The 72089-nt window shown below is 37.8% G+C and overlaps 2 protein-coding genes across 3 annotated transcripts; one reads left to right on the forward strand and one right to left on the reverse strand.

Moving 5' to 3' along the window:
* The first annotated feature begins 11726 nt into the window (after positions 1 to 11726).
* On the forward strand, positions 11727 to 15799 carry LOC136233321 (thymidylate kinase). Of its 2 annotated transcripts, none has more exons than XM_066022950.1 (7): positions 11727 to 12015; positions 12169 to 12322; positions 12611 to 12955; positions 13872 to 13983; positions 14101 to 14160; positions 14798 to 14902; positions 15498 to 15799. In XM_066022950.1, exons 2-7 carry the CDS (start codon positions 12270 to 12272, stop codon positions 15612 to 15614), a joined length of 792 nt encoding a protein of 263 aa, XP_065879022.1. In that variant the 5' UTR covers positions 11727 to 12015; positions 12169 to 12269; the 3' UTR covers positions 15615 to 15799. The 2 variants fall into 2 exon arrangements, with proteins under 2 accessions (XP_065879022.1, XP_065879021.1); XM_066022949.1 differs by having other exon boundaries at positions 11728 to 11991.
* An 8868-nt stretch (positions 15800 to 24667) lies between these two features.
* LOC136231984 (sugar transport protein 8-like) lies at positions 24668 to 26718 on the reverse strand. The gene is made up of 4 exons (XM_066021020.1): positions 26372 to 26718; positions 25971 to 26290; positions 25263 to 25889; positions 24668 to 25182 (listed from the first exon to the last, which is right to left on the reverse strand). Exons 1-4 carry the CDS (start codon positions 26508 to 26510, stop codon positions 24742 to 24744), a joined length of 1527 nt encoding a protein of 508 aa, XP_065877092.1. The 5' UTR covers positions 26511 to 26718; the 3' UTR covers positions 24668 to 24741.
* Between the last annotated feature and the right edge of the window lie 45371 nt (positions 26719 to 72089).

Genomic DNA, 72089 nt, shown 5'->3' on the forward strand with positions numbered 1-72089 from the left:
AAATCAGAAGAATCAGAGGTATCTTGAAGAAGTTTCGAAATTAATTCAGAATCCTTTCTTTGCTTTTCTTTAAGTTCTCTAAGCTCAGATTTTATTTCCTTGATTTCCTTTTGTAGTTCTTAAATGCTTGTTTTTTCATTTAAGATGGGTTTTTTCCTTTTATTTAGAATTTTGGTGAGATCGTAGGCTCCTTTACTGGTATTGGGTAAAATGGAAGTTTTCTCTACCTTTTTATCTTCTTTTCTCTCTTCTTGGTTGTCTAAGGATCTTAAAAGTTTATTTAAAAATTCTCTTTTGAGTTCTGGGTCTCCTATGTTGTTAATGATATCTAAAGTCGTACTTTGTTCCCTAGTTAAAACATTAATTTCAAAAGAGCTCGTAGAGCTAGTTGCAACGATTTCATCTAATTGAAGGTCTTGGTTGTTTTCAGAGGATATTGAAGAAAGGTTTTCAGAATCAGAACTAGAGGTATCGGAAGAGGAATCAAGAAGTAGATTGGAGATTTTGTTGGTTATTTCATCATCTAGTTGTAGTTCATGTAGTCTTTTATTGAATTTACAGAATTTCGATGTATGTCCCTTTCTATGGCATCTATAACATGTAATATCTCTAAATTTATTTTCTTTGTTCTTAATTTCAGTTTTCTTTTGTTTGTATTTTCTCGGTTTCCTATAGTGAGATTTTCTATAATAATCATCTTGGGACTTTTGATATTTTTTCATGAATTTCTTGGGTTTCCTATAAGCATTTCTCCTAGAATTTTTGCTACAATTTCTTGGAAAAGTTGATGTTGAGGGTTTATTTATGTTGATGTCAAACTGATTACAAAAAGTTCCTAATTCGGACCTAGTTTTCTTAAGTTCCCATTTTAGATGTTTTTGTAATTTCATTTCTTGGCAAATTTTTAATCCTTCCTGTTGGGTTAGACTAATCAGCTCACCGTAAGTGAATTTGTTATAAGGAATTTGGTGTCCATGTGTGTTCTCTAATTTTGTTTCTAACTTTCTCACCTAATTGGGTTGGTAAGCCAACCAAAAACTTTTCTTTCCAAAAGGGTTGATTTGAGTCTTCTCTAAGCATTACTCTAGTTAAAAACGTATTTTTGTACCATTGGAAATCGCTAAGTTTTTTACACTTCAAATTTGATAAAAGTTCAGCATTTTTATCTTTTAAATGGGAGGGATCTCCTATGAAATGAAGAGAAATTGTAAGAATTAGAGTGGCTACGGCATCTTGAATCGGGTCACCATCATCATCAAAGATTGGTTCATCATTTTCATCTACCTTAATGGCATCTAAAATTTCTTCTTGCTGTTGTTGTGTGAGATAGTAATCCCACCAACCTTTCAGTTGCCCTGAAAATCCTGCTATGAGGAGTTCAGCAACTGTCCTATCCTGGGTACCAGGTTGAGTCTTATAAGCATTGGCAGCCATGGTCATCTGTTGTAGAAGACCAAGAATTTCATACTCAGAGAGTCCATCTATGTTCCAATCATAGACAGAGGTGGCATTGAAACGAGATTGAGATAAAGGTTTAGCTGTATTGATATCAGGGGCAGGGATGATTTGCAAACGGTCTTGTGGAATCCTAGACCAATGAAGTTTATTAATTTCAGGAGTGACTTCTTGGAATTGTTCAATGAGACTTTCAGTTTCAGAGTCTTGAGTTATGACATTAACTTTACTGGCCGAATGGGGAGGAGTATCAGGGATAATTTGAGCGGAATCTTGGTTGGAGTTGGTACTCGTAGGAGTCATCCTACTTAATTGATCACGAATGGCTTTAATGTATTCAGATTTGCTATCTTGGATATTTTTTGAACTTTGATTTGTCATTTGATATGGTTTAAAAATGGGATTTTGGATCTTAGGTTTGGTAATGGGTTTGGAGGAATCAAAAACTATAGGTTGTTTATCAAGGTGTTTTTCTATCCTATCTAGTTGTCTTCCTATTGTATTCAAATTTGTATTGGTATAGTTATTTTGGAGAATTATATTTTTAACATTGGTTTTGTCATCATTACTGGGTGTCTTATAAGGAATCGCTTCTACCTTTTGGTTATTGTGATCTAGCCTTATACCCCTAAGTGGTGGATGAGTCGATTGAACTTTCCTATTATCTAACATTTCCCACTCAGGTGCCTTATTTCTAAGGGTAATTGGGCTAACACAATTTCTAAAAGGATAATCAATGGAATTTTTTGAAGCATAAATTTCAAACCAATCAAAAAACAAAATATGAACTTGATTTTGATTTACAAATTCATAAAATTCATTTTGAATTGCTTTTCTGGAATCCATAAAATTTTTAAAAAACCATGACCTTTTTTCAATGTTATTTTCTGAATAAAAGTCATCATGAAGAAGTTGTTTGTTGATATTAAATTCTCTTGAAATCACATTCAATTCATTAAAAACATTTTCTGTGACGGCTGAAAACGTTGGGCTTGTAGGCAAGTCCGTTTCAGGAATGTGAGATTGATCATGTTGGTTTTGGGTATTATGGGTCTCCTCAATACGAGATTGAGTTCCAGAACTCTCTGCTCTATTAGGATTGTCATAAACTACCCTGGGTATCACTGAGGTGAAATTTACACCTCTTAAAATAGAATCGGGAATCTCAGAAGTTGAATGTCTTGCCATATTTGAGTATGGCAAATTTATAACAGATGGCAAATTAGTAACTCTTCCTAGGTCTATGGTATCTGAGACCGAGGAATTATCTGAATATCTACTACTGGTAGAATGTCGATGGAATGAAAGTTTAACTTTCCCATCTTGGTACTGAGTTATATGTTTCAACTCGGAGTTTGGTTTGGGAGTCTCTAATGGTCTAACTGGTCGAGGTTCATTTACCCCTTCCAATATCCATTCTTCAGGAAGCGTAACTTCCTTCCAAAGTATAGATCTGGGTATCACAGTGTTTGACTTGGTTAAGTCTGTTTGTAGAAGGATGGTTTCACCCTTCTTACTATGGAATTTTACCTTAGTGGCAAAGGCGGACATCATGGCCTTATAGTGAATTCTATAGATTAAAGCAACTGGAATTGACCCTTCAAGCATTCTATAATTGTGAGTTTTGATTTGTAAAACCAAAGACTTCAAAATATTTTTATCATTTAAGGAGAGAGTAAAATTGGGATAACATTCAAAAGATATTGGACCTGTACAGAGACTAGACTCTACGGAACTTAATAGAGAATCGCCAAAGTTCGTGAATCTAGCATCTCTTAGGATGGCAAGGATGGAGGTATCTAGTCCTTCTTTGGTCAAAGGTTTAATTCCGACTTGGATTAAACCTATATGGATATATTTAAAATTTTTATCCCGATGTTTTTTCAAAGACTGTTGATCTATTAAACAACACGGAATATAGTCTATTAATATTTATGTCTACTTATGATCATAGACCATAAGCTTGCATACTTTTGTAAAGAAGGACTAAATATACCCCCCAGTCTCTGATACCAGACACGCCCACGGATCCAAGGGGTCTAATAAACAACACGGAAATATTAATAGACTATATTCTAAAAATCAATAAATAGAAAAAACAAAGATAATAATGGGAATATGAAAAAAAACAGGAAAAGACAAAAATGATGATGAGAATATTGAAATGAAATATAAATATAGATATATACGTATATATATAATATATAATATAATATATAGATAATATTTATATAATATATATATATATATGTAATATATATATATATATAATATAATATATAATATATATATAATATAATATATGTATATATATTTAATATAATACTAATAGATAAATATATATATATATATAGGTAAGAAAATGAAATAAACAAAATAGTAACTTTCAAACTTGAGCGTCCCCCAGTTTCTGTCTACTTATGATCATAGACCATAAGCTTGCATACTTTTGTAAGGGATCCCACAAAATTTGAAAGGATCTAGATAAATAAACTTGAAATATGAAATTTATTAAAAGTAGGTGGCGTAGCCAACCATTAAAAACTTACAAATTTGGAATCAAAAACTGGAGATACAACTTCCTTCGTAAAAGGAATTACAAATTATTCTTGAAATTGATTACAAGAGAGAAATTTAAGGTTTGGGGTGGAAAATGTGGTGTATATGGATGAAGGAGGAAGGTGGTGTATATGGATGAAGGAGGAAGGTAGGGATGGAAGTGGAAGAGATGATGGAGAGAAGAGAGAGAGTGTTGGAAGGAGAGAGAAGGTGTATGGAGAGTAGAATGAATGCTTGAAAATGGATGTATGAAATGGATGGATGTAGTGTTGGAGGGTACCTCCTTATATAGGCAAACCAAAAGGCATTTTTGGAATCATAAATAGTAACCAGGGGTATTTTTGGAATCATGAATAGACCAAGGGCAATTTTGTCTTTGTGAATAGTACTGGTACAGTATATCCACATGCCAGCTGCAATGTCTGTCTGCAAAATTGTCAGTGGTCACGTGTTGGAATCTTCAAATAATTTCATTGGAACACAGTTTTCTGGAATCTTCAAAAATCTTCAGAAATCTTCAAAAATCTTCAATATTTGGAATCTTCAAAATCTGCAATCTTGGAATCTTCAAAATCTGCAATCTTCAAAATTTGGATTTTGGGGAGTAATTGTCCTTTAAGTTTTGCCTAAGTACCATTTAAGGTAACTTAGCGGGATCTTTTTTTTTTTTTATTTTTTTTTTTTATTTTTTTTAGAAACCAGAATTACCAAACATGCTAAAGTGATCATAGTCGGAATCATTATCACTCAAGTTAATTGCTGGTTCATCCTGGTCCGAGTCTGACTGGGATTGGGGAAGGTATTTTCTGAACAAAGCAGTCATCTCTTCAGGGGTTTTTGCTGCAGCTAATTTTGAGGCTAAGTGGGATTTCTCGGCCAAAAATTGTGCTTGTCCCAAAGAAATGGTTTTTTCAGGTATTTGTTTGGAAAGTGGAAGGAATCGATTCTCAGTGAACTGTATTTCTCCAGATTTTCTAGTAGGATTTTTCAACCATATATCCATTTTCTCAACAGTGAGACTATGAGGAATCTTGAATTTGTCCCACCATCTTATTAGAAATCTCATTTGAATCAGTGAATTTCTATAATTTTCTGCATATTGTACTTTCGAAGCACCTACCCAAGCAAAGTAAAATTTCATGCAAAATAAAGCCAAGGGAGAGAACCTTTTTTCCTCCTCACTGGGTTTGTAACCCGCCTTAAATTTTTTGTAACAAATAAGAATTCTGTCTTGGAGGATTTGCTCAACGCAACCCCAATGTTCCCACCATTGTTGGAACCAAAGAGGAAATTTTTCTGGATTACAAGCGGTATCAAAAAAGATAAGCCAAGAATGTTTTCTCCCAACATTATTAATCAGGAGGGCATTCCACCAGGCCTGTTGGTATTCCCAGTAATTAAAAGGAGTCTCATAAAATTCTTCTTCTTTGTATTCCACAGGAAAATACACAGGTTCAGACAGTGGGTGTTTCCAGTCTATCGGAGAAATAACCATGTGAATTTTTACTGTGGAATATGCTGGGTCTGAGTGTTCAGATTTCCAGTAAAAGTGTTTGAAAGAAGCAGAATTTGTGACAGTAAGAATCATTTCATAATATCGTGAAGTCTTGTTTAAGTCCCATGATTTGAAAAACCAATTTTTACCAAAAGCTTTTTCAATTGAAACTTGAGGATCTTCATGATAAAAGCCTTTTTCTACAGAAAGAACATTTTGAAATGAATTCTTGACAATAAAATCACTTGGAAAAGTTGAAGGAATTGGAGAAGGGACAACATGTGTGAAAGCCACTTGAGAATTTTGAAAATTGGAATTGGAGATTGTTTTTTGGGTATCATGAAAATATTTTTGGGAAGTTGAGATTTGGGAACTTAAAACATTTTTAGAAATTTCATGAGAAAGGGCTTTTGTTGAAGAAGATTCTTCTTTCTCAGGTTTTTGAACAATTGGAATCTCTTCTTTTGGAGTTTGATACTTGACTAGAGCTTGTTGAAGCTCCGGGGATTTTGCAAATGTTTCTGCCAACCATTTTTGGATTTTAGGGTCCAAACGTGATTGGTTGGTATCTTCAAGAGTTGATTCTTTCTTTAGAGCGGCATCTCTCCATGTTGGAACCAAAGAGGAAATTTTTATGGATTACAAGCGGTATCAAAAAAGATAAGCCAAGAATGTTTTCTCCCAACATTATTAATCAGGAGGGCATTCCACCAGGCCTGTTGATATATATATATATATATATACTGGAAAAAAAATAACAAAAATAAATAAATAAATTCTTTGTTTTTTCTTCTAAAAAATAAACTTATACAACAAGAAAGTTGAATATGCATAGTGTATATTTTATAAAAAAAGTAACTTTGATCCAACGAGTCCCAAATCTAACCTCCCATCACCTCTTATCAATTTTAATAAATTTCTTTTATCACTTTTGGCTATCCTTGCACAAAAAAAATTATTATTTAGGGCTAATTACAAATAACTATCATGTGGTTTGGCCGATTTGCAGACTAGTATCTGTTGTATTTTTTTTTTACAAACGCAATTCTGTGGTTTGCAAAATTTTGCATTTGAGTTCACTTTGTCAGCATTTGGTCGATAACGATCTCGAAATGAGAATTTTCAAGAGTTAAATGATATTTTGAGCAACTTTAATTCTTCAACTTTTTAGGTTTGAGGTTATTTAGGTGTTATTTTTTTTATGAGAGAGAAAGATAATGTTTATAGAGAGAAAACTCCAAAAATGATGATTTTGAAAAATTAAAAATATGGTTCCATAGTAAATATTAGGGGTGCACACAATAATCCGGAAAACCGAAAAACCGAAAAACCAAACCGAAACTGAACCGAAAATAAGGTTAACCGAAACCGATGGACTAGTGTACGGTTTTTAATTTTAAAAATAGTGGTTAATATTACGGTTACGGTTACGGTTTTTATGTTCCAAAAATCGCGGTTAACCGAAACCGACCGAATTCAATTAAATATATAAAAAAATATAATATATAGTTTCATCAATTATATTAATAATATTAATCAACTCCACTTCACCAATTATATTATGCAATTCCTCAATTATCAATTTATTATTATGTTATTTTAGTTATACTAACTAAGTTACACAATTTTATATAAAAAAAAACTAAGTTACAAATTATCAATGGTAAGCTTTTTATAGCTAATCATTGATCTTTTATTATTTGAAGTTTACTGTTTTGAAATAGAAAATTCTACTTGTGTCTCTACTCTTTTTATTATAACTCACTCTTGAAGTATCAAAAATATCTTTTTTTATTCCAACCCGAGAGACAACTTCCCCATATTAATTGGGGTAAATAATTTCAATAACAATAACCCAAATATATGAATACTAATATATAATTTTAGCAAAGTCTCTTCTAAGTTCCATTAAATTAATCATTGTCATACTTACTAAAAAAATCACTATCATATTCTTTGTATTAACTAATTATATTTATTTGCATTTCTTATCTTCAAATGCCTAAGTATTTAAATTAATGAAAATTTATGAGCTATTTTGAAACATTAAACTTTGATTTGATTAGTAGTGAATGTTACAAACTTTATAATACTTTAGTTAATTTTATTTGGCACTAAACTTTCATTTCAATTCTTTTATTATATTTTTTTATGTTTATTTACTAATGGTTAGAAACCAAAATAAAAGGTTAGCCGACCGAATAATTGGTTAACCGATTAGTGGTTAACCGAATTTAATGGACTAGTGTATGGTTATTATATTTAAAAAACCGATGAAATGGTTAACCGACCGAATTAACCTTAATGGACTGGTTAACCGACCACGTGCACCCCTAGTAAATATGATACAAAACAATTTTAATTATTGAAAATTTTCATTTTGAGGTCGTTATCGGCCAAATTTGGCAAAGTAAAAAAAACATATAAAATTTTGCAACCACAAGGTTGTGTTTGCAAAAAAAATAAAAAAAATCACAGACACCGGTCTGCAAATCGATCAAACCACATGACAGTTATTTGTAATTAACTCTATTATTTATACTCAAAGCATATAAACATAAAAATATATATTACATATTCACTTTCATCGAGGGATGCTTCAAAGTCCATGTAGGAATAAATGGAGTAAATGTACCCTAACCCATTTACTGATCCATTTATGGCTCACCTGTAACCTAATCAGTTTAGGGTTAGGGTTAAGGTTAAGGTTTAGGTTTAACCTAGTTATAAATAGATAGCTATGGATGCTAAACTTAAGACACTCATAACACAATAGTCAGAGGTACTACACAAGGGAATTTTCACTCTGTTCCCTCTCCCTAGCCGTCGCCCTCTCTATGTTCTCGGGTAGCGTTCTTAGTTCATGGAACAATGAAGATTGCTCCTTCGGTGTAGTAACCTCTTAGATTGGTGATACATAGCCAAGGTTGATTACTTCCGCTGCTATTCAACGGATCTGTGCTATAAGAGGCACGCCGAAATCTATTGATTTATTTATTGATAGATCTGGGTTCATTACCCATCCCTTAGAGGTTAGAGAAATAGTTTTGGCTTCTCCATTTAAGCCTTCATTGGTATCAGACCTCTTTAGCTCCATGTTCCATATGTTAGGAATCATTTATGCATGATTTATGATTCTATTAATCTGTTTGATTGGATAAATGCATGCTTGGTTAAGTCGTTTCTCAAATCTATGTTTTTTTTTTGTGAATCTCGGGATGATTTTGGCCTGCTAAAATCGCCCCGTGACTGCTGATAGGGGTCAAAATTTTATATATATAAAAAATGAGAGGCCCTTTAAATGAGAGGTTTTAAGAGGACACATTGGATGTTTACTCTAGAGTCGCCCTTGCCCCTGCTCTTGACACTTTAACTTTACCGATTATTTGATTTTGAATAAAAAAAATTAGATCATTACCATGTGATTAAAATTTGAGAATGCATTAAAATTGCTCGATTTGCTACTACTACACAGATGATGATGTTTATTTAGTAAGTGACTAATGTCACTATTAGATTTAGACTTAGAATTTCACTTATCCAACTTAAGATTTTAATAATCCTAAATTTAACGGTGATTAACAAACCACCAAATGCATAAAACATAATGATTGTTTTATAGCGAAAAATTGTAAATCTTTATCTTTAAGCTAAAGGTAATTTCTTTTGTTTTTTATCCTAAAATATCGGAGAAGAAAATAATGAGAAGAAATTATCAAAACAAATCGTTTTCGTATGGACTAAAACGAATTAAACATCAATTTGGTTATTGAAATAGGGTAATAAAAGAAATTTAGTTTAATCGAATACTAATTTATCACTTGACATTAAATTAGTCCAAAATGATATGTGTTAATACAAGCTTAGTGGGTTAGGCTATGTTACTTTGTTTTTGACAAAGTAAACATTACTTTGTTTTTACTGTCATTGGATGAACTTACTTTGTTAAAGTAATTATTTGATACATAATTACCAAGCATGTATTGACATGTGTGATTAATCTCAGCCGTAAAATTAAAATGTGATTGATATCCAAATTTAATTTTGAATTGTGCAAGACAAAATTGATACTTAATCGATTAAAAAAAAGTCACTCCATAATATGGATGTAAATGGGGTTGAGATTCTCTATTTCCATTGGTGACTCGCCTCGACGGGGACAGTGAACCCGATAAGAATCACCATCGGATGAGGACAAAGATAGTTTTGTCCCTTGTGGTAGGGATGAAGAAAGATATCCCCTTCTCATTAAGTCTTGATGGGATTCCCAACTATTCTCTGTGATAATTGATATTTTGGGATGATTTAAGTGTATTTTAATTGGTGATTGGTTGTTTTCAAATTTTTGCTGATATTATTAACTAATGATGATTCCCGATAGAGAACGGGAAAAAAAGTTATGGGAAAATTACAAATCTAGGTCAAATGGGAGGTCCATTTATATATTTAACCCATTTACTCAACCTACTACATATCTAGACTGATTTTGTGTGACTTTCCCATAATACCCCTAACCTTCCCACTTCTCACCACATCGCGAACGGCCGCTCCCCCTATCTCCTTGGTTACGCAAAAAGTTGGCTCCTCCATTAATGATTTCAAGACTTTTGATCTTCATTTCTTCCTTTAAATTGCACGAAATCTGCACCATTTCGCCAAATCACAATGAATTTCTCTTTTTTCTCTCTTCATCTCTTGATTCTGCAACTTCCTAACCCTAGAAAACGAACCCATGGTTCTTCATCTTCGTTACTTGGTTTCTTTCTTCTTGTTACCATGTTAGAAATGGTTATTCTATGTTATTTCCTTCGTTTTTCCCATGTTATCATATTGTTATTATCGCTTTTAAGGGTGAAAGGGGCGAAAAATGTAAGTATCTGTTATTTTTTCTGCGTTTTTTCATGGTTTCGCGAAGATTTGCAAAGAGAAAGAGCCTGGAAAGTGACGATCTACTTCGTGAATCGATGATTTCACGAAGATCTGCGAAGAGAAAGAGTCTGAAACGTGTGGATCTACCTCGCGAATTGATTAGTTCGCGAAGTCTGTGAATAAATCGTCACGTTTCAGACCTCGCGAAAGCATCGATATGCGACGTAGATCGTCACGTTTCAGACCTCGCATACCTCGCGAAAAAATCGATTAGCGAAGTAAAATCACCTCTTTCCCGCACATTTACATTCGCATGCTTCGCTAATCTTCATTTCGTGAAGCCAAAATCGTCTTTTTCGCTGCCTAACACGATTAATTTTTTCTGAAGGTGGTTGAATACGTAACATCCCTTTCTGGAAGGCGGCGTACTAGGCTGCATGGGAGATAAATTTCCTTCATGTATAGGGATGAACTTCCATCAAGATTGACACATTTACTCCTGAAATGGTTAGTTAGGAGAGATTGTGCCAATAATCCGGTACCAATTTTGAAGCGGATGAGTAATCTTGGTGTGCACTATGGGACATGTCCATCCCAAAAGGTATGGACTTCCATTTCTTTAATGGAAGTCCAGACCTTTTGGAATGAGAAATGGAAGTCCAGACCTTTTGGGATGGACGTGTCCCACGGTGCACACCAAGATTACTCATCCGATTCAAAATTGGTACCGAATTATTAACACAATCTCTACTAACCAACCATTTTAGGAGTGAATGTGCTTTGTTAGGAGTTTATTGTGGCAATCTTGTTGTAAATTTTAAAGTTGTTGTGATTTTAATGTTGTTATTGTGGCAATCTTGTTGTAAATTTTGATAATGTTATGATTTTAATGTTAGAATCCGTTGTTGTTTGCCATTTTTTGTTATATACCACTTCGCACATTAGCTTCAAAACATATCCAGGCTTCGCATATGCGAACTAAATTCATCAAGTAAACAAAACATTAGTTTCGCAGGCTTCGCATATGCGAACAAAATTCATCAAGTAAACCAAATTTTAGCTTCGCAAGCTTCACATATAAACCCAAACATTAGCTTCGCAGGCTTCGCATAATATGGAATCTGCGAAGTCAGAAGGAGGGGGCGAGATGCGCGTAAATATTGAAAGTATTATGGGAAAGTCACACAAAATCAATCTAAATATGTAATAGGTTGAGTAAATGAGTTAAATAGGTAAATGAGCCTCCCATTTGATCCAATTTTATGATTTTCCCAAAAGTTATTGGAACATTTCTAACTCGCGGGATGGAAATAGAAATCCTAACTAGTCAAGAAAAGGATACGTGAAATGCATTCCGAGTGCCGCCCATTTACACCCCTACCCCTCGTAAAATTGGTCTTTCTTCTCCTCTCACTTCTCGGCTTTGCTCTGCCCTAGCCACCCTCATCGTCATTTACCTGTGCCTGACAGTGCAGGTTGTCTCGTTTTTTTCTTCCCGTTCGCTGTTCCCACCTTCTTCAGGCCAATCTATTCGCCTCCCTCTCATCTCCCTCTCCCTGTATTCATGAGCTAGCCGTTGTTGATCTGCTCCGTTCATCGCTCCTCCAGTGAAGGTGTTTCTTCCCATTTACATTTTTGTTCGTCTCTGAAATTTCTCATTTCTCTGTAATTGGGTTGGACATTATTTTCCTTTTTCATGCTTCTACTCTGATTCTTTTTCTTTCTTGAAGTTAGATGAATTTGCTGAAATTTGCTTTTGCTTTTGCTTTTTTGCTCTTCTTTGTATCTAGTGAATTCTATGTCATGCCAGCTAAATGGTTAGCAAGTTCACAGCTGTGAGAAGCTGCGTCCAGACTTCGGTGTTCATTTTAAATGAGTGGGCTGCTTGCTAATGATCTCTGTTACTCCCTTCCTACAGCTTGCTTCATTTAGTTCTCTCTTCAGGTGCTTTATTGTCCACTTTCCCTCCCTTATTACGGAAGCTAACTTTAATGTAGTATATAACGACACATGTTTGCTCTTTTACATTTCCTGAGGGTATGAAAGTGCCATGTCCTCTCATCCTATTTCATTTTTCAATTTTTTTTTTCCTTGTCTGTTGGTTTGAAAAAAATAATTGATTTTTTTTAGCATTAAAATCCATTTTTAAACCACAAATCTGGATCACAAGAGGAAAAAAGAGAGAAGCAAATTGTTATCTGATGCTTAGTTTGTTATTTTTTCAAATTTTAGAAATGTTGGCACTTTAGCAGCAAGGAGGTCACTGAATTCTCGCTTGAACTATCCCTGGAAGCGTTCTATTAGGTCAGCTAGAATGGAAATTAATAACAATAATGCCAACTGTGATTCAAGAGGTGCTTTAATAGTTCTAGAAGGCTTGGATCGAAGCGGAAAAACTTCACAATCTGGCAAATTACTCTCTTACATGGCGGGACTTGGGCACCCAGCTGAATTATGGCGATTTCCTGATAGAACTACTAGCATTGGACAAATGATATCTGCCTATCTCACAAATCAGTCCCAGTTGGATGATCACACAATCCATCTGTTGTACAGTGCTAATCGTTGGGAGAAAAGGTATTTTTTGTTATGATAGAGTTCATTGCATGATGTATGTGGTTGTTCCTATGAGATGTTTGAAGTTCTATTAGTCTCTTAACATTTGTTTCTTTTAGTTTGTGACATCATTTAGCTAGGGATTTAGCTATTCAGGTTGTTATTATTGCAATATTGACCCAAAGTTTTGTTTTAATCAATTCTTTTACACAAAACTAGCATATGCTGTCTGATCCTCCAACGACATTTGCTCATGTTATACCATGCTTGTCAATATATGAAGTGTGGAAAAATTAAAAAATATGATCTTGTTATGCAGACTATCCTTTACCCTATGCTCATTTTGCTGTATGTGCCTCTTGGGATATTCGGTGTGTAAAATTGTACAAGAAAATTATGGATGGTAGTCTCGTGCTAAAACTAAAAGTTCAATGTAAATTGTTGTTTGCACTTGCCATATCACCTTTTATTAAGCTATAGTTTGGATGACCTATCTGTGTATTAATGAATACCTTGCTAGCTCTTTTTTGTGTGGATAGATGGTGCCTGCTGCATAAAAATCTTGGTTGACATTTACATCATTGGCTTCAAGGTGGTGCTCAAGTTCAGTTTACGGAAGCCTCAAACTAAGATTTTGTTTTGAAATGAAATTATGTAATTCCATTAAAAATTTCAAACAAATTCTACCGTTCATTACTAAGTTATAACAATTCATGCTCCCAGTATAATGATTCCATTAAATGTAATTCGTATTTTATTTAATTCAGTTTAGTCTCTTGCAAGTTGTTGACTCAAACAAATATCCAGTACTTATCCTGTTATATGGGGAATGGGTAAAAATTGAAAAAGAAAAGAAAAAAAAGAAAGAAAGAGGAAAATGACTAAGTTTCTTTGAAGTGTTAGAAATTGTGTATTAACATGTGGAATGATTTCACAGCTCATTGATGGAAACTCAACTGAAAAAAGGAACAACCCTCATTGTCGACCGTTATTCATATTCTGGAGTTGCTTTCACATCTGCGAAAGGACTTGATTTTGAATGGTGTAAGGTGAAAACTTGATAAATTATTGTTTAAGATAATGCTGATTTTCTGTTGTATTTGTGGAAGATGATGTTTGTGTTCTTTATCTGGTAGTTATTACTGAATTGAGTTACACTTCTGCAGGCTCCTGAGGCTGGGCTATTGGCTCCAGATGTAGTGGTTTACCTTGACCTACCACCTGAGGTACTCTGTATAAATATGTATAGTCTTACTGGCAAGAGAGTGAAATGAGGAACGCGCAAACAGATAATATGTATTTTATGTTATCTTTTTTTGTGGAGAAATGTGTTTATGGGCAAAACTTTTTTTTTTGGAACTGTGCTTGGGCCTAATTTTTTACTTCCTACCCCTAACTTTGATTCGGTTGGATTTGGTCAATGAACTTCAATTTTTGTTAAAATGCATCCTTAATTGATGATATCATCATGCTTGAACTCATATTGCCGTGAACTCTGCATTTCCTCAAATGTCAAGCATGACAATTTTGTCTATAAGGTGTACATTTTAATAGAAGTCAAAGTTCAGAGACTAATTCTCACCAAATCACTTAAGGGTGGAGATTCAAATTTGGCCGAGTAAAGGGGGCGAAAAATAGCATCTCGTCTATGTTAATATATCGACAGTTGTGGTTGGATGGCACTATAGCATGGGGAGACAAATGCTTGCATGCAAGTAGCATACGCTTAACAAAAATGCATTATACATGATTAACATAAGATGAGCATTTCTCGATCAAGTGATGGTCTCTGGCATTTTGTCATATTACCGATTGAACTAAATTTTCTATTTAATCAACTCCTGAACTTGTGATGTTAACCAGAAAGCTGCAGAAAGAGGAGGCTATGGAGATGAAAGATATGAGAAACTTGAGTTTCAGAAGAAAGTTGCTGAATGCTATCAGGCCCTCCATGATTCCTCATGGAAGGTAAATCTATGTTTTATCTGTTGTGGTTTCACATTAATCTGCTTGCTTGGCTCCTAGCTTTGATTTTATCAAGCATGCTCCTTCCTATAGTGGATCCTGTAAATATTTTCCCACCATTTTCTTACTTTAAAGAAACTGGATACCTGTTGTAGATTTCGGCACTGTTTCTTGAAGTGCTGAAATCTTAACAGCTGCGTTTTTGGGATAAAGGGTCAATTTGACTCTTTGCTAGAACAATTTTCATCATATGTGTATTTGTAAAAAGGGCCCTTCCATCCTTTTTTGATATTTATATCGGTTAAAATCATTGGATTGGAACGTCGGTCTATCTTTTTTTTTTTGAATTGAGTCTGTTTTTATGTTATTTTGTACTGTACAACTACTTTTTTGTGGGATCTTTTCTCACGAGAGATAATTAAAAGACATTAAAAAATGGATCGCTACCTATGCCTAAAGTGACAATCTAGTCCACAACTTTAGCTTTTTTTGTGTAACTAGTTGAAAAGTATACACGTGTCTAAATTGATAGCTAGATTTAATTTAGGTTTGGGATATTTTAGAGTGGTGATTTAGTTCCTAATTAATTAAATTACAGATGATAGATGCGTGCCAATCCATGGAAGAGGTTCAAAAACAGCTCCAGGAGATATTGTTGGATCATGTTTTGGAATGTAAAAAAGGGAGACCCCTTTCTCGCCTCTGGCAAAGCTGAGAGAATTAGATTATTACAATGTGCTATAAAGTTGGATTGCAGATTTGATGATGTATTTGCATTGAAATGTTTGTTGCTCAATCTTTGTTCTTCAAACAAAAGAATCATGTTTCGTCTTCTAATGGATTATCTTGATGGTGATGAAGATAAAGAGTGTACGACAATCATGTTTGAGTTTCTTGTCTTGTCTCCATTTTTCTCTTTTTTCCCCCTGTTTTCTACACTTTTTTCTTTATTCTAAACTGAGAGAAGAAAAGGGAGGAGTGGTTTTGAATAAAAATATCTTTTACTCTGTCATCATTTGATACACTGTTAAGTAAAATTTCACCATTTGCCAATAATGTAAAACTCACCCTAATTGCAATGGAAAAAACATAGGTTTGATGTTTTTTTATTGGGAATCCAACTTCAAAAAATAGTACCATTCATTGAGAATATTTAATTAGAAATCCTTCATTTTTATATATCAATTCAAGCATTTTATGTAAGCATTATGTTCATTTTACATTCATAAAGCTTTTTGTGTAAGCATTATGTTCAATTCAAGTTTTGTGTATTGATTCAACTTTCAACAAAAATACTTGGAAATGCTTCAAGAGAGAGTCTACACTTCTATCTGTGTTGATTCAACATCATTTGATGCACGTATGACTATGCAAACTACATACGGTCCAAACAAGGTTCCTGGTATAGTAGTTTCGATTGTTGATTCAAGTGATGTTGAATGCATAAAGTATTGCCGGATGAATCCAAGCAATGTTATCCCACTATATGTTAATTTTGAATCACGGACAATAAATCCACAACTACTGCGAGCTATGAAGACAGAGAATGTTATTCAATCAAGTTGTGATGCCACCATTGAAGTGGACACAACCGTTGAAGTCGAAACTCATCGGCCAGACAAAGAAAAGATCATTGATTTCAACCTTGCAATCAACCATGGTTTAGATGATATTTGCTCGAAAAGAAACGAATTATGAAGAAAATATTTGGGGCCATTTTGACCCCGAAGAAGCGGTCAATGAAGAAATGGTATATGATGAACAACATATCCCTCGGAAACAACCAATAAGTATCTATGAGGCGGATAATGAAGAAAGAAGAAAGAGGACTGATCCATTTTGATGGCTCCTAGAGGTCCATGATGCATCTGTTCTTCCTATTGAATCTAGTGCATCAAAAGGGGGTGTCGGTTTAAAGGTGCATGATATATCTCAAACAAATGAGAATCGCAATAGGTTCAAATGGAGAGTGTATAACTCTAACAAGTCCATGCTTGAAGTTAGATGTAAGCATGGTGAGACATGTAAATGGCGTGCTAGAGGTATTGTGATACCGAATTCTGATATGCTCAGGCTCCGAAGAATGGATGAAATGAACAAGCACACATGTGCCAGAGATCAAATGTTACCACATCGCAGACAAGCGGGGAAATGAGTTACCGACATACTACTTGCAGATAAGTTTGATCTCGATGATAGAGTGTATAGACCAAAGGACATTGTGAAAGATTTTGAGAAAGTGTACAAAATCAACAAATCTTAGAGCATTCAAAGAACATATTCGACCTGTTCTTTGTGTTGACAGAGCGTTTTTTAAACGGTAAATATCCTGACTAATTATACATTGCAGTTGGCAAAGATGGTAATAACCAGATTTATCCTATTGTTCTTATGGTTGGACCAAACGAGAGCAACGAGGCATGGACTTGCTTTATCACCAAGGTTAAAGAATGTATTGGGGATGTAGAGAATTTTGTCATATTCTCAGATAGACACAAGGGAATTGATTATGCCGTGAATTTAGTGTTTCCAAATGTGATCCATGGATGTTGTTGTCAACATCTGACAATGATTGTGAAAACTAAATTCCGAAAAATTAGAAAGATAGACGAGGTGTACTGGCGAGCTGCTAAAGCTTATAGAGTTTTTGATTTTAACGAGGCATTTTCTCGACTTCGGCAACTATATGGCCCCACAACAGTATCTAAAGCAAGCCGGTATCTAGAAATGGTCTCATGAATACTTTCATACCCGTCGATTTAAGATGATGGCCATAAACATTGCAGAATCATAGAACGCGGTTATGGTGGTAGGAAGACGTTTATTTATTACAATGTTGGTAGAGTACATTAGAGCTACTCTCCAACAATGGTTTTACGAGAGACAACAATTGATTGGTAAACATTGCATATATTATATTTTTTGAAGATTGGATGCTATATAAATTTATTAACATAACAATTTTGACTTTCAGGATCATGACAAACACATTTGTCACGGTGGGCTGAGAAGAAGATGAAGAGTCGTGTTGAAAAAGCTACCCTTGTACGTTTTATGGAATAAAAACATACACATTTCAGATCAGAGATCGAACAAAAGGGGGAGTTGTTGACTTAAATGCAAGAACTTGCATGTGTAGGAAATGACAACTTTCTCAGTTTCCTTGTAAACATGTATGCAAAGTTGTGTGTGAGCATCATTTGAGTAATGCATACCATTAGGTGGATAGTTACTACACCAACAACATGGTTAAATTATCCTATGTTGAGTCTATATACCCAGTCAGAATGGACAAACTGTGATCCTCCAATGAAAGTTCTCCCCCTGTAAAAGGCTTTCCACCTGTCGGTCGACTAAAAAGTTAGAATAGAAGACCATCACAAGGTGAAGATCCAGTTCCGAGAATATGTAGCCGATGCAAGAATACTGGCCACACTAAGTTGAATTGTCATCAACCACTACTAAATACAAGTAATCCTCCAAGTACAGTTGCAAGTTCTTTAAGTTCCAGAACATGATTTTGTAAATAATTTGTAAGAATTTTGAACTTTATTATAAGAATACTGAACTTACTGTAAGAATTTTGAACTTTATTACAAGAATATTGAACTTATTGTAAGAATTTTGAAATTTATTGTAAGAATATTGAACTTATTGTAAGAATTTTGAACTTTATTGTAAGAATATTTTGTTTGAATTTAGAAATGTAATAATTTTGAACTTTAGAAATAAGGCTTTGCAAATGCTATAATAAGTTTGCGGTTCCATAAAATGCAGATTCACATTTCATGTTAACCGCGAAACAAATGATTAACTGTAAAGGGAAAGTCTTCGCAGATCATCGTTTCCCTTCACAGTTTTATGATCTGCGAAACATAATTGACTTCGCAATTGGAAGAACTGCGAAGTGCGAAGGCCATCTGCGAAGTGGTATAACCAATACAATACATACCAATATGCGAACAATCCAATACCTATGTATAATCCATTCCAATATAAAACCAAAACCAATCCATACCAACAATCCAATATATACAAGCAATACAATATATACCAACAATCCATAATATATACCAACAATCTATACCAACAATCCAATATATATATAAGCAATACATAACAACAATCCAATATATACAAACAATTTAATATATGCAATATCAAAATTTACAAGGGATATAGTTTTTGATGAAAAATCTCGAGTACAGCATGCAATCTTAAGAAATCTCCATCTTTTGGAAGTAATGTTACCAATGTCCTACTAGCGGATAAAAGTTGAGTGAAAAGGCAGACGAATAGCCCATAGTCGTTCGAGCCCATCAACTGCTGTGGAGTATCCGCTAGCCTAGACCAATATATGGCTTTCGTCTCATGGTGTGTTTTTCAACCAAAGGCTTTTAAAAATCTTCCGGTTAAGGGTGTGGATGGTTTGGCCAATACTTCGTTTAGTTTCTCATCATTTTAATTAGGAATACAACTATCGTAGATGTAGATATGCATATTCGTCGTATTAAATGCTCCTAATACCCAGTGATTTCCTTTGATATTAATTGGCAGGAATACCAGCTTTACATCCTTCCAATATCTCATATACATGTCATCTTAAGGGGAGTAATGACATGAATGTTCGAATACAACATCACTAATGCCAAATGTTACAAAAACCTATATAAATACCCCCACTCCGAGGTATTCTAGGTATGCTTACCGATTCACCTGAAACTCTTGTCAATTATTCTTATTATTCTCAAATAATATACTTACTTTGGTATCAGAGTGTCCCCCGTCGATACGACACCTCACAAGGAGGAGATTTCAGGCAAGGAAATTTACACAATTATCAGAGTATTTAATGTTTCTTTAACCATTACTAATAAGTAATGATAACATATGTCGTTTTGGTTGCGTCCCTAACAGTATAAACGGGGAGAGTTTTTTTGTGGTTTCTTTTTACCTCCAACTTTTCTGTTGCCTCGCCTTCTCTCCAGAACTCTTCCTGGCGATTCATACTCTTAAGTGTAAGTGTTTCTTCTAACTTCTTCTTCTTTTTCATGTTTTTCGTTTTCTAGCTATGGCTCCTAAAAGACCAAACCCTAAGAAAACCTTTGCAACCGATAAGTCCATTGGGAATAAAACATCATATAAACTTTACGTGAGCGTTGAAGAGCTGCCATCTACGATGATTGTGGTGAAGATTAAATTGTTTCCTGAAGATTATCCTAGTATGTGAAGGATGAATGTTTGTGTCTCCACCTCAATCCGCCGGGTAGGCACCGGTCGATAAGGTTAATTGGGTATTTATACCCAACATATGGAGATAGGGCTATGATTTTCTCTTACGAGCATCGTGGAGGATATTTTGAGGGAATTCACACTTTGTCCTTCCCAAATTTCCCCTAAATCCTGGGTGAAACTAATCACTTTTACCAAGGTTTCTCATGACCTAGGTATTAAATTGAACGGGGCCATATTTCTATGCTTATAGAGGCCCAAATTGAGGGTCGTGGATGACCTTATTATCTAGGATATGCATAGGAAATAGACCACCTTCTTGACCAAGAAAAAAAAGATAGTTTTAAAGAGTTCAAGATGAAGTGGTTTCTAGTTGATCCCAAGAAAGATAATCCAGATAGCCCTTATTTCGGTGGCTTTACCTTCCACTCGAATTGGAATATAGCTCTTATAAATCATCATGGGTGGAGGGAGGAAAGGGCGTTCAATAAGGATGAGAAGAAGGTTGTGGATCAACTCATAGAGTTCAATCTTACATGAGATTATACATGTATGATCTGAATGGTGGAAATTAATATGTCGTGCGGCCTAAGGGCCCCAAATAGGATGTTTTATACCACATGCACGACTACTTATGCTAAGCTTCTTTGAGGAAAATTTTATGTGCTTTGTTTTGATTCTTCTGTTTTGAATTATAGGTCTTTATCATTTCTAACTCAGATATTCGTTCTCGCATGTTAGCAAGGAGAAATAGAGAGGTTGTTGCTACACCTAAGGGCCTTCCTGCTCCAAGGGAAAGTGAGGTATCGGGGGATGCATCGCTACTAGGGGATGAGTCTTCTCGCTATGATGTTGCTTAGATCGAGCCTATTGGCACGAGCAAAGGTGTCATGGTAAGGTTCAGACTTGACATGTCTTTAAATAACATTTTTATCCTTAACTACCACCATTTACTCAAACAAATATTGTTTTGTTACTTTACTAAAAATAAACTAATAGTATGATAAACATATTCATCTAGCTACATTTTAGTGATACATGTCAATTACTAAATCTAAATTTATTTATTATGTTTTTTTTATAAAAATGATATGGATTAAAATTAACAATTAGACTAATAAATATTATTATAAACTTTGACAAATGTATATAAATATTAGGTTTTTATTTTACTAAAATGTTAAATTATATATTAACTGGTATATATTAGAAAGTGCATTATATAATATTCAAAATACTATTAGCAATCTAAGTTTAAAGTTCTTGATCCAACATTTAGGATCATACATAAAAATTTCACTTTTTATTAGTAAAAACCTAAAAATAATTTTATTGTTTAAATATATTTTTATGCATTACAAATGCCTAAGTTATAGCATGTGTATATGATATTTTTGTAGGAGGCGATTAAGAATATAAATTAAAAATAAATAAAATAATAGTCATAAAATACTAATGTCTTTATTTGTCATTTTACACAAACAAGTATTAGCAATTAGTTAAGTTTTTAGCAAACAAGTTTACACAAATAACCAGTCAAATCAGCTAAACAAAAATGCAATCAAATTACACAACTAACAACTATTTGTCAAACATGACCTATCTCTTTTCGCACAATTGTCCAGTTACCTTAGGACATCTCCAAAGGCACTCTAAATATAGAGTGCCCTTGAAAATCCAACTCCAATGGAGCTGGATAACCTTGCTGCAAAGATGCAGCAAGGTTTGTGGTACTGCAAATAAGCAACCATTGCAGCAAAGCAAGATAATGATAGTTTTTTATTATTATTATTAAATTTAATTGTTTTAATAAATTAATATTTTGTTTTATATGATATTAGTTTTGTATAATGTTTGTTTTATATAATATTTGTTTTTATTTCAAATATTAATTTCATGTTATTTAATTTTTAATTATAGTGTTATTTGATTTTTTATTGTGTTGTACATTTAAATATTAAATTATAATTATAAAAACACTAAAAACATTTAAATATTACAGAATCATAAAAACATTACACGAATTAGAAAAAAAATTACACGAATTATAAAAACATTATACGAATTAGAAAATACGAAAACAAACCAGAAAAAATTGTTATGTGAAAAATAAATATAATAATAATAAAAGTTTTAAAGAGTGGGTAAAATAGAGTATTGGACTCTGTTTGTTTGGGGGAAAATATTCTGCAAGAAAATATTTTTCCAATTTTTCAGTGTTTGTTTGGGTAGGAAAATAAGTTAAAGGAAAATAAGTGGTAAGTCAATGGAAAATGAATGAAGAAATAAGGGAAAATGTTTTACCCTTTTGAAAAGGGTAGGGTAAAACATTTTCCTCAAAACATACGCGTTTAGAGAAAAAAAGGAAAAACGTTAAAAAATACAAAAATATGAAATACGAAAAAACGTGAAAACGTTAAAAAACACGAGAATATGAAAAAAAAACTTGCAAAAAACATGAAAAAGTGAACAAACGAGAAAAACACAAAAAAACAAACACTTGAAAAAGTACAAAACATGAACGCAAAAAAGTGAGAAAACACGAATCATACAAAAACGTAAAAAATACAAAAAATACGAAAAACACGAAAAATGCTAAAACACAAAAACGTGACAATAAGTGAAAAACACGATAAACATGAAAAGACAAAAAATGCAAACAAAACACGAAAACGTGAAAAATACGAAAAAACATGAAAAAAACGTGAATAACAAAAAAAAAACAAAACGTGAAAAAGGAAAAACCGAAAAACTAAACGTGAAAACACGAAAAATGTAAAAAAAACACACAATAACGTTAATAACACGAGAAAACGTACAAAAATGCCTAAAATGTTTAAAAAACGTTTTTCATGTTTTTAACATTAATTTTTTTTTTACTTTTCGTGATTTTCCATGTTTTTAATATTTTTTTTTACTTTTCGTGATTTTTGCATTTTTTCACTTTTTGTGTTTTTAACAAATTTTCACGTTTTTTGTGTGTGTGTTTTTTCACGTTTTAGTGATTGGAAAATATTTTTCAGTGTTGTAGTCAAACACCGGAAAATATTTTCCGGTGTTGTTACCAAACACAAGAATATATTTTATTTTCCTACGCAATATTTAAAGATAGACTAGGAGAAAAATAAAGATAGGGTAGGCTAAATAGAGAATACCGTTGTAGATGACCTTATTCTCCATCTATTTTCCTCTTCCTCGGATCTTTGCACATATAGAATTCCCTTAGACACAACAGGAGCAACATCATCAATTCTCTTCTTCTCTAGTCAGTCCCTTTTTCTTTTTGTCTCCGATCAGAGCCCCTCTTTCTCGTTGAACAATGATCAGAAAGTGTGATTGTAGTCTTGATCTTGGAGTTATGTTCTCGGGTCTTGTTGGGATTTTGCTTGGATTGACGTAATTCATGCTCAGTTTCAACAATTTGTAAACTTAATTAAAGTTATTGATCATGGTCACAGTAAAGCACAATTTAAGCATATGGATTAGGACATAAAGGAGAGATGGTGAAAATTGTAGTTTGCCTAGTGCTTGCTAATGTAAAAATTGTGATTCTAACTGTCAACTAGAGCCTTTTACCTTCTGATAATCGAGTATCTGAACTTTGCACACATGGTCCAACGTCTTTCTAAACTTTCTCGATATCAACCTATAAAATAGAATTGCAGGTTAGACGGAGACGGACTCCGACGAACCCGATCTGATGCTTAAGTCAGTTTGATGATTTAGAAAGGGTTGAAGATTATGGACTAGTTGTAAGATAATAGTTAATGTACCACTATAAATTAATAATGTTGGGACATGAAATTTTATTAATTTATAGAGATTATTAATTTATCGAGTATAAAATTAGTGATCTGGCCCAAGTCGGGACCAGAAGAAATTATTATTTTAAAGAGGTTATTAATTTATCGAGTATTAATTCATCGAAGGTTTGACTGTATATATATATATGGTTTTTAGGTCAAGGCCTTCACTAACTAGGAATCCTTATGAGTTGAAATTGTCCGTGTCCAGTAAGAAATTTTTGTCCTGAGAGGAATCCTTAGGCATCTTCATTGCACGTGACGCTTGCCTAAAAGAGACGATGCTCACTTCACTAACATAATGTCATTTTGCATGATATCAACTCTATTCCACTGAGTTAATCTAAATTATAGATTTGTAAATCTCCAAATAGCCTCATCTTAATATAATCCCCTGATGTTGATTAGAGTCTTAGTTGCATGTCAAATTAACTTGAAATTTAAGATTAGCGTTAATTTTAAATAAAACACTATGGTTTTACATTTTTTTATTGATCCGTGGTTGGCAAAATTTTCATTTTTCCAAATTTGGCGGATAACAACCACGAAATGTAAACATTGCAAAAAGATGGGAAAGTTACTTTGGAGATTCATTTTGAGGATTTTAATGTAAACATTTATTTATGCTCCCTTCATTACCATAACTCTGTAATAATGAATTAATTCATTGACAATAAAGTGTTAGTATCCTATCGATAATCACAAAACGCAATGATTAAAAAACAAAAGGAAGTTGAAGCTTGAAAGGCATTTATATTATGATTAAGTTAAAGAATAGGCAATTGAAGCATGAAACGAATATACATCTTACTCAACTATCTTCTCTTGGTGTTGTTGATCCAAGTAGTATCTCTTCCAGAACCAATGCTTCTTCCACACTCTATCATTCATTTCGTCGATCGGGACCCCTTTTGTCTCCGGCAACAGGAAAACAGCGAATAAGCACATCACCAGAAGCCATCCGCCAAAGAAGAAGAAAATCCCAGATTGCATATGACATAACATGGTCAGGAATGTTTGAGCAAGGATGAATGTAAACAACATATTCATGCTAACAGTAATAAACATTGCACTACTCCTAGCTTCCAAGGGGAAGATTTCACTAGGAATTAGCCACCCCAGGGGTCCCCATGACCATGCAAATCCGGCCAAGAATACACATATAAAAAATATCACTAGTATACAATACTCTCTTCCCACTGTATTTGTGGCATTCAAGTGCACGGCTAGAATTCCCCCAATTGCACACTGAAAAGGAACAATTACAAAACCATTATTAGACTAGATAATATTTTCAGATCAATTGAAGTTATATCTGGCTTAATTACCTGAGAAATAAGCATCTGAATGGCAGCTTGAACGAGCAAGATCCTTCTTCCAATTCTATCCACGACTAAAATAGCAACGACTGTACCGATTGGTTTAACAACATTAGCCATAACAGCTGCTAAGAGTGATGCATTATCTTTAAACCCCATAGTGAGAAAGAGCACAGGAGCATAAAACACAACCGCAGTAATTCCTGTAAATTGCTGGAAGAACTGAAGAAGAGAGCCACAAATAAGCTGAGGCCTATTACGCCTACTCATCATACTCCTAAACGGATGCTTTACTTGTTTAGCAATTTCAACAGCATTCACAATCTCTGCATACTCTTTATCAACATCATCAACACCTCTGATTTTCTTCAGAGTGGAGTATCCTTCTTCATTCTTTCCTCTCTCTATAAGACTAGTTGGAGTCTCAACAATGATAAAAGAGCCAACTAGGAGAACTATAGCCGGAATTGCCGCCCCGCCCAGAGATAATCTCCAACCATATGGAACCAATTTAGAAGTACCGTAATTGATAATATTAGCAGATAAAATCCCAAAAGTGATCAGCAATTGAAAACAAATGTTAAGCCCTCCTCTATACCTAGCGGGTGCTATTTCTGATATGAAAAGCGGCACTGCCTGCAATTCGCATTTTCACAAACACTTATAAGGCAGCCCAAAGCAATAGTAAAAATCAATACCTGCTTTTGATGTTATTACCTGGTTACCAAATCCAACTCCAGCACCGAGAAACATCCTTCCAGCAATCAACGTTGCTAGATTCTCAGCAGCAGCATTTAATATAGCTCCGATGATGAACAAAATAGAAGCAATTTGGATCGTAGGTTTCCGACCAAATCTCTTTGTAACTAAAGAAGCAAAAAAACTAGCAATAATGGCAGCTAAGTAAAGAGAAGATGTAAAAAGCTGAAGATACTCATTATTATATTTGCAGTAATTGTTGGTTTTGGCTTGGTGTTTCTTTACATAAACAGTAGGAAAAAACTTCTTCAAGAAACTATCCATTGATGTTACTCCTCCTACAGAAGAACAAGTTTAAATTAACGAAATTGAAAGGTCTAAATAAGAAATCCAGAAGATAATAAAGTGAAATTAGGTACCGGAAATGCCAATATCATAGCCAAACATGAAACCACCAAAAGCTGAAATTATGGTACAAATGATGACTTGTTTAGTGAGCCTGGCTGGGAACTCCGGCGCAGAAGCACCTGCTTCCGTCGTGATGAAGCCACCAGCCATGATTGAAGTCTTTTTTTCACTAAAACCAGAATATATTTCAAAATGATCTGATCGTGCATATATAAGAATTGGATTATAGTATTTGTATTTGGATTATATAAGAATTTTAAAGACTTTAAAAGTCTTTAGATTTTGAATTCCAGATTTGTATTCGATTACAACAACTTTATTAAAGTACCAACTTTTATACATATTAAATTGTGTTGATTTTGGCAGAGGCTCAAGAAACGCCCGGTTAAAATTGTGGTGTTTTATATAGGCGACAATAAGGGGGGGGGGGGGGAATTAGGTGACCGGCGATACACGGTAAAAGTTTTCTCTTTGGATAGGGACAACTTAGAGACTTTGAGCATCCGCAAAAGAATTGCAGGGATATATTTGGTTCATGTTTTTCTTTTCATTTCAAAAGCGACATTTACATGGTTTGTTAGCATTTGTTTGGGAGGAGGTTAATGGGAGCCTTTATTTGGGAGGAGATTAATGGGAGTAAATGAGAGTAATGAAAAGTTGAGTATTAAGTTAACCTTGTTTGGAAATTATTTTTTAGGAATAAATGAAGGTTAATGGGGTTAAATCTTTACTTCCTCTAACCTCCAAATTGGAGGTTAATGGGAGTAACGTAAACTTTTTTAAAATTTCTTGTCTCTGGAGAGTAAATTAAACCTTCATTCCCCTCCATATTTAAACTCCCAAACAAGGTTAAACATTTAACCTTATTTACATCGTATAAACTCCCAAACAAGGTTAATTTTTAACTTTCCATTCCATCACTTCCCTTCCCTTTCCATTACTTCCTTTAACTCTCACCTCCATTAATCTCCAAACTCCCAAACAAAGGCTTAGTCAACATGTATTTCTTTTTACATTTGAAAAGTATTATTTAAAAAAAAAATAAAAATTCTTTAAAAAAACAGTTTTTTCCAACAACACAAACGGAAACAACAAATAGTAGATAAAATAAACGGATCCTTACTCGGCTTTTTTATATAGTGATTTGAGATAGTTAAGAGATATCATATCTAATACTACTCTTAAAAAATACACTAAGAACTCGTTAATAATAGAGACCTCTTAGTGTTGTAAGGAGTCACTAAAGGTTGATGGAATTAGTTTTTAATTCTATTTTCTCAAATTTTAACTTAATAGCCCAATTAAGAAGCGGTTGGAAATGCTCTAAAAAGAATCTTTAGAATGACATTTATTATGAAACAAAAAAGAATCTCTAGAAAGACATGTAGAGAGTGTTTGTTTCAGCTTTTCGGATGAGCGTTTAGCGTTTCACTCCAAACCGCAGGAAATATAACGTGTGGTTAGGTTTATATAACTGCAACGTTTAACATTTTCTCTGGAAACTGCAACGTTTTGGAGCGTTTCACGAAAAGCTCCTATTTGGAGCTTTTCATAAACAGTTGTTTGCAGTTAGTTGTTATTGACAGAATTATTCTTCTTATTTCCACAAAATATGTTTATTCTTTAACATTATTTATATTTCTACAACATAATTACCGGAAAACAAGATTTTGTTGCGTTCGATAAATTTTTTATTTTTTTATATAGATTATTTTTATTAATTTGTGTAAATCATTTTTTATTTTATAATAGGATAAAGTGCAAAAAATACCCCAATATTGTCTTCTGCACAAGTTGGACAAAATTTTTTCGATATTTCATCGAATTTATAAATATTAATTTTCAATTTTATTATTAGATCACAAAAAAACATGAAATATCTTTCTTAGAACTACCGGTATGTGCAATTGGTGTATAATAAAATATCTATATTTTGTAATAATATCTGAAATCAACCCAACTTGCTAATGTTAGAGGTAAAAGTTCTCTTAACTGTCAGCGTTATGAGTAAAATTGTACCATTTTAGATATTAAGACTAAAATTATTTCTAGTTGTAAATGTTATGTGCATTTTTTTACATTTTTCCTTTTATAATTTCATCGTTGATTAATTTAAAACATGTCCATTTTAGACATTTTAAATCCGAACAACGGTTCAATATAATTTTACCAAACACTAGTAATTAAACAGCTAATAACAAACAGCTAACAGCTTACTACAACTGCAAACAGCTAACAGCAACCGCAACAGCTATTAGCTAACAGCAGAACCAAACAGACCCTAATATGAAACGAAGGTAGTATAACAATTGACTCTTAGTGGGTTAAGTAGTAACTAATACATATCATCTTCAACAATATTTCTCGTATTAATAGGAGACGCATCCATAATAAATTATTAATAAAAAAATCAAATAAAGAGGGACTAAAAGTGGAGAGAGATGACTAGAAGTGGAGGGAGATTCCTCAATAATATAGATGATGAAGAGATTCTTAGTGATTTAAGAAGTCACCAAGAGACAAGAGCATCTCGAATGCAAGTAATTTCAAAAGTTGTTAAAATCTAAAACACCATCCTAAAATATATTTTTTTCTCATTCACATCACTTTTGGCAACTTTTTTTAACAAAATGCTTCAATGCTAAAAAACTTCAAAAGTTGTCACTATGATCCCACAAATCATTATTTAATATATAATTTATTTAATTATAAATATTTTCGTAAAATGTATCAATAGTAGACGACTAAATCATTTTTTATATTAAAAAAATGATAAAGTATGGGCGTCAAATTTGTGCCAAAAAATGGCAATATTGCCATAAAAAACTAAGAAACCTTGGATACTCCAATAGAAGGCACTCTCCAACTCACCAAGCACCCTCCATTGGAGATGCTCTAAGAGATTGTTGGAGTTAGTTTTTAATTGTTTCTCCTCAAATTTTAACTTAAGAGCTCAACTAAAAAGCCGTTGGAGATGCTCTTAAGCTCCAATGTACCTGATATCATGCAAAATGATTTCACGTGTATGATGTCATTCCTGTCCCATTGGAGTTAAAAGGATATGTGCGGAACTAGCGGTCTAAGTTCAATGATAACCGCCCAAAGACTTATATGGTGGTCCAAATTCGGCAAGTGGGGTTCTAACCCATGATCACAAAGGAATCTTCTGGAATCCTATGAGATAATGGATTCCTCATAGGATTCGAACTCTTTGAGAGATAAGGAATCCTAGTCCCATAAGGATTCCTAAAGAGATGACAACCTTAAACATAAAAAGTCCTATAAATAAACAGGTATTGACACATGATATGATATGATATGTTAACCACTATCTCACAACTAGTTCATACCCTTCAATCTGATCCAATCATAAACTGACTTAGGCATCAGAGCGGGTTCGCCGGACTCAGGTCCTGTCTGACCTATATTTTGTTTTACAGTTTCATTACAACGTCGGATTGCTCCAGCGGTGTTGACACGTAAGAAATATCAGGTAACCAGTTATCATTGGTGTAATGACCGTGGATAAGAATCCTCCGTGATTATTCAGACTACTCAGTCATGGCTACGTCCAGTCGAGTTCAATGAGAGATCCATCAAAATAACGAGCAGGTAGTTCAACAACAACCCCCACTGGATCCCTAATACCAACTTTTGGCGGAAGAAGTATCTCGGAGGTTTAGTTAGAATATGGTGGCATACAGAAGGAGATGGATGATGCTAAAGGGGCCCACGAGAGAGATGGTCATCCTCCAACGGCAACTGAAAAAGGCAAAGGAGGACCTCCGAAATAAGTCTGCTTCGATAGCGGAATCAATTCATGAATCCACTAAGACCCCAAAGGCACATTCCCAAAGCATGTCGCCCATAAGGAGATATTCTTGATTGAGGAGTCCTCCACGCTATCATGAAAAACCAAAGAGGAAGGATCAGTCCTTGGGGCCGTAGAAGGAATCGTTCCACCAACAAGCCTTTGGGCAGTCGGCATGGACGTCCGGAGCTAGATAAGTTGAAGCCGGATGAGGGAACACCACTTAGCAAGAAAAACATCTTGGAGCTCCTTAGAAAGGATACGTTGAAGAAAGAAAACTCACAAGATGGATATTCGGACTTGTCAGAAACATGCACACCTTATCCAAGGAGATCCAGCGACAACCAATGCTTCAAGGTTTCCGAATCCAAACCTTTGGCCAGTATGGAAGTACAAGAGATCCAGTCACTCATGTAAAGAATTTTTGAAGGATTATGGAAGAAACCACCGCCACAGATGCGGTGTTGGGTCGTCTCTTTCCTATAACCCCTAAAGGAATCTGTAGCCTTCTAGTATGAGCAACTCTTGCCTGAATTAATCAACTACGTCAAAAACCCCTTCAAATGGCTGAATCATTCGTAGATCATTTTATCATATCAATACCAGAGGGGAAAACTATCCAAAATCTCAACCGCAAGGTTCAAACCGAGGGGGAAATGTTGGCCCAGTTCATTGAAAAATTTCAGGCGTTGGCCATCCAAATTAAAGAATTTAGGGTTGGGGGACCAATGACACCATGGCAAGTAATTGCCAAAGTAGAGCCCTTCAGCAAAGCATCATCACGGCAAGACAAAGAGACTTCCAAGAGCTCATGAAGAGGGTTTGAAGCTATACAGATTGGGATGAGCATAAACTGAACCCACTATTAAGAAAGGATTCAACCTCCGGTAGTGACAAGCCTTCAAGAGACAAACATCGGAGAGATCGAAACACTAACAAGCCTTGAAAGCAAAGGGATAAACCACATCTACCCTTTAACGCTCCTCAGAAGGAGATGCTCTTTTGGGTAGAGGATAGTAAGATACGAATCGAATATCCACCCAAGCTTAAGAAGGGTCAAAGCAATGGGACGTATTGCCACTTCCACAAAAGTGAGGGGCATAAGATGGAAGACTGCAGACATGTGATCATAAAATTGGAAAAGTTAGCCAAAAGTGGTAAACTCGGTCACTTCCTCAAGAAATATGGAAAGGAGAGCAAGAAGGAGAAGGAGAAAAAGCAAGAGGACTGAGCCCTTCGTGGTGTGATTAATTTGATTATATGAGGTTCGCAAACCAAGAGGAAGCGAGAAGAAAATGCCACAATAGACCGGGTAAATGAGCAACGTTAAGATTTATACTTTGGCAACCTCAAGAATAAATCAGACGAATGACATGATGACATATTAGTAATTGAAATGCTGATAGTCGAGTACAAAGTTAGGAGCGTTTTTGTAGAGACTAGCAGCTTAGTCAACATCATCAACCGTAAGGTCTTTGAAGGACTCAACATTGATGAAGGAAAGCTAACCACTAGCATAGATCCTATGGTGGGGATCAGTGGTCGCAAAGTTCCCCTACTCGGTAGTATTCGTTTAAATATGGAAATTAGAGATTCTGGGCCCAAATGGCGAAGCAATGCAGAATTCCTTTTGGTAGACACTACTGTTGGTCCCGTGTGATTAGTTCCAAGGGGGGGGGTTAGGAACTAATGTAACTTTTTCGCTAATTTAATTATACTGACTTGATAATTTTGATGAGTTTGTTAACTCAGCTTTTGGTCAACACGGCCGATCTTGATGTAAGACAGCTTTGGTCAGATGTTGACTAAGGCTGTTGTAGACACCGAGTCGGAGGACCTGTGACGAAAATCTGTAACAAGACGGTCGAAGCGGTTGGTTCCGGAAGTTTTAAAACAAAAATATATAATAAAAAGGGAAGAAGTTAGTGGGAGTCGCGGTCGTCGAGTGGACGGCTCGCGAGTGCTCAGCGACGTGGTGCGAACGCCTAGCGGCAGCCGATGCGCGTCCGACGACAGTTGGACGCGCGCCCGGCAGCGCGGGACGCACGCTTGACGTCCGCTGGGCGCGCACGCCCGACGGCCGTTGGGTGAGCGCCCAATGACGTGGGGCAAATGCCCAGCGTAGGTGGGGCGAGCGCACGACAGCCATTGGGCGGACGCCCAACGTCCGTTGGGCGAACGCCCAACGACGTTGGGCGAACGCCCAACCAGCGTTGGGCGCGCGCCCAACGAGAGTTAGGTGTTCGCCCAACCAGGTTGGGCGTTCGCCCAACCTGCTTTGGGCGACGCCCAATCTTAATCGGGCGTCGCCCAAAGTCTCCGGGATCCGTGCCTATATAAGGCACGGATCCCCATGCATTGAAAGGGGGGAGATTTTTGGAGTTTTCTCACTCTACATTTTTAGAGAGAGAAAGTTAATTTTTTGGAGAAAATATTTTTTTCCCAAAAAAATCCAAATTTTTCAAAGTTGAATATTTTTTCGAAAACACAAAAAACGCCGGAAAATCATAACTCGTGGAATCAAACGACTTCGACTGTCAGATACCGATCTTAAGGTATTATCCGAGGACTAGACTCGTTTTATTTTATTTATTTTTCTTTATTTACTTTTTAGGTTATAGTTTTTTATTTATTTAGTCTTTTATTTATCACGTTTTATTTATTATTCCGTATTTATTTAATTTTCGTCACGTGTTAAATAAACGTACGGTTTTGTTTTGAAATAAAAACCTCGTTTTAATATCCCAATACGAACCGTGATCCGATTCAAAGGTAGTTCGGGAATTAAAAAACGTTGTAATTATAAGTTTTTAAAAATATTTCTAAATAATGTTTTAAAAATAAAACGTCGTTTTAGGGATCTCCGTTATAGACTATGATCTAATTTTGGTAGTTCGGGGACCCAAAACGATAGAATAGATCTAATCTAAAGCTTTGGAATAAATCTGGAAACTGTTGGACTAAGTCTGTAATTTCCCGTTTTCTGTCACTAAAGGCTGTTTACCGACGGCGTTTCCGTCGGTAAAGCTGCTGGAATGTAAAAAATGCTGTTTTGGTCATCCTTTCTCAACTTTTAGACATTAGGTCCTTTATATATATGGGTATAGTTATGTAATATTTACTTTCAAGCTATTTTTAAATATTTTGTATATATATTACTCAATGTGTTTGTATATTGTTTTCATTTAATTTGGTTTAATAAAGTTATATGTATATATATATAGATTTTGCCATTTAATTCATTTAAACTATACATATTTGTTATTTTGGGGTTATTAGGGGTTATTTTCTATACATATTCATCATAAACCATTTTGGGGGTTAAATTCTATTTTCTTGTTTATGAACCTTATTCATTTCCTTTACATGTTTTTAGTTAGAATAAAAACATATTATACCTAGTAGTATTTTCATCACTATTTTTTTACTTATTAATGTGTATTATTTTTCCTATTTTATTTTAGTGGGTATTATTACTCACTTTTTGTACGTATGTATATCTATGTATATTTATTCTATTTTCCTACTTATATATATACTCTTTCAAATGTATTTGATGTGGGTGAATTTGAGATTTAATTCATTACTTGTTGTCATCTTATTTACATAAAGGATAATTGAGTGAAAAAGGGGAAAATAAACCACAAAAAGAGAGTTTAATTTGTTTGTTTAAATTAAAGCTTTTCTAGATATTCCTAAAGTGTAAATAACGTTTTCTCGTCATTTTTAAACCATTTCCAAAACATCACGTTTTAAAACCTTAATTCGTTCCAACGACGGATTAAGCGAACCTTGTAATTAAAATCGTTTCTTTTCATTGTAAATAATGAAGTTTTGAATCGTTTTCCTAACTAAACAGTTTTGTACAAAATGAATGGACTTGTATGCTTAATCACGTTTTTGGTTAAAACTTCTTGTTCAAACGTTTTCAAACGCTCGAGTCGTTCCAACGGCGATTCGAGTCGATGTCACGTAAATTAACGGGGTTTTGAAACGTACCTAAATCGTTCCAACGGCGATTAAGGTACGAACCATGTGAATAAACTCGTTTTTGGAGAATGAGATTAGCTTAGAATTAGTGTATAGTCTAAGGCATAAAATCACACTGTGAATAAATCAATTCTCTCTTCTCCCCCTCTCTCTCCTGTATACTTAAAATTTATGCAAAATGGGTGATTCTTTACTAAAATGGCTTTCAATAACATGCTCAAAAACGGTTTTCAAAGCGAGAAAGAAAAGGTTTCAAATGAATTTTAAACTTAAAGAAATATGCGATTAGTCCGTTATCGCCTAACACGCTGAGTAGGAGGCCGATGGTTCATAACCGGGCGATGTCGGGGTGCCTAGTAGCCTTTCTCCGGAAAGGAGCTAGCCTTCTCGGCTCGTACCTAAGTTTCCCGAACCCTCACCGGTCTCCCGCAAGGGATCGGTGTTCATTTTCCCATTCGTGGGTGGCGACTCTTCCATACTCCGAGCTCCGGTCCTGCCGAGCAGCTTGATTCCATGATTGGTTGCTTTCGGCGCCAATCACCGCTTACGTCGCCATGAGATGTCCACCCCCCGGTCTGCCCGGGCGAGGCCATTCGGCACCTTGTCTAACAAGTGGTGACTCTGTTGGGGAAGCGAGAAATTTGATTCCGGAAGGCGTGTATTAAGCCATTAATGGGGACAGATCGTATTATTTCTTTTCGCATGCATTCATAAGCATTATTGCAAACCTTTTGGGTAATTTCCGCGAAACCTCTAGCGAGAGTCCATTCGTCGCTCGAAAGAGGCTAGCGTAAGTTCCCCCTTACATAGGTTGGGATAAAACGAGATTATGACAAAACGAAAACAAAGAACATTACTATTTCGAATGACCCCGTTGTAACGTAAAGAGTTTCGCAAACGTGGCCCGTCCCTTCCGAATAAAAGACGAGCTCTTACGTTATGCCTTGTGTTGTTCTTAAGAGAAATGGACGTGTCCGCGAAAGTGACTAAGAGAATAAAAGAAAAGCAAAAATAAACAACGACCAAAGTCATTCTGTATCTACGATGTATATCCATCCCGAGGGTAGTTAAAGAAAATGAACCAATGCCGTTAAATACGTGCCTCGAGCTGGTATATACGCCGTTTAAAATCATAAAGCCGAATTAAGCTAAAACCGTATAATTGCGCCATATGGACGAGACTGTGGGTTTGACTAATGGCTCGATCATTTCGATCGTTACCAAAACTACAAAAAGTATGGCCCGATCTGCGTGTGTGCTTGACTCGTGTCTAAATGAGGAGAGCGGTAATATCCCTGCTTCGAATAAGCATGCGATTCAACGAAACGTTGATTTTCTATAACCACGCTAGGATAGTATATCCCGTAAATTGGAAGAAATAAAGAGTTGTTAATAGCCGAAGGATTATCGTGCGCTCGAATAAGACTCGCCGTCTTTTTCACGTAGCCAAAACGAACGAGCGGATCCTTGACGCTAAAAACAAACGCGTTACGCGACGAGTCCGTTCCATAAGGAAAAAATCCGAAAAGTGATTTCATCACTAAACAAACACTTGGTTGCGTCTCTCGATAGATCCAAAAGATCTCGTCGTAATCCAAAAATCGAGACTCGAACCCATGCAAATAAAAGGGAACGAATCATTGTCAATAACGAATGATTGAACCGAAAGAATAACTCGTACCATGTCTAAAAATCGAGATGCGCTCAAAGGGAGTCAAAACCCGAACTAATGCATCTCGCGAAATGACAAAAGACGAGTTATTCGAAAGGACAATCCATTTGGTCAATATCTTAGTCACTGGATGTGGATACGTCAAAATGAACTGTATTGTCTGATGGATGATTTACTTTTTTTCGCAATAATCGACGGCATCACGCGTCCCCTGGACCGCAATGTGAGCCCCAAACCAAAATCCTAGGAAAGAGACTTGGACCATCGAGTGTGTGGAGGAATAAGGGTGGAAGAGAGATGTTATGATACGTGTAATTAGACTGACGTTTGTTCTTCTTATCTTATATATCCGTAAATAAATAAACGCACACACCACGAATCATGCATATAAAATCATGCATACATGCTAATGGATGACCGTTCGCGCAGACTTCATCATTAAGCGGTTGTGGTTTCGCGAGAGTAACCGGCTAGTCAGGCAGTTTGATCAGCTACAGATAGACAGTTCTGAATCGGCAGTTGTGGCTTCTGAATCATCTTCGTCCGAGTATACTAAGTCTTCTGTCAGTATGTCTGCGACCGACGAAAAGGTGGCCGAATTGGAAAACTCTGTGAACAACATTAACGATCAATTGGCGGTAATTTTGGCCCAGATAGCTGAGCTGGCATTGAAGGATAACAAGAGTGGTAGTAAGCGTGCTGAGAATAAGGTAAACACTGGCCCCTGCTTTGGGAACGAGGATGACTATCAGGATTATATCCAGAAACAGCTTGAGAAAGAGAAGGCTAAGGAAGAGGAGTGGAAGCAGCACATCACTCAAGAGGTGCAGGATCTGCGTGGGGGAAGCTCCGGAAGTCAGGACTTTTATAATTTGAAGAATTGTTTGTCAGCAGCTGCTTTGCCTTTGAAGTTTCGACTTCCTAACATGAAAAAGTTTGACGGAACTGGGGATCCTACCGCCCACATGAATCAGTATGTCGCAGTAATGAAGCACACGATCCTGACTGAGGATCAAGTCCTGGGGCTGTTTAATACTTATCTGGAGGGGACTGCCCTCATATGGTTTCATGCGTTGCCGATGGTGACGTAGAGATTGGAAGGAGTTGGCGAAATCATTCATCGCTCAGTATAGTTTCAACACTATGCTTGAGGTTACTCTAAAGGAACTGGAAAGCACTAAGCAACAAGCTAATGAGTCTTTTTCCGATTTTGTGAGGAGATGGAGGGCCAAGGCCACGGTTATGAAGCAGAAGCCGCTTGAGCAGGATCAGATCCGAATGGTAGTTGGTAACACATTGTCGTATATTAAGAATGAGCTGCGGTACATGCCTTTTACCGATTTCAATCAGATGTATAGCTGCGCCTTGACAGTTGAGGGAGACGGAGAACCGAAGAAAGCTTATACCAAGTGGACGAAGTCGGGATATAGTGTCGGAGGGCCAAGTGCGAATGCAGAATCTGCAGCAGTGAAAGTGCTTGATCTTAATGCTATCGAAAAGAGGCGGTTTGCCAAATTTGATCAGACCTACGCATAAGTTTTCGAACGATTGCAGAAAAAAGGATTGTTGAAAGCCCTCACTCCTTATAACAAAGCACCACCTTCTCCGCAGATACAGGCAAGGGGATACTGCGAGTTCCACAGTAGTTATGGGCATACTATTGAGAACTGTGAGAGGTTGAAGCACGAGATCCAAGATTTGATTGAGGAGAAGAAGATAGCTGATCCTTCGTCGGCGAACCCTTCCACTAGGCGTAATCCACTGCCTAATCATAGGGTGAGCATGATCGGAGTCGGGCTGAAAGAAAGCATGGTTGTGGAATCCTTCGGGGAAAATAAAGAGGAGTTGTTGGACTCCGATGAGGAGAGCAATGTAGGAAATGGTCTATATGTGTCCTTCCTTGGCAAAGAACAGGAGGGTGAACCGATGGATGAAGGGTTGGACGGTGGAGCACCGTATGATGAAGATAGTGCTGAAGAGACCGGGGAAGGGTCGTATTGGACTATTGTGCCAGAATTGAGTCTATTTAGTGGAGGAGAGGATCCCGATGTGCACTTGCGTGAGTATATGCACGATATGTTTGTTGAATCCTTCGGGGTGGATGAGATTGCTCAGTGGTTCCACCATTCGCTAATAGGCGAGCCTTTGGGGTGGTTCCACTCATTACCCGACTCTTGCAAGCATGATTGGGAACAGTTGTCCGATCTATTCCTTGAAAAGTACAAGAACACTAAGAACAGGATGGCAGAGTGCTTCGCACTGCAGATTGGGCCTATCAAACGCCCGTTGCCGATGGTCAGTAAGTATAATGGCAACAAGGATCCAATGGAGCACATTCACTTCTACCTATCGGCCATGGGGCCTTTGGGTTTTAAGGAAGAAGAGATCACTAGTCTGTTTTGCAATTCACTGATGGGGGAGCCGCTGATGTGGTACATGTCTCTCCCGATGCATATTAAGCGCGATTGGGCCGCGATGACCAAAAGGTTCATTAAGGAATACACAGTATGGATGCTTGCAGAGCAAACCCCGGACTCACCCTCTTATGAAACACCCGAGGCGGTGTTGGCAATGCCTAGATATGGCAGATATCGGGATCCGATGGAGCATGCAAGGTTGTTCCGCAACCACATGTATGACGCTGGATTTCCCCAATGTGAACTACATGAACATTTCCCGGAAACTCTCATTTGAGAAGCCTTGTTGTGGCACCAAGGCCTGTCAGAAGAAGAAATGGGTCATTGGATACCTCTTAGGGATGCTTTTGTGTCGAGATATGAGATGTACGTTCCATGGACGGGATCCCTAGAAGATCTGGATAGGATCAGGCAATTCCCCGAGGAACCATTCGTGGATTATGTGAGGAGGTGGAGGTACCGCTACGAGTTATGTCATGAAACGATGAGCGATAAGGTGCAGATCATGTGCATACAGCGAGGCGCTATACCATTAGCGGCAAGGAGAATGAACAGGGTGTTTCTCCAGAACTATGATGAATTGATAGGCTGGGCTATATATGGATCAGCAGATCCCTTATATTTAAATTAAAACGTTCCTCACGTAATGGATCTAATGATTGTGGACATTTGGGAAAGTTCCTCGGATGAGGAGGATACTGATCGGAGGATTCCTATCAATATTTGGGATGAATCTGATGATGAGCCGGAAATCGCTGTCATGACAAGATCAGGTCGAGTGGCCGAGGGAAAGGCACCTGTGGTTGAGACTGAGATAGGGGAAGGATCGGCTCCCAAGCCAAATGACCAAGTCCTCGAGCAGTTGAAGAAAACACAAGCTAAGTCTACGGTGTGGGAAGTCCTATGCCATTCCAAGTACCACCGTGAAAATCTGATGAAAGAGCTGTAGAATTTGGCTATTTCTACCGATACTGAGCCGACAGCGTTAGTAGGGGCAATTATGGCCCGGAAGAAGACCGAAATCACGTTCACTGACGAAGATCTCCCAGAAGAGGGGAAGGCTCACAACAAGCCTTTGTACATCCGAGCTGAAATTAACGGGAAGAAGACTAGCTGTGTGATGGTCGATGATGGATCGGCCATTAATGTTTGCCCACTGAAACTTTTATCCAAGTTGGGAGTAGAAAGAGGAGATTTGACTGCCTCAGAAATCGTGATCAGGGCCTATGATGATAGCCGTAGGCACATTGAAGGAGTTTTTAAGGCTAAGCTGAAAGTGGGGCCGCATGAGGAAGAAACTGAATTCACGGTGCTGGATATACCGGTAACGTTTGCCGTGTTATTGGGACGTCCATGGTTCCACAAGTTGGGAGGTGTGCCCTCCACGCTCCATCAAATGATCAAATTCCCCTTCGGGGAGGAGATAGTAACAATCAGAGCCGAGAAATTGAGTTCGATGGCGGCATTGGGAATTGAGCCTCAGCTTTTCTCCAGATTCCAAGTTTCTGGGATCTACGAGTCTAGCATGACCACCGATGTGGTGAAGATGATGAAAGGGGGTTTCATCCCCGGTATGGGCTTGGGAGCACACCATCAAGGGTTGCCAGAATTTTCGGACTTCAAGAGTCAGAAAACCCGAAGGGGCTTGGGGTATGAACTGGGAGGTCCGTCCAACACAGGTGGTGAAGGAAAGGTGGGCCTAAAGAAGTATTTTGTGAATGAGGGTCACAGGAAGGTTTATTCGGGGGCTCTTGAGTCATGGACTAGCACCGAAGGAAAGATTCTGCCAGGTTTCGAGATCTTCAATGATGTTACCGATTGGGGCAAAGGAAAGGCAAGCTGCTTCGTCGAGGAGATCATGATGTTAGATTTGAATGCCGAGGAGCAGGTGATCACAATGGAAGCAACTATGGGAGCGGTGAATGAGCCCAACACATCTGAGCCTTATGAGAAACCCGAAAACCCTGTTGATGACAATTGTATTACTGCTTTATTTGAATCTGATGATGTACTCGCCAATACTATCAATGAAATGAATTCTGATTTTGCTTACTTGCTTGATGTTGATCGTGATCATTCCATACATTCTCATTCATATAACATGCCTACATTTGAAATCAATACAATAGAAATGTCAACTTTCAATCTTGGCACGGATGAAAATCCTAAACTTATACAAATTGCTCAAGAATTAACTATCGAAGAGAGGAAAGAATTTGAGAGAATACTTAAAAAATACGAAATAGTGTTTGCTTGGACATACGAAGACATGCCAGGAATCGATCAATCAATCGTAACTCACCGTATTCCAACATACCCCGAGGCTAAGCCCGTGAAACAGAAACTCCGACGCATGAGGCCGGAATGGGCAGATAAGATTAGAGAAGAAGTGAAAAAGCAGTTAGAAGCAGGGTTCATCGAAGTAATCGACTATCCTCCTTGGGTCGCAAATGTAGTGCCAATCGCGAAGAAGGATGGCAAAGTGAGAATGTGCGTCGATTATAGAGATCTTAACAAGGCGTGCCCCAAAGATGAATTTGCGTTGCCTCATATCGATGTGTTAATCGACAGTGCGGCATCGAGCGTCTTACACACGAATGTGGACGGTTTCATGGGTTACATGCAAGTTCAGATGGCCGAGAAACACAAAGCAAAAACCTCGTTCACAACTGAATGGGGAACGTACTGTTATAGGGTGATGCCGTTTGTTTTGAAAAACGCCGGGGCAACTTACCAGCGAATGGCTACAGCATTGTTCCATGATATGATACACAAGGAAGTAGAGGTTTATGTGGATGATATGATGGTCAAGTCGGAGACGAGAGAAGGGCATTTCGCTGCACTCGAGAAGTTTTTGGCCCGAATTGCAGAATTCAAACTAAGGTTGAACCCGAAGAAGTGCTTCTTTGGCGTTTCATCGGGGAAAATCTTAGGTTATGTAATCGGTAATAAGGGAATTGAGGTAGATCCCGACAAAGTGAAGGCCATACGGGAAATGCCGGCACCAAAGAATGAGAAAGAGGTGAGAGGGTTTTTGGGGCAGGTTCAGTATATCAGTCGGTTCATAGCAAGACTCACTGCAATCTGCGAGCCGATCTTTAAGCTGCTACGGAAAGATCAACCCACGATTTGGAATGGTAAGTGTCAGCAAGCCTTAGAGAAGGTCCAGGACTACTTGTCTAATCCACCAGTCCTGAGACCGTCTAAACTTGGAAAACAGCTTCTCCTCTATGTAGCAATCGAAGAGCGATCTATTGGGGCAATGTTGGCCCAGGAAAGGGACACTGGTGTGGAGCACGCAGTGTATTATCTGAGTAAAAAATTCTTGGAATATGAGCTTAAGTATAATATGATCGAAAAGACGTGCGTGGCAGTAGTATGGCTAACGAAGAAACTACGACACTATTTTCAGTCTTACAAAGTGATCATTATTTCTCGGATGGATCCTGTGAAGTATCTGTACTGAACTCCGTCTCTAACAGGGAAGCTAGCCCGATGGTTGTTGCTCTTGTCCGAATTTGACATCGAATATGTAACGAAAAAGGTTATTAAGGGAAGAGCCGTAGCGGAATTTCTGGCCAATCAGCCTCTAAATGCGGAAGAGGAAGAGATAAACTATGATTTCCCCGATGAGCACTTGAACGTGATAGAAGTTATACCGTGGGAAATGTTCTTCGATGGAGCGGTTAACTCAAATGGAGCCGGAGTAGGAGTGCTACTTATCTCACCAGAAGGGGAAAGGGTCCCAATGGCAAAGAAGTTATCCTTCCCTCTCACCAATAATATGGCCGAATATGAAGCGTGCATCTATGGGTTGGAGTCGTTAGCGGCACTGGGAGGATCATATGTTGAAATCTGGGGCGACTCAAAACTGATTATCGAACAAGCGCAGGGAAACTGGGAAGTAAGGGAGGAAAGGTTGCGTCTATACCTAGACCAGCTGGAAGGATTGGCGCAAAGATTCAGCGAGTTTCGTTTTTATCACATTCCTCGAGCACAGAACCAGGCAGCGGATGCTTTGGCCACTTTGGTGCCAGTATGGGATAATCCTCGGAACCTTGCCTCGAAGCCTTTGGTGTTGAGAAGGTCTCACAAACCATGCTACGAAGATGTAATGCTGTTGGGGGCAGATGAAAAACCTTGGTATTTCGATATCGTAAACTTCATGAAGAGTGGAACATACCTGGCAGAATCAGAACTTAGGGATCAGGCTGTGATTAGAAGGTTAGCTCAGCAGTTCGTCATCCACAATGACTTGCTTTACAAAAGGCACACCGATGGTTTACAACTAAGGTGCTTGGATGCGGGAGAAGCCCGTGAGGCAATGGAGTCAGTACACTCGGGAATTTGTGGAGCTCATATGGGAGGAGCAGTATTAGCAAAGAAAATCATAAGGCAAGGCTTCTATTGGCTCACCATGGAAAGAGATTGTAACGAATATGCGAAGAAATGCCATGATTGTCAAATCCACGGAGATTACAATCATTTACCAGCTATGGAACTACACGTGTTAGCACCCATTTGGCCGTTTGCAGCTTGGGGCATTGATATCATCGGAGAGGTGAGGCCTAATGCTTCGAACGGGCACAAATTCATTGCAGTCGCTATTGATTACTTCACCAAGTGGGTAGAGGCAGAATCATTTAGCAAGTTGGGGTCTAAGCAGATGAGGAAGTTCATTGAAAAGCACTTGATCACCAGGTTCGGAGTGCCTCATCACATAATCACGGACAATGGGGTCCAGTTTCAGGGAGAGGTGAGAAGTCTCTTCCAAGAGTACGGTATTGAACATCATAGGTCTTCTCCATATCGTCCGCAAGCTAATGGCGCAGTAGAGGCGGCTAATAAGAACCTTAAAAGGATTCTCGTAAAGACAGTAGAATCGCACCGGAACTGGCATGAACAGCTTCCGATCGCTTTATGGGCTTATCGCACGACAGTTAGAACATCAACTGGGGCAACGCCATTCTCCTTGGTATACGGTGCGGAAGTCGTTCTCCCGATTGAGATTGAAAAGCGATCGTTGAGAATCGCAGTAGAAGCAGAGATTCCCGAGACGGAATGGGTGAAGAAGCGATATGAGCAGTTGGCATTGGTGGATGAGAAAAGGATGGAGGCCCTTTACCATGTGCAGTTATATCAGAGAAGGATGGCCCGAGCCTTCAACAAAAAGGTCAAGGCCAGCCCTATCAAAGAAAGAGACCTGGTGCTGAAACAGATCCGAGTGACGCACACCGACCCTAGGGGCAAGTTTAGGCCTAACTGGGAAGGACCGTTCTTCGTGAAGAAGATCCTGAGCAAAGGGGCGGTGAAGCTTACTACTATGGACGGCATGGAGTTCTCCGAACCTACCAATCTGGATAGGCTTAAGAAATACTTTTCATAAAAAAAAAGAAGAAACGAGAATTCCCGATAGGTTGAAAACCCGCAAAGGGCGGCCTATGCAACAATAAGGGACATCCCAATGGGTGAAAACCCGAAAGGGCACTCATTTGAAAATTCCGGGATAGTAAAAGGAGAGATGAAAAGTCGCTGGGATCTGAAAACCGAACAGGCTGGTCCTGGTAACGATAGTTATATCTTGAGCAATTATAAAAATAATGTATAAGCAGCTAAGTATTTCTATTGTTTGTAAATAAATAAAGGCATGAATATATTTGAAGAGTATGATTGGAATCATTACAATTTACTGAATGTATCGTAATATGAATCATGAGTTATACATTTCTTATCTCTCTTTTCACATAAAAAGCCTACGTACTATCCACCCCTCTCCCTATACACAAGCTATACGTCGGGGTAATACTAACGAAAAACCTATAAATAATGAGCCTAATAAGGAGGAAGATCCCAGTAATCCTCAAAGTCCCTCAGACGGGAAGCCCGCTCCGCAGATAAGGCCTCCTCGGCAACTCGAAGTCTCTCCTCGGCGGCAAGGCGCCCCGCGGTCTCCACTCGTGCCCTCTCCTCTGCAGCAAGACGCCCCTCGGTCTCCGCTCGCATCACCCCGGACCAATGATCATTTCTCTCCCGATAGACCTGGCCGACCCTGGCATCGGCATCCCGCTGCGACTCACTCCTCCTCTGCTCGTTTGCATGGAGATCACTCTGTAAAAAAAAAAAAGAACATTGAAACAAGGCAACAACAGAAGTCATACTTACATATGTGCATACATTTCACTACACTAAAATAAAATAAGAATACTCACCAGGTGACTGGTACAGCGCAGGTGGAGCCGCTCTCTGAGATAACTGGACAACCCCACGTAGTCAGTGAACGTCTCCCTCAAAGTCTAGAGGGCGTCCGAGGGATCAAACGGTATCCTCGATGTGAAAGCAGGAGGAGCTATCTCAACACTGGCATAGGCCACTCCGGACTCATCGTAGTGAACTGTCGAGAAGTCCCTCCCAAAGTCAGGGATAGGTACGTCTAAGGGGGGCCACTCCGGCCGAGCGGTGCCTGAGGACTCACCCGCATAATAGGAGGGCTCGCCCGCAGGCGTTCAAGCCTGAGCACCATCAAAGAAGTCGGACATCCAGACACTCCTCAAAGAACCCTCCTGCATATGAAGACACAATGAGTACCCCTAACCACTTCGCAAATAAAGAATGAAAAGGGTCAAGCACTCACCGGGAGCTCCTCCTTACCAAAAATTGCCGTGACGGCCTCGGCTGAAAACACGTCCGTCCTAGGATCCACCTCCATCGTAAACTCGGGAGCATCCGTCGGGGTCAACAAGGTCGATAAATAGTGAGCACGACCCCCTGCGTGGTCCCACATGTCTCGAGGGGCAAACTGGCGGGTCAGGTCGCGACGAATATCCGACAGAGGCATGGTCCTCACTGTAAAAATGGACACTGGAATCTCGCCAGGTGTCCAGTGCGAGGAGCTAACCCCGGTAATGCCCCGATCGCCCAAGTACCATGCCCGCACGCAGGGGCCTGTAAGTACACACCGCTGCCCCTGGATGCGGGTAACATACGTGTAGTCAGGACCAAAGTCGAGGTCATCCCATCCGAATCAAATCTGAAAACAAAAAAGAAAAGTCAGGTCTGATCAAACAAAGATCTAGCGTAGTTAGAAGATGTTCACCTGCCCCAAAGTCCGCGAGTCGATCCACGCTAGGAATCGTGCCACTGTCCGCCCCTCTTCGGCGCCCAGATCAAAATCACTCCACCGAGCCATAAGTGGAGGCCTAACCACCCGCGGCCTGCGTCGATGCGTGCATGGAAGAATCCGCCTCTCATAGGCCCAAACCTGCTCGCAGGAACGAAGGTTACTAACAGAAATCGCGAAAAGAATAAAGAAACAAGTTAAGGATGAAAGACGTACCAAGAGAGCAAAGGTGTAACCACCGAAGTCCTTGCGCTTCCGGCAAGTCAGATCCAAAAACTTGTACAGAAAAGCCAAGCCGGCTCCTGCCCAATCATAAGACGACACCGCGTCCAAATCACGGAAGGCCTGGATAAGACCCGCGTGTATCGTCCCGCTCTTGGTGCGGAAGATCGTCTCGCCCAAGGCATATAGAAGAAAGCTGCGGACGGCCCGATCCGTGTCGTCTAGCCCACAGGAGTCCCTGCGACTCAATAGTCCGGATGTGGTAATAAACTTCACCGGGGTGGACTTGACCCCCGTATAGACTCCTGGTCCAATCAGAGCAGCTAACTCGTCGCGGTCGACCTGGGGACGCACCATGTCGAAGAAGAGGGGAACCGGGATACCGCTCCCCCGCAACCCGGTCAGCAGGGAGAAGTCACGGGGCGAGATCGCCATCTCCCCAAACGAAAGGTGGAAGGTGTGGGTCGAGTCTACCCATCTCTCACATAAGGCGCGAAGGCCGAATCGATCACACACTCTGTTGGCGTGAGGCAACGCCAGGATAAAAGGCTCAAAGCCCAACTCTCGAACCCGAGCTTTAGCCGCCGGGCTCAGCATGGCATACCAGACATGAATCTCCTCAGTGGTCCCGGAAATACCAATGACCTGGAAGGAACAGAACGTGTAAGTTTAAATCTCGCTCCTAGGCTTGTGTCTAATAAAGGTTTGTTAACCTAGTTGTTCTTTCGGTCATGCTTAAGTCTAACCTAGAGACTCTTTGTCAATTAGGACCGTCATTTGGTGAAATTTTGTTCTTAGGGTCGTTTGTATAAGATTTGACTAGTTCATTATTTGGTGTTCCACTCTCCCGCGTGTTGGCAAGGAGATTGATCCAATTTTAACATTTAATTTGGTCGTTTAGGCTTTTTCTACTATTCACGTTTTTACTATTCACGTGCACTATTCATGTTTTTACTATTCACGTGCACTATTCACGTTTTCACTATTCATGTGCTATTCACGTTTCTACTGTTGACATGCATTGTTCGTGTTTTTACTATTCACATGCATATAATTCACATTCTTTCAAACGATAAATAAAACGTTGCTTATGGGCGTAGAAATTCATGTTTTCTAGCTAAAAGTCTTCTAAATGACTTAGAGGTTGGCATGCAAATCATGTTCAAAGTAGGGCTACTAAAGCCTAGAAGTCTAGTCAAAGGATGAGAGAATAGGAAAGTACTTACCTGGTTAGAGTGGGTCCGGCTCAGATGTGAAGCAGGATCCTGAAAAGGGGCCACTGTAGTCAGGTTCTCAAAACCCGCATCCATGCCTTTCGTGCCATCGTATTTATCCAAATCCATCACAGGAATGCTCCAAATTAGAAGTTAGAGAGAGAGAGAAGAGAGAGAAGGTGTGGGGTTGGAATGAAACCCCACCACCTTATATAAGAAAAGGGAATGACATTCCCGTAAATAGCGAAAAAGGTACGATGTGACATAAAGGTAAAAAGTAAATAATTAATTACCAGGTGCACAAACCTCCGATCTGCAGTCCGTTTCAGCCTGCGTTTCAGCCAGGCGGTGTCCGATAACATCAAGATATGACTCCAGATGACAGCCAAATTTTACAGAACAGTGGTGCCAGTCAAAATACAGACAACAGTCAATAGAAAAATCATTGTTAGTCTAAATCATTCCAGACAAAAAGATAAGGATGCTCTTATCAAGCAACTCAAATACCCGAGACGATAGCTCCAGTAAAGATACAGACGACAGCGCTTTAGAATTCAGAATTGTTAGAAAGAACCTTTTGCTATTGAGCCATCGTACCCGCGGTCGTGGTCTAGGGTTGCTTTTGAGCCATTTTACCCGCGGTCGTGGACCGGGGTTGCTTTTGAGCCATTTTACCCGCGGTCGTGGACCATGATTGCTTTTGAGCCATTTTACCCGCGGTCGTGGACCAGGGTTGCTTTTGAGCCATCTTACCCGCGGTCGTGGACCAGGGTTGCTTTTGAGCCCTTTTACCCGCGGTCGTGGACCAGGGTTGCTGTTGAGCCATTTTACCCGCGGTCGTAGACCAGGGTCGCTTTTGAGCCATTTTACCCGCGGTCGTGGACCAGGGTTGCTTTTGAGCCATTTTTACCCGTGATCGATTTAGAGACTAGGGTCGCTAAAAAGAGCTTTTTACCCGCAGTCAATTTAGGCTAGGGTCCTTAAGAAGAACATCCGCTAGCAGCCGATTCAAAGGTAAGGACGGAGAGGATCGAAGACGATGCTGGAGCGCGCAGCGCAGAGATCAGGTATTCTTCCTCCTACTCCTTACATGTCTTTTACTTTAATATATTTACATTGCATCTGTTGCGTTAGCAAAAAACGTTTTCAAAACACACACATCACTGTCAAAATAGGAAAGTAGGGGCAACTGTAGACACCGAGTCGGAGGACATGTGACGAAAACCTGTAACAAGACGGTCGAAGCGGTTGGTTCCGGAAGTTTTAAAACAAAAATATATAATAAAAAGGGAAGAAGTTAGTGGGAGTCGCGGTCGTCGAGTGGACGGCTCGCGAGTGCTCAGCGACGTGGTGCGAACGCCTAGCGGCAGCCGACACGCGTCCGACGACAGTTGGATGTGCGCCCGGCGGCGCGGGGCGCACGCTTGACGTCCGCTAGGCGCGCGCGCCCGATGGCCGTTGGGTGAGCACCCAACGACATGGGGCAAACGCCCAGCGTAGGTGGGGCGAGCGCCCGACGGCCATTGGGCGGACGCCCAACGTCCGTTGGGCGAACGCCCAACCTGCGTTGGGCGAACGCCCAACGCCTGTTGGGCGCGCGCCCAACGCCTGTTGGGCGCGCGCCCAACGAGAGTTGGGCGTTAAATAAACGTACGGTTTTGTTTTGAAATAAACGTACGGTTTTGTTTTGTTTTAACTCGTTTTATTTTATTTATTTTTCTTTATTTATTTTTTAGGTTATAGTTTTTTATTTATTTAGTCTTTTATTTATCACGTTTTATTTATTATTCCGTATTTATTTAATTTTCGTCACGTGTTAAATAAACGTACGGTTTTGTTTTGAAATAAAAACCTCGTTTTAATATCCCAATACGAACCGTGATCCGATTCAAAGGTAGTTCGGGAATTAAAAAACGTTGTAATTATAAGTTTTTGAAAATATTTCTAAATAATGTTTTAAAAATAAAACGTCGTTTTAGGGATCTCCGTTATAGACTATGATCCAATTTTGGTAGTTCGGGGACCCAAAACGATAGAATAGATCTAATCTAAAGCTTTGGAATAAATCTGGAAACTGTTGGACTAAGTCTGTAATTTCCCATTTTCTGTCACTAAAGGCTGTTTACCGACGGATTTTGCGTCGGTAAAGCTGCTGGAATGTAAAAAATATTGTTTTGGTCCTCCTTTCTCAACTTTTAGACATTAGGTCCTTTATATATATGGGTATAGTTATATAATATTTACTTTCAAGCTATTTTTAAATATTTTGTATATATATTACTCAATGTGTTTGTATATTGTTTTCATTTAGTTTGGTTTAATAAAGTTATATATATATATATATATATATATATATATATATATATATATATATATAGATTTTGCCATTTAATTCATTTAAACTATACATATTTGTTATTTTGGGGTTATTAGGGGTTATTTTCTATACATATTCATCATAACCCATTTTGGGGGTTAAATTCTATTTTCCTGTTTATGAACCTTATTCATTTCCTTTACATGTTTTTAGTTAGAATAAAAACATATTATACCTAGTAGTATTTTCATCACTATTTTTTTACTTATTAATATGTATTATTTTCCCTATTTTATTTTAGTGGGTATTATTACTCACTTTTTGTACGTATGTATATCTATGTATATTTGTTCTATTTTCCTACTTATATATATACTCTTTCAAATGTATTTGATGTGGGTGAATTTGAGATTTAATTCATTACTTGTTGTCATCTTATTTACATAAAGGATAATTGAGTGAAAAAGGGGAAAATAAACCACAAAAAGAGAGTTTAATTTGTTTATTTAAATTAAAGCTTTTCTAGATATTCCTAAAGTGTAAATAACGTTTTCTCGTCATTTTTAAACCATTTCCAAAACATCACGTTTTAAAACCTTAATTCGTTCCAACGACGGATTAAGCGAACCTTGTAATTAAAATCGTTTCTTTTCATTGTAAATAATGAAGTTTTGAATCGTTTTCCTAACTAAACAGTTTTGTACAAAATGAATGGACTTGTATGCTTAATCACGTTTTTGGTTAAAACTTCTTGTTCAAACGTTTTCAAACGCTCGAGTCGTTCCAACGGCGATTCGAGTCGATGTCACGTAAATTAACGGGGTTTCGAAACGTACCTAAATCGTTCCAACGACGATTAAGGTACGAACCATGTGAATAAACTCGTTTTTGGGGAATGAGATTAGCTTAGAATTAGTGTATAGTCTAAGGCATAAAATCACACTATGAATAAATCAATTCTCTCTTCTCCCCCTTTCTCTCCTGTATACTTAAAATTTATGCAAAATGGGTGATTCTTTACTAAAATGGCTTTCAATAACATGTTAAAAAACGGTTTTCAAAGCGAGAAAGAAAAGGTTTCAAATGAATTTTAAACTTAAAGAAATATGCGATTAGTCCGTTATCGCCTAACACGCTGAGTAGGAGGCCGGTGGTTCATAACCGGGCGATGTCGGGGTGCCTAGTAGCCTTTCTCCGGAAAGGAGCTAGCCTTCTCGGCTCGTACCTAAGTCTCCCGAACCCTCACCGGTCTCCCGCAAGGGATCGGTGTTCATTTTCCCATTCGTGGGTGGCGACTCTTCCATACTCCGAGTTGCTTTCGGCGCCAATCACCGCTTACGTCGCCATGAGGTGTCCACCCCCCGGTCCGCCCGGGCGAGGCCGTTCGGCACCTTGTCTAACAGCTGTTTTACTTGTGAGTTGGGAATTGACACTTTCTGTAGTCAGCTTCCAACTCAGCACTCTAATTTACTCAGTATCAGCTTAAATGATATATATGCTGAGTAAATTCAATAGACAACACATGCACATATATATATATATATATATATATATATATATATATATATATATATATATATTGAGAGAGTTAGAAATTACTCAGTACGACTTATCCTGGTTCGGCCTCTCCGCCTACGTCCAGTCCCTAGAGTCCTCCGGGCTTTTAGAATCCAATACTGAGCTCTTTAAAGGTAGAGCACAAACCGTTTACAAGGCAGTTGAATATGCAAGAGTACCGTCCTTTATTCTTCTACTCAACTCCTACTAAGCACCACAACCCAGTACTTAGATTTCTCTACCACTGAATGTTTACAACCAAACACTCAGCACAACACTCTCAATATCATGATTGATACAAGTTGTTCTTTTTCAAATGAAGAACACTTTAGATGATTACAAACAATCAATCTAGCATTTACACAGGAATAGAAAATGGGTGTAAGATCTCTTTCTTGTTTTTGAGTGCTTTGAACTTGTATTTTTCTCTCTTGTATTTTTCTTGATATAATGCCGCAATGATCCAAGGATCTTGATTGTCTTTATATAGAGTAAAATCTGGAGTTGGATCATTTGAAATGATTTAGCCGTTAAGTCCAAAACGGCTCTTTTAGGAGACAGCCTCTGGTCAGCTTCAGAATTGTCTTCTTCCTGTAGACGTTGTCTTTTTGTGGCAGTTGTCTTTTAGCAATAATCTATTGACCCATGCATCTCGGAATGTGTCTTTTGCGTAATTCCGAGGATTCAATTATTGGTGCAGAAGGTTTGCAAAACTTGTCTTCTAGTGAACGGAACTCTCATGCTGTCCTGAAGATTTACTCAGCTTCTACTTTATTCATTGTCTTCGTTTGTTGTCAACTTCTATGCTGAGTTCTCTTTTAGTCAGTTTTGTTTTGCACGACAACTAGTGAGAGGGCTTCTGATGCTGAGTTCCATTCCACTTAGCTTTGTTGAACTTCAGGCTTCTATTCTTTGATACTGAGTTCAATTCTACTCAGTTTGTTCTTTGATCTCATGCTGACTTCGTCCTGTCTTACTTTTTTTATATCTTTTTGTATTTAAGTTTATACTCAACATTGAACAAACAGATTAGTACAATTAAATCAAAGCACTTAAATTTAATTATCTCTTAATCATGGATGATTTTGTCAAATCAAAATCTTGTGGAAAGGTGTTTCAACAAACTCCCCCATTTTGATGTTGGCAAAATACATAATTATGGAACTCAGTTTTGAAATTTCCCATGATTGAATTTCTTTTTATATTTCTGAAATTACTCCCCCGTAAGGGTTGCATTTATTGTCTTAACTTAATTCTAAACCTTCCTAGAGTTAATCGAATAAACTTAAGACATTGCGTATACTGACTTAGTTCAATTCTAGACCTTCCAAGATCTAATTTGGATGAGTCTAGGTCAGTTTTCAGAAATGGTTAAATACTCAGTTTGTTCAATTTTGATAGATCAGCTTTTAGCACATAATATTAAGCACAGTATTCAGACAGTTTGGATAGAATGGTACTTATCATAGCTTAACCCATTAAGCACACAAAATATCAAGCACAAAAAAAATATCAAGCACAAAGTACATGCTAAGTCCTGAAGTATGACTAAGCTACTTTTTCTTCTTTAAGGTAACTTGAGCTTGATGCTCAGCTTGATACTTGTCTTTTCCTTTGTCTTTACTGCCTGATGCACCACCTGTGTGCTGAGTTCCATCTTGTCTTTTCTCCCCCGTTTTGCCATCATCGGGAGGAGGAGGAAGGAAAGTATCATTTCTAGCAGCAGCAGATAAGGCGTTGGAATAACGCTTCAACCTCCTTGTACTCTCACATATGCCGTCAATAACTGGAACACCATCATCTTGAATAGAGCTAGGAACCCGTAGAGAGCCACTCAGCATGCTGATGAGATACTCATGAGATTTGCTGATCCAGGAGATGGAGGCAGTTAGCTGGGCATAGGATTGGTGGTACATTTTGAGCACAGTTGAGTCATAGAATTGACGTTGAGCATTGGTGAAACGTATTGATCGCGAAAGGCTCAGAAATGCATCAGTATTGACGGGGTCAACATCCATCTTTTCCTTGTTCACATTTAGTAGACGTACAGCTTTACTCAGTTGATCAATGGTACACTGAGAAGTGGAGGAAATCAATTCACGTGTGCAGTTCAGATCAGAGGTCAACTTTGACAAGTATTGGTTCAACTCAGCAGAAGTGGCATATTCAGACTGAACCGTAGATCCAATGTTGGCTAGGTCCGTGGTCAGCTTAGCAAAGTAGTTTTTAAGCTCAGTAGACGTAGCATACCCCGGATTTACGTCAGAGAGACTCTGGACTTTGCCTTCAAGTGCATTCATATGGTTGACCATCATGAGCAATAGTTCAGTTATATTGGCAATTTGGTCTTGCTTGGGTTGCTGTGTCTGGACTGTTGTCATAACACTGATGAGATCTTTGAGGCTCCGAATTTCGTTCAGAAGTTGAGTGATGGATGAAATTTGGGAGGACTCAAGATTTGCAGACCTAGCAACATCTGTATGAATAGGATTCAAATCCTGGAGAAGAGACTGAGCAGAGGCAATGATTCTGCGCCCAGACTCAGTAGCACTTAGATAGGCCAATGTACCAGCAGGATTTGACTCAGAGGCAGGAATTGAAGTTGAACTTGATGGTGGTGGAGTTGGCTGCTTATCAGATTGGTTTGGTTGGTCAATGGTTGGGCCTTGTGGTAGCTCAGTATGAGGAGCTGAGTGCTCAACATTCTGTGTATTCTGAGTTTGCGGTGAAGGACTTACAGAGATGTTGACCTGCTCAATATGATGTGGAGGTTGAGCAGGTTGTTCCATAGTTTGCTCCCCATCTTGAGCATCTTGGACTTTGAGCTCTTGCTCGGCAGAATTTGGATTTTCCAGAGTCTTGGCTTGTTCCTCAGTATGAGTAACAGAGGCTTGATTTTCTGCAGGTTCCTTAGGAGGAGACTCAGTGTTATTAGAAAAGTATCTGAACTGGATGTCAGACAGATCAATAATTGGGTCTCGAAGTGGAGAATCACCTAACAGATCAATGACAGGTGCTTTGTAGGCTTTCTTTTTTAGCCTTTTGAATGTCTTAGCTTTAGGTGGTGAAGGGTCAGCTTGAATATCTTCACTTGAGTCAGAAGAGTTTTCTCTAAGCTCAGCATTGATCTCATCTTCTGCAATGTCATGTTTGGTGAGCTCAACATCCACTCTTTGATGTTCCACATTTGGATTCTCCTCTTGCTCAGCATTATCTTCAGCATGCTCTGTTTCCTCAATATCAGGCTGAGTGTCATCATTTCTCTGTTCTTCCTCTTCTTGCTCAATAGGGGTTTGTTCAAAGTCAATCCCGAGGCTTTTGACGAAATGTGATTTAGGAGTGACAACCCAGTCGAGGGGGTCAACTTCAACAATTTTCAATGCAGAACTTCTTCTTTTCTTCTGCAGAGGTTGATTTGGAGTTCCTTCACTCTCCTCTTCGGGCTCAACTTGCCCTTTTCGTTTCTCTGCTGACTTAGGTGTTTGGTCAGCATCAACTTTCTTCCCCTTAGATACAACTCGTACCTTCCTTGGGACAGTATCAATATCCTTTGAGCACGTTTCAAGTGCTTTTCTCTTCTTCTTTGTCTTTGTTGGCTCAGCAGACTCAGCAATAACTTTCTTTCCTTTCTTTGGTTCCACTTCCTGTTCAGCATCATTTTCTTCTTCATCTTCCTCAACATCTTCAGTCCCCTTCAAAGGCTAGTTGAATACTAACCCAAACAGCAGAGTCGCTGTAATTTCAGTTCCCAAACTCCGAGTTTCATTGATTGTTTCTATTTTCTGATCTTCGAGGATTTTAGTGATTAGGGAGCCCAGTTTGAGTTTCTTACCTCCTCGTTGAAGTGCACCGACTAGAAACACCGGCATATTGAGTGGGTTGTAGGTTAGCATGTGCCATATGAAGCACTGCTCAAAGTTGGAGGCAGACGATACTGAGTTGAGCTTTGGGAAGATGAAGTTGGTCAATATGTAATGAGCCATCTTCTGATTTTGCCCCATACAGGTGCTGGGTATCTCTCCTTTGTGATTCTTTAGTTTGCAGAATCCTTTGACATGGTCAACCTTTTCTTTGGTTGTCCTAAATTCTTTCCCTTCTTCTGGCAGGTTGAGTAAGGTTGCTAAGTAAGATGGGGTGATTGTTATCTTGTGGCCCTTGACAGAAGTTTCCAAGTAGTCAGCATCTTCTTTGTCGATATAAAGATTGGAGTAAAATTCCCTAACTAACCTAGGATAGGTTTTCCCAGAGAGAGAGAAGAGTCCTACCCATTCATTCTTCTCAATCCACTCACAGAAGGGTTTTTCAGCGGCGATGAAGCTGGGAGAGAACCATCTACATTTCAGAACTTCTAGATTGTTGACGTTCTTGTGGACCTTGACCATGGACCTTTCCTTAGGCTTCTTTGAAGAGCTTGCTGGGTCAGCTTGAGGGTTTTTGTTTGGAGTTTGGTTAAGCTGAGGAAGAGAGTTTGGATTTTCATCGGTGTGATGTTTGCCGGAATCACCACCGGAGACATTTTGAGGATTTGACATTTTCTTCTCAGAGATTTTCGAGGGATTTTGAAATTCAGAGAGAGAGAAAGATTGGAATGCCAAAAGATTCAAGTGTAAAGATGATTAAGTGGGAAATCTTCCACTATTTATAGAGATTTAAATCGATCCTATTCGTTGGACTAGCCGTTTTTCCTTGGGATGTTCAATCGACAGAGATTCTGTCATTTATGACACGTTCGGCGCATGGGTTTTGCCATTATTGCTTACGTTATTCTAGGTGCTATTTATTACACGTGTTAGCATTTAATGGTGCAAGTGGGCTTTACTCAGTTTTACTAGAGTTCGAAGCATTTGTGATACTGAGTACCTAATTCTACGTAGATGAATTTCTTATCTCTTAGTAACTTAGCATAGGATAATTACTCAGCATGTATATCTACTCAGCATAGAGTGATTTTCTACATTTTAAGCTCAGTATGTAGTCGTTACTAATTTTGAATATACTCAGCATGGCAATCACTCAACATTCAATTTTTCATATAGAATTATTGAAGGGGATTAGACATACCGATAGCTTCCCTTAGTATGTTGAATTGTTCACGAGCCAATGGCTTGGTGAAGATATCTGCAAGCTGTTCATCTGTTGGTACATAGGTCAGCTTGATCTCTCCCTTTAGTACGTGATCTCTGATGAAGTGATGCCTTATGCTGACATGCTTCATCATGCTGTGTTGGATTGGATTCTTGGATAGATCAATGGCACTCTTGTTGTCACATTTGATCTCTATTGTTTCTGTTTTTACTCCATAATCCTCAAGCTATTGCTTAATCCATAGAACTTGGGCAACACAGCTTTCAACAGCTACGTACTCAACTTCAGTTGTAGACAAGACAACTGATGACTGCTTCTTGCTGAACCAAGATACTAGACAGCTTCCAAGGAAATGACATCCTCCTGAAGTAGTTTTACGTTCTAGCTTATCTCGTCCATAGTCAGCATCAGTATATCCAATGAGTGTGAAGTCATTTGAGGTTGGATACCATAAACCTGCATCAACTGAGCTCTGCAAATATCTAAAAATTCTTTTTACAGCAATTAAGTGAGATTCCCTGGGGTCAGCTTGATATCTTGCACAATAACATACTGAGTACTGTATATCAGGTCTACTAGCCGTGAGATAAAGTAAGGAGCCTATCATACCTCGATAAAGTTTACTATCTATTGACGTACTTTTCTCATCTTTGCATAGGACAGTATCAGTACCCATAGGGGTAGATATGGGTTTGCAATCTTCCATATCGAATTTCTTTAACATCTCTTTGGTGTACTTGGACTGACTTATGAAGATGCCATTCTTACATTGCTTAATTTGAAGTCCAAGGAAGAAGTTGAGTTCACCCATCATGGACATCTCGAACTCAGTTTGCATCTGTTTGCTAAACTCTTTACACAAAGATTCGTTAGTAGCACCAAATATTATATCATCTACATAGATTTGTGCAAGTAGGGTATGTTTACCCTTTTTCTTAATGAACAAGGTTGTGTCAGCTTTTCCTCTGACATAGTTCCTGGTCAGCAGGAAGTTTTTCAACCTCTCATACCAAGCTCTTGGAGCTTGCTTCAGGCCATACAGGGCCTTCTTGAGTTTATAAACGTGGTTTGGAAATTTTGGATCTTCAAACCCAGGAGGTTGATTAACATATACCTCTTCGTTTATAAAGCCATTAAGAAATGCACTTTTAACATCCATTTGATATAGTTTAAAGTTCATAAAACTAGCATAGGCACACAATATACGTATAGCTTCTAGCCTAGCAACTGGTGCAAAAGTTTCACCATAGTCAATACCCTCTTGCTGACTATAGCCTTGAGCTACAATTCGAGCCTTGTTTCTGACTACATTTCCATGCTCATCTAGTTTGTTTCTAAAGACCCACTTAGTTCCTATGGACTTTTGATTTCTAGGCTTAGGTACTAAATCCCATACCTCATTTTTTGTGAATTGGTCGAGCTCTTCTTGCATAGCATTGATCCAATATTCATCGTGCTCAGCATCAGCAAAGTTCTTTGGTTCATGTACTGATACAAAAGCCACATTGCTTAGATACTTCCGAAGCTGATCTCTTGTCATTACCTTGTTTTCAGAAGCATCAAGAATGGATTTTTCTGAATGTCCTCTTGGAATTCTTATTTCTTTGGGCAATGCTGAGTTATTTGGAACAGGTGTTTCTACAATTTCTGCAGGAGTAGATTGGTCAGCAAAGGTAATTTCAACTTCTTGTTTACCTTTGGTCAGCCCCTGTATTGATGACTCAGGAGCACCATTTTGGTCAGGGGAAGCTGAGCTCAGTTCATCTTCTTTGAGCTGGGTTGACTTCCCTGCAGGGTCAGCTTCATCGAACTCAACATGGACAGACTCTTCTACTATTTGAGTTCGTTTATTATATACTCTATATGCTTTACTGTTTGTTGAGTACCCTAAAAAGATCGCTTCGTCAGCTTTAGCATCAAATTTTGCAAGGTTATCCTTTGTATTGAGTATAAAGCACTTACACCCAAAGGCACGAAAGTAGCCAATGTTGGACTTTCGTCCTTTCCAAAGTTCATATGGAGTTTTCTTAAGAATAGGTCTAACTAAGGCCCTATTGAGAATATAGCATGTTGTGTGGACATCTTCACCCCAGAAATACTTTGGAAGCCCATTTCCACTCAGCATGGTTCTAGCAATTTCGACAATTGTTCTGTTCTTCCTTTCAACAACCCCATTCTGTTGAGGTGTTCTAGGAGCAGAGAAATTGTGGTCAATACCACTGGTTTCACAAAATTCATCAAACTGTTGGTTTTTTAATTCTCCACCATTGTCGCTTCTAATATAAGCTACTCTTAGGTCTTTGTCAATTTCAAGCTTTTTAATCAATGTGGTAAACATCTCAAATGTTTCATCCTTGCTACTCAGCAAGATGATCCAAGTGTACCGAGAGAAATCGTCTACAATGACCAAGGAAAATTTCTTACCTCCCAAGCTAAGTGGCTGGATAGGTCCGAAAAGATCCAAGTGTAGTAATTCCAATGGTCTCTTGGTTGAGACGATGTTTTTACTTTGAAATGACTTCTTAGTTTGTTTGCCTTGCTGACAAGCTTTACACAATTTATCTTTTTCAAATTTAAGTTTGGGCAATCCCTCAACTAGTTGCTTTCTAGCTAATTTGGCAAGAAGGTCCATGCTTACATGACCAAGTCTTCTATGCCATAGCCAGGAGTTATCCTCTTTAGACACTAATCATATGTTTTTAGAAAATTGTTTTTCTAAACTCAGCATGTATACATTGTCTACACGAGGGGCAGTTAAAATCAATTCATTTGTATTTCCCTCGAGTATTTGACACTTAGTATCATCAAATACAACCTTTCTGCCGCTTGTGCAAAGCTGAGCTACACTCATCAGATTGTATTTGAGACCTTTAACTAAGGAGACTGACTCAATAGTTGGGTTACCTCCGATAGTACCTGAGCCGACTATCTTACCCTTCTTATTGTCCCCAAAGCTTACACTACCACCTCATTTAAGCTCTAGTGTGATGAATTGTGTTTCATCACCTGTCATGTGCCTTGAGCATGCGCTGTCTATGTACCAAAGTTTTGACTTCTCCACGCATGTCAAGCTGACCTGCATGTTAAACTATTCATATTTAGGTACCCAATTCTTTTTGGGTCCTTTCTTGTTAGTATAAACAGGTGCAAAGTCATATTTTAGTTTGTAACGACATACTTTTATAGTGTGGCCATTTTTACCACAAAAGTCACAATAAGTTACCCTTTGAGGGTGATACTGAGTGTGGTCAGCATTGTTATGCTGAGCATGCCAACATACCTTAGTGGTATGTCCTTTTCTTCTTCAGAAGTCACATTGGACAATCCGCTTGTTGAACCAACACACATCTTTCGTGTGTCCTCTTTTCCCGCAACAGTCACACTGAGTGAACTGTTTATGCTGATTAGTACTTGCGTACTCAGCATAAGGTTTATTTCTATTTGAGCCTTTTACTTGACTCTGTAAAGTTGTAACGTCCTTTCTTAGTTTCTTTGACTCAGATTAGACCTCCGTGACAAACTTATGCATTATTTCCATGTTACTATGTAAATCTGAGTTGTCTTGGAGGAGATATCGGAGGTCACTCAACTTGACCTCTTCAATCTCGTCACACCGCCTGCTGAGTGATTTTATTTTCTTGTTACATTTTTTAGTTAGCTTATATAAATCACTCAGGGCATTGACCATCTCATTTCTAAACAAGAGTAAGGGTGTTACCTCATTGTTGTGTACCTCCTGGTCAGTTTCATCAGAGAGGTCAGCTTGCTCAGATTGAGAGTGATCAGCATCATCGGCCATGAAGCATATGTTTGCCGTTTCATTTGCATCAGCTTCGGATGATGTTGACTCATCACTGTCACTCCATGTTTCTACCATTGCTTTCTTGTTTCCCTTCTTATCTCTTTTGAGGTTTGGGCAGCTTGACTTGATGTGCCCAGTTTGGTGGCACTCAAAGCATGTGACAGACTTGGAACTGTCCTTCTTGTATTTGTCACTGGACTTGGCTTTGTATCTGTCATTTTTTCTGAATGGCCTTCTGCTGTTCTTTTCATTCTTCCTAAACAGCTTCTTCATTTTTCGTGTAAACATGGCCATTTCCTCATCGTCTGATGAGTCAGCTTCGGTCGAGTCAGCTTTCATGACAAGTGACTTTTGTTTCTTGTCTTCTGACTTTTCTTTCTCTTTAGCTTCAAAGTTTTGCATTGAGATCTCATGAGTCAGCAGAGATCCGATTAGCTCGTCATACTTGTATGTAGTCAGGTCCTGAGCTTCTTCTACTACAGTTTTCTTAGCTTGCCAGCTTTTAGGTAAGCTTCTCAAGATTTTCTTCACTTGTTCTTCTTCGGTGAAGTTCTTGCCGAGTCTTTTTAGTTCATTTATGATATTAGTGAATCTAGCATTCATGCTGGAGATGTCCTCGTTGTCGTTCATCTCGAACAGCTCATACAATCTCATGTGTTGATTCACCTTTGACTCTTTGACCTTGCTTGTACCTTCGTAGGTCATCTCGAGCTTTTTCCATATCTCCTGTGCTGACTCAGAACCTGATATTTTATTATATTCTGCAGCATCTAGAGCACAGTGAAGCATATTGATAGCCGAAGCATTATTTTGAAGTTTTCTAAGGTCATCTTCTGACCACTCAGTTTCACTCTTAACAACTTTCTCATTGTTAACAGTTTTATATGGCACGTATGGGCCTTGAACTATTGCAAGCCATGCACTCATGTTTGTGACTTGAATAAAGTTTTTCATCCTATTCTTCTAGAATGTATAGTTGGATCCAAAGAATAGGGGAGGCCGACTAATAGATAATCCCTCAGGGAGTATCTATGTTGTTTGGTTCCCTGGAAGGAAACGAGTGCTGTTCTCAGCCATTTATGGGGATCCACTCAAGATAGTTATATCTTAGAGTAGTGAGCTTAGGCTCTGATACCACTTGTTGGTCCCGTGTGATTAGTTCCAAGGGGGGGTTAGGAACTAATGTAACTTTTTCGCTAATTTAATTATACTGACTTGATAATTTTGATGAGTTTGTTAACTCAGCTTTTGGTCAACACGGCCGATCTTGATGTAAGACAGCTTTGGTCAGATGTTGACTAAGCCTGTTTTACTTGTGAGTTGGGAATTGACACTTTCTGTGGTCAGCTTCCAACTCAGCACTCTAATTTACTCAGTATCAGCTTAAATGATATATATGCTGAGTAAATTCAACAGACAACACATGCATATATATATATATATATATATATATATATATATATATATATATATATATTGAGAGAGTTAGAAATTACTCAGTATGACTTATCCTGGTTCGGCCTCTCCGCCTACGTCCAGTCCCCAGAGTCCTCCGGGCTTTTAGAATCCAATACTGAGCTCTTTAAAGGTAGAGCACAAACCGTTTACAAGGCAGTTGAATATGCAAGAGTACCGTCCTCTATTCTTCTACTCAACTCCTACTAAGCACCACAACCCAGTACTTAGATTTCTCTACCACTGAATGTTTACAACCAAACACTCAGCACAACACTCTCAATATCACGATTGATACAAGTTGTTCTTTTTCAAATGAAGAACACTTTAGATGATTACAAACAATCAATCTAGCATTTACACAAGAATAGAAAATGGGTGTAAGATCTCTTTCTTGTTTTTGAGTGCTTTGAACTTGTATTTTTCTCTCTTGTATTTTTCTTGATATAATGCCACAATGATCCAAGGATCTTGATTGTCTTTATATAGAGGAAAATCTGGAGTTGGATCATTTGAAATGATTTAGCCATTAAGTCCAAAACGGCTCTTTTAGGAGATAGCCTCTGGTCAGCTTCAGGTTTTGCAGGCCAATCCTATCCTCTGATTTCTTCAAACGTCAGACTTGTCTTCTTCCTGCAGACGTTGTCTTTTTGTGGCAGTTGTCTTTTAGCAATAATCTATTGACCCATGCATCTCGGAATGTGTCTTTTGCGTAATTCCAAGGATTCAATTATTGGTGCAGAAGGTTTGCAAAACTTGTCTTCTAGTGAACAGAACTCTCATGATGTCCCGAAGATTTACTCAGCTTCTACTTTATTCGTTGTCTTCGTTTGATGTCAACTTCTATGCTGAGTTCTCTTTTAGTCAGTTTTGTTTTGCACGACAACTAGTGAGAGGGCTTCTGATGCTGAGTTCCATTCCACTTAGCTTTGTTGAACTTCAGGCTTCTATTCTTTGATACTGAGTTCAATTCTACTCAGTTTGTTCTTTGATCTCATGTTGACTTCGTCATGTCTTACTTTTTATATCTTTTTGTATTTAAGTTTATACTCAACATTGAACAAACAGATTAGTACAATTAAATAAAAGCACTTAAATTTAATTGTCTCTTAATCATGGATGATTTTGTCAAATCAAAATCTTGTGGAAAGGTGTTTCAACAACTACCTCCCTTACAATGCCATTGTGGGGCATCTTCTTCTATCTAGTTCGGTAGGTACTTTGTCCATTAGGCACCTGGTGTGGCAGATACCCACAGATGAGGACATGGCTATTGCTCAAGGCAACCAACTGGTAGTGCATCAGACATACATGGCTATTGGAAGTAGAGAGGTTCTTTGATTATGCGGGAATACTAGAGGATAGGAAGGTTCAGTTAGTGGCATATTAGTTAAATGGTGGAGCCTCGGTTTGGTGGGATCATGTGAATGAAGAGAGAAGAAGAGGAGGAATGGAGTTGATAAGGTATTGGTTTCGGATGAAGTCGATATTGAGGGAACTGTTTTTGCCACCCGATTATGAGCAAGACATCTATAGCTCGTATCGGAATTGCTCATAAGGTGCAAGGAACGTACATGAATATACCTTGGAGTTCTTACAGCTTTCGACAAGGGCGAACTTGTCAAAAACTGAAAGCCAAAAGACTTCAAAGTATCTTGAAAGGCTAAGGTACAATGTACAAGATAGAATCAGAACACAAATGGTAATTCAGGTCGAAGATGCTAGAAACCTTGCTTTGAAAGCCGAATCTCAATTAAGTGTGAGGACACATGATGGGTATAGAAGATCAGAGAGTGATGGTGCTTATGGTGGGAGAGAAGCTTCCAAAGAAGTTGATAAAGGGAAGAACGTTGCTAGCTCAAGTGGCACCAAGGCTGCAATTGTGGGTAAAGCACATATTGGGAATGTAAGGCCTTTTAGGATGGCACCACTTCCTAAGGGCAATAATCCCTATCCTAAACCGGCTATGTTCAAGTGTTTTCGATGCAATGAGTCGGGTCACCATTCCAATGGATATCCCAAGAGAAGAACGTTGCTAGCTCAAGTGGCACCAATGGATGTCCCAAAAGAAAATGTAGTTGAGAGGTATGAGGATGATTATGAAGAGGAGGATGATGTGTTTTGTGATCTGATTGAAGATGAGGAGGATGGAGGTTATGAGGATAATAGGGCTATCCATATTGTGACGAGGTTATTAGTCTTTAATAGAGTGGAGGAAGACCAAAGGCACCAACTCTTTTGCACCTGTTGCCTTGTGTAAGGAGTGAGGTGCAACGTGATCATCGATAGTGGGAGTAAAAAAAAACATTATTGGCGATAACGGCTAAGTAGTTTGGGTTGACTATGGAGGTGCACCCAAGCCCCCCTATAGTATGGGGTGAATCAAGAATGTTGGAGAGATGAAGGTGGCCCAAAGGTGTAATGTACCTTTTGATATAGGAGAGTATAGTGATGGGTTATATTATGATGTGGTCGAGATGGATGCATGGGCATCTATGGCAATTCGATTGTGACGCCACCCATGCGGGAAGGAGGAATACTTATCACTTTGTGAAATATGGTATTTCGATACGTACTTACACCTATGGTAGGAGAGCCTAAGGCCAAGAAGAAAGCTACTTTGATTGTTTGTCCTACTCACAAGGCGTTTATAAATGATTGTGAGGAAAGTCAAATGGTCTATGTGGTTATAGTAAAGGCTAGTGGGATGTCTCATGATGAGGAAGAGGAAGAGAGAAAAGTACCGGAAGAAGTGGAGCAGATGCTTGAAGAATATAGTGATCTCTTTCCGGAAGAGTTACCTCACATGTTGCCACTTTTAAGGGAAATTCAACACCATATCGACTTAGTATCGAGGGCTAGCTTGCCTAGTCTTCCTTACTACCGAATGAGCCCAAAAGAGAGTGAGATTATGAGGGAGAAAGTGGAAGAGTTAGTTAAGATGAGGTATGTGACAGAGAGCATAAGTCATTGTGTTGTCCTGGCTTTTTTAATGCCTAAGAAGGATGGTTCATGACGCATATATGTGGATAATAGAGCCATCAACAAGATCATTATTCGGTACAAGTTCCCCGTACCAAGACTTGACGACATGCTAGACCAACTTAGTGTCTCTAATGTTTTCTCCAAGTTTGATTTGAGGAATGGCTACCATCAAATCCGAATTAGAGCCGACGATGAATGGAAAATGGTGTTTAAGACACGGGATGGGTTGTTCGAGTGGTTGGTGATGTCATTCGAAATGACAAATACACCTAGCACCTTCATGAGATTAATGAACCAAGTACTTCGACCCGTGATAAAAAAATTCGTGGTCGTTTACTTTGATGGCATACTCATCCACATCAAGACTTTGGAAGAGCATGTTGAGCATTTGAGAGTGGTGTTGGATTTGCTAAGGGGGAACCAATTGTTTGCTAATGCCAAGAAGTGAGAATTTGTGATGGAAAGTTTGGTGTTTCTTAGGTATATGGTAAGTGGAGACAGTATTCAGGTTGATGAAGAAAAAATAAGAGCTATTCAGGAGTGGCCGACTCCGAGGAATGTTGGTGACATTAGAAGCTTTCATTGTTTGGCCACCTTCTATAGGCGGTTCATACTGAACTTTAGTGCTATTGTGGCACACTAACCGAGTGCTTGAAGAAAGGAAAAGGCTTCAAATGGGAAGATGAATAAGAAGGTAGCATTGTATTGAACAAAGAAAAGCTAAGCACAGCTCCGATGTTCACTTTTCCGAGTTTTGATAAGTTGTTTGAAGTCGAATGTGATGCAAGTGGAGTAGGAGTCGAGGGAGTGTTGATGCAAGAGAAGAGGCCCATTGCATAGTTTAGTGAGAAATTGTGTGAGTCGAGGCAAAAATGGGCCACTTATGATAAGGAATTCTATATAGATGGTTCGGGCCTTGAAGACGTGGGAGCACTGCCTTGTTGGCAAGGAGTTCATGTTATACACCGAACACCAAGCCTTCAAGTATTTTGGGAGTCAAAAACATCTCTGAAGTTCTATGCATGCTAGATGGTTCGTTTTTTTAGACAAGTTCCCCTATAAGCTTCTCCACAATATGGGTCAACAAAACAAAGTGGCTGATGCTCTAAGTAGGAGAGTTGCCATCCACAACACAGTAACAATTGAGTTAGAAGACTTTGAGCATATCAAAAGGGATTATCAAGAGGATCCAGATTTTGGGAGTATTTGGGAGAAGTGTTATCAAACTGGGGATGGCGAGTATCAATTTTTTGACGGTTATCCTATGACGGGTAGTCAATTGTGCCTTCCGGGTATGTCAATCCGATTGAGAGTGATCTAAGACCTTTATGGAGGACCTTTGAGCGGACACTTCGGTAGAGACAAGACTTTCAAGGCCATTAGTTCCTGTTAATATTGGCTGAGGTTAAGGAGGGATGCGACTTATATTGTGGAGTGATGTGGGGTTTGCCAAACTTCTAAGGGGAATGCCACCAATACGGGATTGCTTATGCCTTTACCGATGCCAGAATCTATATGGGAGGACCTCTCCATAGACTTTGTGTTGGGGCTACCTAGAAGTCAACAAGGTGTGGATTCTATCTTTGTGGTTGTAGATCGGTTTTTGAAAATGGCTAATTTCATCCCACATCGTAAGACAAATGTGCTTCGGCAATTGCTAAGTTGTTGATGCGGGAGGTACTGAGGTTGCATGGAGTTCCAAAGAGCACAATGTCGGATAAAGACACAAAGTTTGTTAGCCATTTTTGGCGTACCTTATGGGCTATTCTTGGCACTACCTTGAAGTTTAGCACTACCGTTCACCCGTAAATGGATGGGCAAACAGAGGTGATCAATCGGACATTGGACAACCTATTGAGGAGTAAGTGTTAGGACAAGCCCAAGATGTGTGATTATGTGATTGCACAAGCCAAACTTGAAGGGTGAATGATGCAGACATCTCCAACATGGACCCAACGGGAGGAGCCGAAACAACAAAAAGGGCAGACCTACAGTGAAATGTTGTATCACTTTCCACTCGGTGTGTGACGGGTGTCGAATCCACCAAAGATAATTATAACTTCACTTAGCCGAAAATAGATTGTAAAAGAGCAAGTAAAGGTCGAACCCAAAGGATTAGTACTGATATAACTAAATTAATAACCAAGAAGACAACGAAATTAAATAAGGGGAGTTTGAATAGGTTGATTAACCAAATTGGCAAAAGTAACAAAATAGAATTGGGATTGAATGTAAATATTAAATAAGATTTCAGGTAAGGGAGATTCCGCAGGTCAAACAATTATTTCCAATCGATCATTGACGGTGAGACATTATCTTAATTAACATGATCTGGATTGGTTATAGTCGTTCCTTATTCATTCCCGACCTAATCCTTCCTTAATTGTAAAGCAAATCCAAGTACTCCTAAAGATAAGCCCATATTCGATTAAACAGTTCTAGCTTAGCACTTAGAATTTAATCTATCGAATGCATTATGAATTAGAGAGACCCAATCTAAGTTAACCGAATTCTTAGCGACTCCGATTTAAACCAAATCACATGTTCATGCGCTTAATCGCTGTCAAGATATTCAGATGATTACAAATCCTATTTCCTAACGTTGTTCAATGAATGAAAAAGCAAAAGTCCGACCGAACCGTCACCTGAACCTCCAATGATGGTCTGATTTTATAGATTAACAAACATGCAAACAACTCATATAAATTCAGATTTCTAAATTAAAGAGTAACAATCTCACGATAGAAAATAATGCTCGCCTTTGAATTAACCCTTAATCGAATTGGAAATTTAGCTACGAATAGCCATGGAAAACAACCTTTCTCTCTTGTGAAAGAGAGAACAAAATAAAAATAAAAGCTAAATCTAAAAACTAAAAACAGAATGAAAAATTGAATTCTGATTATAAAATGGAATGCCCCATTAGAGATGGATCCTCTCCTATTTATAGGAGTTCTCCAATCCTAATTAGGAGATAAATCCTAACTAATTATAAAAAATAAATATTCTAACTTCCTAATACTAATTGGCTTCTTCCTTCCTAATTTGTAGGCTTAAAACTCTTTAATAGACATCTGAAAACGTGATGGAATTGAATAGATTCGCACTTGATATATTTGGAAAGATTTTTGCTCGTCTTCTTCTTAGTCTTGGGCAACACTAACTCCTAGTTTCGACTTCAGGTCTTTAAAACAGTTCCATAATTTATCTTTAGCCAAATTAGCTCCAAATAGCCCCAATTCAGCTCCTTTCTTCACAATTAGTCCATGTAGAGGTAAATACACAAAACAAGCATAATATCCCAAATAGTAACCAAATCACCTAAACAATTTATCACTAAAGTGGGGATTTTACTACTAAAATATACACTTATCAGCGTGTCACTTCCGCTCGACGTGCGAAACTCGTGCAAGGAGGGGATGAAATGGTTGTGGAGAAGTAGAACTGCACCCACACGCCGTGTGGGTATGTGACTCGACGTATGGGGTACATTCTTCACCAAGCTGAATTTGAGGGAACAAGGGCTGACATCTCCTAGATTACTATTTTGCCACTATATTATTTACTGTTTTACCATTAGGCTTATTTTCCTTATTACCATTTGCACTACTTACCTCATTCTATCCATATTCTCCTTTATTTGGTTTGTAACCCTAGTAGGTACATTTTAGTATCTTTCTTTATCCTAAGGGGATATATAAGTCTTTTTATTTATAAATAAAATGAAACTTTTTATGAAATGAATCAATTTTAGCCTCCATTATTGAAAGTTTGTTTTTATACTTGGGATTCACTCCTTCCCGCTTGGCTTGAAAAGAAACATTCTTTGTAGATTTAAGATTAAAATCATCATCTGACTACCAATCCGTATCACCATTTCTCTGTGTTTTAATGTTAGAACATCTATTTTTTCTAATTTGTGTTTTTCTTTCTACATAATCATTATCCCCTAATTAATTTATTAACTTTTATATCATTATATAATTTTAATTTAGAAATTTAAAGCACATTCATTAAAGGGTTAAGGTGCAAAAATACCCCTAATATTTTGGGTCAGGAGCAATTTTATCGCTAACGTTAGACGCCAATAACAATTTTACCCCTAACATTGATAAATTGGGTCGATTTGAGAAATAATTCATCAAACTGTCTTCTCGGTCATGAATCTTGTCATCTACACTTCACTCGTGCGTCATTTTATCTGTAACAAATCACAAACATATGTTGGGATGTGGAAAAAAAAAATAAAAAAAAAAGATATATTGTCTTTTGTACGAATTGGACAAACATTTTTTTATAAAATTCATCGAATTTGTAAATATTAATCTCCAATTCTACTATTAAATTATAAAAAACATGAAATCTTTTGTTAGAACGAATTGATATGCAATTGTGCAGAATAAGGAATAAAAATATCTGTGTTTTATAATAATGTTTGAAATTGACCCAAATTATCAACGTTAGAGGTAAAATTGCTCTTGGCTACCAACTTTAGGAGTAAAATTACACCATTTTAGACGTTAAGAGTAAAATTGTCTCTGACTCAAAATGTTAAGGGTATTTTTGCATTTAACCCTTCATTAAAAAACGATGATTTTTTTAATTTTTTTAAATTGATTTTTTTTTCTAATCAACTTTATGGATCAAACGAATGAAAAAAGTATATGTTTTTTTAATAAAAAAGATAAAAAATTTATAATATTATTTAATAATAATATTTTAAAGATATTATATTAAATAATAATAATAATAATAAAATTTACGATAGTAAATAATAGGTTTTTTTATATAATCAACATACATAAATGTAGGAATTTCTGTGTATATATGCTATATAAACTTCATTTAAACTATTTTGATTAAATTAAAATTAAATTTTTTTATTTTATTTATACAATTATGAACAGTTTTAATGTTTTCATATGCAGACTAAAGAGTTGATTAAGATAAAACTTAAAGATATTATATAATGTGATGAGTCTACTAATATGTTTAGTAAAAATATCGAGAATTTATAATTATTTATCCGCAAGAAAATAAGGCAAATACAAATAGCAATAGTAAAAAATAAGAATTTTTTTTTGAAAGAAGTTAGCATAACAACACAGAGCTGATTGATTAGTTTTGAAATAAAAACTTTAAAAAAAGAAAAAAGTAATTTTGCATAATTAATAATTAATGATGCATGTAAAATACAAGTCTGGAAACGAGGAAGACGGAACCAAATCATGAGAGATGTGTTTTCCAGTTCGTATCAAAGGGAGTGGAACAGATCCAAAGTCCCATGCAAAGAATGTGAAGCATTTTACAACCAAGAGATGAGGAATCAAGATCAATTTAGATTGGGGTGTTTGGTTTTTTTTTTTTTTTTTTTTTATATCACAAAAGATAGACTTTTAAGAATTTGGTTAGTAGCTTTTACTTGTCTTTTATAGCTGAAAAACAGCTTATTATAAAAGCCGATAAAACAGATTTTTCCAATAGTAAACAATAAAGAATAGATAAATCAAATAGCAAACAGCAGGTAAACCAAACAGGCGAATCAAACTTTGGGTATCACTTCATTATTGAAATACAAAATATTTACCAGTTAATATTGATTTGAATGATTAAATGTATCAAATCGCTTAAATTAGATATCGAGTTCGAGTCCTGACATATGTAAAAAGCTTTAATTAAGGGATTATCCACCTAAAGAGATCCGACGAGCCTCGAACCGAGAAATCAGACAAACTATAATAAAAAAAAGGTAAAATTTAATTAATTAACCTCGTATTTTATGAGTTTTGCTTGGTTTGGCATTGACTCGTTAATATCTCGAACAGCTTTAACTGAGTTGAACTTTTATCGAGCTTTTAACTAGCTTTAATCCAATTCACCTTACATGTAAAAAACTTATAGCGTAGAAGACAAAAAAAAACATTATAACATACTCCACATGAGTTTAAAATGTTTTAAAGAAAAAACAATCGCATGTTATAGTCGAGATTCAAGAATAGTAGATGCTACTTGTGGTCAGAGATTACAAAATCACAGAAAAATTAAAACAATGAAATATATATTAAATTTTGTAATGTATTATATTTTTTTTCAAAATCTAATTTTCTAGCTAAAGCCCAAAGGCCAGAACTTTTTTTGTGCCGTTTTTCTGTTGGTTAAATCTTATATGAGTTCTGAATTGTGATGAAAAACTGATGATAACTAATGAAAGAGAAATTTAAAACAATGAAATATAATAAAAAAAATTAATGAAATATATGTAGTAATTAAAAATAATCGAGTCTGTTCGCGAGCTTTCGAGCCAAACGTAAGAAAACCAGGCTCAAGTTTGTTAGTGCTCGAGTCAAGCCCTATCAAGCACAGCTTTAACCTAGCTGAGTTCGAATAGTTTGCAACATAGGGGTGACAATTATCGAGTCCGTCTCTTATCAATTATAGATTATTGCAAACTGAGTCAATCCTAACCAACCTAAAAAAATCTCTGTTAACTTAATTGAGTTTGTAGAGAATAATAAACTAGGTTTTCTGTAAAGAAATTTCCTTGATTATGAAGTATATTGATAAAGGTATAGGCATTTAAGTTTCAGGCTAAGAATAAACCTCTAAAGGATAAATACAAATACTAACAAAACCAATCTCTACTATTAAAGGAATATTAATAAATATATACTAAAAAGATATTAAGTGATAATAAGAGATATTAAGAGATAATACTAATATTATATCTAACATCCCCTTCAAGCTGATGGTGGGAATGAATGGTGAGACGAGATCGAAAAAACTAGCATCGAGCACTATCAAGACTTGGTAAGAGCATTCACAATTTGATCATTAGTGAGAATAAAGCGGATAGTCATGAAACCTGAGCTCACATGTTCTCGAACAAAATGGTAGTCAAACTCAATATGCTTTGTCCTGGCATGAAGCACATGGTTGCTAGTGAGATAAATTCCACCAACATTGTCACACCATAGCTGGACTAGGCTAGGTGTAAGGTAACCAAGATCACCAAGCAAAGATCAAAGCAGAATCGTTCTATAGTGGTATTGGCAACCGCTTTATATTCACTCTTCGTGGATGAACGTGTTATAGTTGGTTGTTTCTGTGTGTGCCAAGAGATTAAACTGTTACCAAGAAAGACAGAGGCCCTCATAGAACGACGATTATAAGGGCAACTACCCCAGTCACTATCAGAATAACAATCAATGTGTTGAATTTTGGTGGAGGGGAGAAGTAATGGTGTACCCTGAATGTAACGAAGAACCCGTTTGACAAACTTTTAATGTTTATTAGTGGGGGAATGAAGAAATTGACACAGCTTGTTTACTGCAAACTCAATGTCGGGACAAGTTAACATAAGATACTGGAGTGCCCTGACCACTGTATTCATCGCTAGACAAGTTGTTTCGCAAGATCCTTAGACAATGTCGGAGTTGTTGCCATCGGATTTTGTGTAGGTTTAAAGTCAACCATCTTGATCATGTCAATAATATCACTGACATACTTTGCTTGGCACAGGTGAATCCCCTTTTTCACATATCTAATTTTAACCCCAACGAAATATTTAGCACGTCCCAAGTTGCCGATTGGAAATTCTTTTTCAATATGAGAAATGGTGTCAAGAATAAGTGTAGGTGTGGTGCCTGTGACCAGAATATCATCAACATAGTAGAGAATGAAGGTCTTGTGATTACCTTGATGCTTGACAAAAGAAAAGAGTGGTCAGCTTCAGACATTTTAAAACCAAGTTGAACTAAGAAGGTTTGAAGTCTGGTGAACCACTCACGATGGGATTATTTGAGTCCATATAGGCTCTTTTTAAGTAAATAGAAATGGTCTGGTTTGTTATAATCAATGAAACCATGAGGATGTTCTATAAAAATTTGTTCAGAAAGATTATCATGGAGAAAGGCATTAGACACATCAAGTTGGTTGATGAACCAACCATATATGAAACAGCAAGTGAAATTGTCATAGCTTTAACAACAGGATTGAAAATTTCTTTGTAATTAATGCCAGACTAATGAGTGAAGCCACGAGCCACCGAGGTGCCTTGTAATGCTCAATTGAACCATTTGATTTCTT

This window comes from Euphorbia lathyris, chromosome 6 (genome assembly GCF_963576675.1).
Source record: "Euphorbia lathyris chromosome 6, ddEupLath1.1, whole genome shotgun sequence".
In the NCBI taxonomy this organism is placed as follows: Eukaryota; Viridiplantae; Streptophyta; class Magnoliopsida; order Malpighiales; family Euphorbiaceae; genus Euphorbia; species Euphorbia lathyris.

What these genes read in the sequence shown, in the direction of transcription:
- LOC136233321 (XM_066022950.1), top strand. Translation starts at nt 12,270, where the DNA reads ATGATCTCTGTTACTCCCTTCCTACAGCTTGCTTCATTTAGTTCTCTC. An exon ending in ACCTTGACCTACCACCTGAG is followed by an intron (nt 14,161 to 14,797) that starts GTACTCTGTATA and finishes GATGTTAACCAG; the next exon opens with AAAGCTGCAGAAAGAGGAGG. An exon ending in TCCATGATTCCTCATGGAAG is followed by an intron (nt 14,903 to 15,497) that starts GTAAATCTATGT and finishes ATTAAATTACAG; the next exon opens with ATGATAGATGCGTGCCAATC.
- LOC136231984 (XM_066021020.1), bottom strand. Translation starts at nt 26,510, where the DNA reads ATGGCTGGTGGCTTCATCACGACGGAAGCAGGTGCTTCTGCGCCGGAG. An exon ending in CTATGATATTGGCATTTCCG is followed by an intron (nt 26,291 to 26,371) that starts GTACCTAATTTC and finishes GTTCTTCTGTAG; the next exon opens with GAGGAGTAACATCAATGGAT. An exon ending in GAGTTGGATTTGGTAACCAG is followed by an intron (nt 25,890 to 25,970) that starts GTAATAACATCA and finishes TGCGAATTGCAG; the next exon opens with GCAGTGCCGCTTTTCATATC.